This window comes from Tachypleus tridentatus, chromosome 13 (assembly GCF_004210375.1).
Source record: "Tachypleus tridentatus isolate NWPU-2018 chromosome 13, ASM421037v1, whole genome shotgun sequence".
NCBI lineage: Eukaryota > Metazoa > Arthropoda > Merostomata > Xiphosura > Limulidae > Tachypleus > Tachypleus tridentatus.
This window is the reverse complement of record NC_134837.1, coordinates 257,242,287-257,302,387: the sequence shown is the minus strand read 5'-3', so window position 1 is coordinate 257,302,387 and position 60,101 is coordinate 257,242,287. Positions and strand designations below refer to the sequence as shown.

General features: G+C 32.7%; 1 protein-coding gene across 4 annotated transcripts; it reads left to right on the top strand.

Annotated features, from left to right (window-relative positions):
• The first annotated feature begins 2,561 nt into the window (after positions 1 to 2,561).
• Positions 2,562 to 59,731, top strand: LOC143237135 (uncharacterized). 4 transcript variants are annotated; one of them, XR_013019880.1, is made up of 11 exons: positions 10,107 to 10,380; positions 30,189 to 30,393; positions 35,040 to 35,312; positions 36,467 to 39,720; positions 40,318 to 40,518; positions 44,360 to 44,436; positions 44,989 to 45,106; positions 45,603 to 45,708; positions 48,571 to 50,113; positions 51,427 to 51,555; positions 56,501 to 59,731. XR_013019880.1 is itself a non-coding variant. In XM_076476042.1 (10 exons), exons 2-9 carry the CDS (start codon positions 30,245 to 30,247, stop codon positions 50,087 to 50,089), a joined length of 5,697 nt encoding a protein of 1,898 aa, XP_076332157.1. In that variant the 5' UTR covers positions 2,562 to 2,711; positions 30,189 to 30,244; the 3' UTR covers positions 50,090 to 50,113; positions 51,427 to 59,731. The 4 variants fall into 4 exon arrangements, 3 of the variants coding, with proteins under 3 accessions (XP_076332157.1, XP_076332158.1, XP_076332156.1); XM_076476042.1 differs by lacking the exon at positions 10,107 to 10,380 and adding an exon at positions 2,562 to 2,711 and having other exon boundaries at positions 51,427 to 59,731; XM_076476041.1 differs by having other exon boundaries at positions 51,427 to 59,731.
• Positions 59,732 to 60,101: the final 370 nt, after the last annotated feature.

The window sequence follows — 60,101 nt, the reverse complement described above, 5'->3', positions numbered from 1 at the left end:
CTATGTCAGTCATGTTATTGAGCCAATCAGTATTTTGGGTAAGTAGAACGATGAAGGTCAGGACGATATTTGAGTTGTTACTTGCTGCTAGATGAAACATTCTTTCAGTTTTTTGCTATCTGCATTTCTTTGGTTTTTCTGTTCTTACTTAGACTGGTTTTTTAATTTGATGGCTTTGATAAATTCTTTACTTTCCATTTAGTTATGGGTTTGTGAAATCTTAGACATTGCAATACATAAAAAAACCTTTCACTATTTCACGTGGTCAGTGGTCAGCCACATTATTAATGTACTTGTAGCTTGTTGAATAATGTACAAAAAAATTCTTTACACAAACTTAGGTTTGGGGTACATGAACAGAATTTTGTGTAAGCAGGTATTTGCACTTTGGAGAGATCATACTGTTTAAAAACAGTAAAATGAATACATCCTACATAAAGTATTACTGAAGCTTAGTACTAGAACTGTTCCAAACTAATTTAAACAGTAAACTTATTCAATTTAACACTGAATAATGTCTCTGCTGTACTGAGAATATCTGCAGGATACGTAACTGTCTTTCACAATGTGTCAATGGTTGAGTGTCATGAGTTCAGTTATGAATAGACAACATGTGGACCTGACTAAAAGTAACAAATATTGACACCATGTGTGTATCTGGACAACACTTTTAGTACAACTATTAATATATTGCCACTATTCCTAAACTATTGATAGGATGTTTACTTCATTTACATTTACACTTAACTGTTGTTTCTGAGGGCCAATTGTGGTATTTTTTAAAATGCTTAATTTGTTATTGAATATGCCTATGCAGTTGATTTTCTTTTTACGACTCAGGTTAATAAGTTTCTAAAGTCATGATCCTAAATAACTTGTTATAATGCTAGAGGGTAGGCCCACTGGTTTTCAGCTGACTTTATCTGGTGTATTAGAGGTTGCTCCCCTTATTGTGTGGGGCCCGGCATTGTCAGGTGAATAAGGCACTTGATTCGTAATCCCAGGGATGCAGTTTCGAATCCCCGTCACACCAAACATGCTCGCACTTTCAGCCTGTGGTGTTAAATTTGACGGTCAAACCCACTATTTGTTGGTAATAGTTGACGACGATGGGTGGTGATGACTAGCTGCCTTCCCTCTAGTCTTACACTTCTAAATTAGGGATGGCTAGCGCAGATAGCCTTCGTGCAACTTTGTGTAAAATTCAAACCAAACCCCACATTGCTGTTTAGTGGTAAACCTCAAGGCATTTATAACAATAAGAATCTGGGACTCATCTATGGTGGACACATTACAGATAGTCCATTTTGTATCTTTGCGCTTAACAACAAAACAGTCGCATTAAATAAAGCTTGTCTCTTGAAATAGTTTTCTGTTGTACCGTTATAATTTTGTTTCTTATTTTCAAAAGCGTGTATCAATTAGTTTTCCACATTTGTTATTTTACTTTATTACTGTTTCTTATTTTAAAACCGTATATCAATTAGTTTTCCACATTTGTTATTTTACTTTATTACTTCACTCAAGACCTTAACATGAATATCTATTTTTATTGTTTGTAGACATTTCACGAAACGACAGAATTAACGTTGCGTTATGTACAGTGGACGAATGGGTAATTTGCTCATGTTGTACCTACAATTATATTTCGTTGTTTTTTTTTTTTTTTTACATATTTATCATGCAGGCGGTAGCACTGCTCATATAAATATGATTGATATTTTAAATATCTTCTCAGTATATTATCAACTTTTCCTTTTGTAACACTATATCTCTGTAAAGACCCACCAGTGGTGCCGCTAAAAACCTGGTTTTGATACTAGTGGTGGGCAGAGCACAGATAGCTCGTTGGGTAGGTCTGTGGTTAATTTTAAACTAACAAACAAATACATGCAATGATCGTGTCTCACGTTTTGGTAAGAACATGGCAAACACTTTGAATGTCTTTATTTTTTTTTATTCTGTTTTCTTCTTATTACATAATTCAAAACCAAACAGTTTCAGTGTGGTGATATAGTTTCAAATCAACTATCCACTTTCATAAGTATTGTTAGATAGTAGTAATTAAAAAAAAACGTAATTCTAGTGTAAACGGCGTTATCATTATCTCTCGAAGTTAGCTTTCTTACAGTTCAGGGTGAAACTGGTGTTACCAGCCACTAATAAACAATAAATATTGCAGTTGGAACATCGTTGTATTTAAAACTTTGTTATAGATAGAACCTTCATATGTCAATAGAAACTGCATTGAGAAAAGTACAGAAAAAAAAAACTGAAGAAAAAGACTTACAAATGTAGGGATGGCTGATATCAGCGATCCAGAATCGTTGCAAACGATAGAATGGAGATGACGTTTGTGTCATCCATAAATAATAGTACTGGAAAGAATGAACATTTAGCAATATGTATAACTATTCTATAACAGTTAATGTGTACTATTTTGAGTTCTACTATGCTGTGTGCGTGTGCTATTATGTAAAGATATAAATGCCATCCCTAGAATTGATATTAGCCATCCTTTCACTCATTTCTACTTTATTTGTAAAATTGATGGTCTAATCGTCACCACCGACTGGAAACTCTCTGTAAAATGGGATTGATCGTCACATTATAATGCCTTCATGGTTGAAAGAATGGATATGTTCGGTGACGAAATTTGAACCCGTGACCTGTAGCTTGCGAGTTGAGGCCCTGACTACGATTTACAATAAGTATGTGCGCATTTCTATCTGGTTTCATTTCTATTATGAATGTTGCACTTTCTAACTTGTCTAAATATATTATATGTAATATCATACGGGGTCGGTCAGGGCGCTCGACATGTAATCTGAGGGTCGTGAGTTCGAATCTCTATCACAACTGATAGGGTCGTTATAACGTTCAGTCGATCTCACTATTCATTGGTAAAAGAGTTGCCCAAGATTTGGTGGTGGGTAGTAATGAGTAGCTGCCTTCCTTCTAATCTTACGCTGCTAAATAAGGGACGACCAGCGCAGATAGTCCTCGTGTAGCTTTGCGCGAAATTCGCAAAACGGACTAAGATCATACGAAAGGTCTAAATGATGGTTAAACTATATTATTCAGACTTCATAGTGATTGCAGTGTAACAAAGTAATATGTGCGATACTAAGAACTGATTGTAGAATTTCTAATAATTTAGGGTTTGAACCCACGAATAATTATTATTGTACTTGTGAAATATATTAGAAGTCGAAAAGCCCCTAGACTTAACCTTGAAGAACTGGGGGACTTAGGGAATGTGTGTGTGTTTTTATATAAAAGTTGTTATTATTTCGTTCTCTGACACTAATTTCCCTAAGTAAAGCATAGTTAGGTTATGTTGATAATTATATTATCACTCGGCAATTATATATCCGTATTTATTCTCCCCTTGCGTATCATTTTCATTTATTATATTCATACAAGACGAACTTGTATAGTCCGTTCTATCTAATGTGTCTCGAGACCCATAAAACAACAACAATTTATTAATGAGACACGCCCTTCTAATTCTAACCAAATATATCAATATGATTTCTGTGCATGCGTAGTTACATAATAATCGTTAATGAAATGATACACTTGCTAAAACAGACTTACTTTGATCCGACTTAAGCCTTTAATAAATAACATTCAAACATGAAAATGCAGAGTATATCTTGTACCTGGTGGATATGTATACAAACGCGCGACAAATACATACCTGTACTTTACCAGATTGTGTTTGTATGTATGTATGTATGTGTGTGTGTGTGTGTGTGTGTATATATAAGTGTGTAACTGTTCAATAGAGGACTGACATTCATACTGATTACGATGATTGTATCGTTATGTACTTTTAAAAAAATCCATTCTGCAAATTCTCTGTTGCTTTTGTTTGTATTACTGGTTTATCTTACCAATACTCTAAACGTTACGCGTGATTTAGTTAATTATATTTTAATTATATTTTGCCCAGACGTTGTTAAAAGACGAAAGAGTTCATTGCTTCTTGTTTAATTAGATCGTTGCCTTTAGAACGGTTCCCTTGGTGGAGGTTTTTATAACGCCCATTTTCAACGTTTCTTGTTTAATTAAATCGTTCCCTTTAGAACGGTTCCCTTGATGGAGGTGATTATTACGCCCATTTTCAACGTTTCTTGTTTAATTAGATCGTTCCCTTTAGAACGGTTCCCTTGATGGAGGTCATTATTATGCCCATTTTCAACGTTTCTTGTTTAATTAGATCGTTCCCTTTAGAACGGTTCCCTTGATGGAGGTCATTATTACGCCCATTTTCAACGTTTCTTGTTTAATTAGATCGTTCCCTTTAGAACGGTTCCCTTGATGGAGGTCATTATTACGCCCATTTTCAACGTTTCTTGTTTAATTAGATCGTTCCCTTTAGAACGGTTCCCTTGATGGAGGTCATTATTACGCCCATTTTCAACGTTTCTTGTTTAATTAGATCGTTCCCTTTAGAACGGTTCCCTTGATGGAGGTCATTATTACGTCCATTTTCAACGTTTCTTGTTTAATTAGATCGTTCCCTTTAGAACGGTTCCCTTGATGGAGGTCATTATTATGCCCATTTTCAACGTTTCTTGTTTAATTAGATCGTTCCCTTTAGAACGGTTCCCTTGATGGAGGTCATTATTACGCCCATTTTCAACGTTTCTTGTTTAATTAGATCGTTCCCTTTAGAACGGTTCCCTTGATGGAGGTGATTATTACGCCCATTTTCAACGTTTCTTGTTTAATTAGATCGTTCCCTTTAGAACGGTTCCCTTGATGGAGGTCATTATTACGCCCATTTTCAACGTTTCTTGTTTAATTAAATCGTTCCCTTTAGAACGGTTCCCTTGATGGAGGTCATTATTACGCCCATTTTCAACGTTTCTTGTTTAATTAGATCGTTCCCTTTAGAACGGTTCCCTTGATGGAGGTCATTATTACGCCCATTTTCAACGTTTCTTGTTTAATTAAATCGTTCCCTTTAGAACGGTTCCCTTGATGGAGGTCATTATTACGCCCATTTTCAACGTTTCTTGTTTAATTAGATCGTTCCCTTTAGAACGGTTCCCTTGATGGAGGTCATTATTACGCCCATTTTCAACGTTTCTTGTTTAATTAAATCGTTCCCTTTAGAACGGTTCCCTTGATGGAGGTCATTATTACGCCCATTTTCAACGTTTTTTGTTTAATTAGATCGTTCCCTTTAGAACGGTTCCCTTGGTGGAGGTTTTTATAACGCCCATTTTCAACGTTTCTTGTTTAATTAAATCGTTCCCTTTAGAACGGTTCCCTTGATGGAGGTCATTATTACGCCCATTTTCAACGTTGCTTGTTTAATTAAATCGTTCCCTTTAGAACGGTTCCCTTGATGGAGGTCATTATTACGCCCATTTTCAACGTTTCTTGTTTAATTAAATCGTTCCCTTTAGAACGGTTCCCTTGATGGAGGTGATTATTACGCCCATTTTCAACGTTTCTTGTTTAATTAGATCGTTCCCTTTAGAACGGTTCCCTTGATGGAGGTCATTATTACGCCCATTTTCAACGTTTCTTTTTTTTACGTTACTTTTTATAGCTCTACAACATATGCCTTCTCCGCAGAATGTAAAGTACAGGGTGACCCAAACTTATTTTTCCCATTTTTAAAATTTACTAAATAAATCCAACCATGCAGATGTCAACATTGTAGCCAAACTCAAACTGTTTTTGTTGTTATGTTTTGTTCGTTACTTTTTGTTACTATAAAATGGCAACTGTGTAAGAAAATCGTCAATGCGTTGTTTGGCTGCACAAGTCAGTGACTGTGGTGCAACGAAATTAACGACGCCAGTAGAGTAAATATGTATGGGGTTATGTTAAGGATATCGTGTATTACACCTGTAGCAACCTTCACGGAACTAAGAACCATGACGACGGAAGCCATCGCAACTGTAACTATGGTCATGTTGCATCGAACGTAAACTGAAGTCAAACATCAGTTTAACGTATTGAGAACAACTAATGGTGCACATAGAAGTTTACTGACATGATAATAAAAACTGACTTTGGCTACAAGATGTTGAAAAGTGCATTTTTATAATTCCTTATTTAATTATTAAATTTTAAAACAAGAAGGATAATTTAGGATCATAATGTACTGTTAAATCGGCAGTATTGTTTAAAAACAAGATATGAGTTAGTGATCAGCATGTCCGGACTGTGACTTCGAAGATTCTTGCTTCGTGTTCCATTGTCGTAAAAATACGATCGTTAATTATGTGGCCTGATTTCAATGCATTATAAAGGCTAGACTTTTCTTTAAGTGACCAATTTGATGCTACCAGTGCTCTGGGGCACAGAAACATATAATGATTTATAAAGGATACACAATGGATAGATGTCTCCAAACATTATATTATGTTGAATTTGTGTTTGTTTAGTCTCATAGTTTACTCGAAAATTAATGTTAGGGTGTTAAAAGTAGCAAGTATAATATGTATGTAATAATATTGTAGGATGTTATTATATAACATTCAGTGGTGGTCTATGGTACATTCCCGTGTAATATTGGTCTAATATTTTTTTGTGTAACATTAAATGTGTAATAATATTTTTGGAACTTTCTATATAATTAACCATATATTCATTATTGGTCTATGGTATTTTTCTGTCTATTTAATTATGCAAATAATACTCTTAAATGTAATGAAGTTATTAGTATCTATGTAATGTCTTCATAGATTACTAATTAGTATTTAAGAAGTTTATATGTGTGTGTGTGTGTGTGTATTTGTTTTATAAAGAACTTCAAAGGTTTAATTAACATTCGAGTATAAATAACTAAATTATGATAAAAGCGTTCGTAAACTAAAGTAATAAAATGTATGCGTGAATGGTATATTAACTATATATATCATTCAGTTTGACGTTTAGTGTTTAGAAACTTTCAAAAACACAACACTTTCAGGGTTAAGACGATAACACTAGGATGCAAAGTCCTCAGTTAGCCGTCCATAACTGACCACTCTGATGAATATGTTTTACTAACGAACAGGTTATATATGTAAAAACGGTAGGTATGGATAGAGAAAGCACTGAGTAGAGGAGCGAACAACGTTTCGACCTTCTTTGGTCATCGTCAGGTTTACAAAGAAAAAAAGAGGTAACTGACCGATAACTAATTACATGTTTGAAGGCAGTTGTGTAATTGAGTGTAGGAATGTAGAGGGCGTGTTCAGATGTTTGATATATTTATTAATATAGGTATAAAGGTGTTCCCTTGTATTGATTTATTTTGGGCTTGAGTTGTTGTATAAGTAAGGCTTCCTTAATTTTGCGTTTGTTTCTTTATTTAGTATTTGGGTGTATTCTATGGTTATGTTGTGTTTATTTGATTTGCAGTGTTTGAAAACGTGTGAAGGTGACTTTTTATGTTCTTTGAATCTGGTTTCCATTTTTCTACTTGTTTCTCCAACATTATTTATTAAATACAATGTGATAACTGCCACGACTTCTATATTTATAAGGTCTATAATATAGACCTTAGTTTTGTGTCTGGTTTTTGAATAAATTTAGTATTAACTAGAATATCATATTTTTTTGCTAGTTTTTGCCAAATGCTGGTTATTTTTCTGCTGATGTCGGGAACATATGATATGCAGCAGTATATGATTTTGTGATTTTTTTTAAATCGTGGGGTATATTTATTTTTGTTGGTTGATTTTGCTTTCTGTCTAGGTGTATGCATATAATGTTTTCTACGGTTTGTGAAGGAAACTTGTTGATGTTGATGAAGTATTGTTTTATTTTGTCAAATTCATTTTATCTGGTGAGCACAATTTTATGGCTGTGTTTATTTGGTTTTTTAATATGTTGAGTTTTTGTTTTGTTTCATGTGCTAAGTCCTAAGGAATGTATAGTCCAGTATGAGTGATTTTGTGATGGATTCCTGTTTTAAATTGTATATCGGTTCTTGTAATTTTGAGGTTAAGAAATGATATTTGATTTATTTCTTCTTGTTTACATGTGAAGTTAATGTTGGGATGTATAGCGTTAATGTGATTGAAAAAATTAAGTGTGTGTTCTGTAGTCATGAATCCCGCAATCGTGTCGTTTACATATCTGTACCAGTATAGTGGTGGATGTAATACTGTGTTAATTGCTTGTGTTGCAACTTGTATTATAAAAATATTGTCTAGAACTGGTGATACAGGAAAGAGTAAATAAAGAAACAAACGCAAAATTAAAGAAGTCTTACTTATACAACAACTCAAGCCCAAAATAAACCAATACAAAGGAACATCTTTATACCTATATTAATAAATATATCCAACATCTAAGCACGCCTTCTACATTCCTACACTCAATTACACAACCGCCTTCAAACATGTGGTCAGTTATCGGTCAGTTACCTCTTTCTTTCTTTGTGAACCTGACGATGACCGAAGGAGATCGAAACGTTGTTCGCTCCTCTACTTAGTGCTTTCTCTATTCATACCAGCTGTTTTAAAATATGTAATTTTTCTCTACAAGTGGGGTTTCTCGTCATCACGGACAACTAACAGATTCTTCAATTAGCGGTCCCTAACTGAGAACTCTGATAAGTCTGTTTTATCGACTGACAGATTCTTCAGTTAGCGGTCCCTAACTGAGAACTCTGATAAGTCTGTTTTATCGACTGACAGATTCTTCAGTTAGCGGTCCCTAACTGAGAACTCTGATAAGTCTGTTTTATCGACTGACAGATTCTTCAATTAGCGGTCCCTAACTGAGAACTCTGATAAGTCTGTTTTATCGACTGACAGATTCTTCAATTAGCGGTCCCTAACTGAGAACTCTGATAAGTCAGTTTTATCGACTGACAGATTCTTCAGTTAGCGGTCCCTAACTGAGAACTCTGATAAGTCTGTTTTATCGACTGACAGATTCTTCAATTAGCGGTCTCTAATTGACCACTCAGAGAAATCTGTTTACGTAGTGAGGTCATACATGAAACTTAAAAACATTATATATGTTGGTAATAATTATTCTGCCTATTTTGTTGTGATGTTCTTATTCTATTCCATGTTTAGGCTGCTAGAGCACAAGCTGTCGTCTTCTGTACAATACTAATACTTCAGTTTCTATGATAAAGAAGGACGAACTGTGTAACAACAATATACAGGGAAATCTGAAATTAATTCTTTCTTTGCCAACGCATTTTTTTTCAAGTGACAAATATAGAGAGGATAACAGACTAGGATTTGAAACTGACAGAGACAACAGTTCATGTGCTTCTAGCGATAACAACGGTTGTTTTCTCGAGAAAGATGGCCAAAGCACGTGGAAATAAGAATCTAATCCGTGATGACAAGAATCTAGCTCTACCACACACCTATCTTGTACCTCGAGGCTATTTAAGTAATTTTGCTATCTCTGGTCTGTTTAAATATGATACTGGAAGTCAGTATTCACGTACAGTGAGGTTCATGCAGATAGTTTACTGAAATTTGAGGTTTAAGCCTGATTCTACTATCCTGAAGTACTTGTTACCACAAATATTAGGAGATTAGGTGATGATATCTAATAATCATGGCTGCTCACGATCGGTAACGACACAAATAGTCCAAGAGGAGTAGGAGACTTGGACCATCCTTATCATAAAATGCGATTAACCTTTAGTATAGCACGTGCGTATTTACTTGAATGGTACATGCACTGTTAATAAAATAGTATATTCAATGCACGTGACCAAACTCCACCTCTCCCCCTACCGTTAAAATGTAATATCGGAATGAATGAGTTTTATTAATCTTTAAACGATGTTTATAAGAAATTCTAACCAACTTGTCTCAAAACACAGAGAAAATGAAACTAAGTTTTGTGAAACTCCTTGAAACTGTACGTATAGAGGTAAGAATATTAAATAAAAAAACAACAAATATTTCACGTGAATTTAATGAGTAAGTAAATTTTATTACAACAGAAAAACGAGGAAAGCATTATTTACACATGTTTACAAAACTGGAGATTGGGCACTTAGATTTGACTTTATTATTGTTATTGAACAATAAGTTAATGTTCGGCAGCACGCCATCCAGGTGACGCTGCACCCAGAGCAAAGCCGCTATTGACGCAACTAAAGAGTGTGGCGCAGGCGCATTCTAAGCAACGGTCTTTGCTGCATCATTTTCTTCGAGCCCAAACAATGTTAACGACAACGTCATTTAGAAGATATCCATTTCTGAATTCGAGGACCCCTTAATTTAAATGAAGTAAAATTGAGACTGGGGTTACACTGAAGATATCTTAATGTCCGTGTTATGAAGACTGCTCCGTGTTCCTGCAGTCGGGAAACTCACGGGAAGTTTTCCTGTCGACGTCCCTTTGGTTGTCATCAAAATGAACTAGCTAGAACACAATATTCCTGTAAGTTCTCTTAAGTGTTGGCAAATATATTGTAAGTGATTAATGATGGTTAACGAATCTCCTTATGCTTATAACTATATAACAAGAGACTAGAAGCGAACTGAGAGCCAGTAAAATGAATACATCTGTAAACTCAGTGGTAGGAATACCATATTTGTGTTGATGTTTAACCATAAGCAAATGACGTGTTTAACAATAGTTACTGTTTAATTATTCACTAGCACCTAGAAAAATTATAAAATGTTTTTATTGAGCATCAATCGACGAGTATAAACTTTAGTGATCCATTTTGAATATTAGCTGTCAGTGAATAATGTTATAAAAACACATTATTCTATCCAGCATAAATTATTGAAATAATACTCTAAACTCTGTAATAAATAAAGTATTTGGTGTTGTATCAGCCGTAACTAAACAACAGTATGACAGAATGTAAAGTTATGTTGATGTAATATCTACTGTTGTATCAGCCGTAACTAAACAACAATAGTACAGATTGTAAAGTTATGTTGATATAATATCTACTGTTGTATCAGCCGTAACTGAACAACAATAGTACAGAATGTAAAGTTATGTTGATATAATATCTACTGTTGTATCAGCCGTAACTGAACAACAATAGTACAGAATGTAAAGTTATGTTGATATAATATCTACTGTTGTGTCAGCCGTAACTGAACAACAATAGTACAGAATGTAAAGTTATGTTGATATAATATCTACTGTTGTTTCAGCCGTAACTAAACAACGATAGTCAGATTGTAAAGTTATGTTGATATAATATCTACTGTTGTATCAGCCGTAACTTAACAACAATAGTACAGAATGTAAAGTTATGTTGATATAATATCTACTGTTGTGTCAGCCGTAACTAAACAACAATAGTCAGATTGTAAAGTTATGTTGATATAATATCTACTGTTGTATCAGCCGTAACTGAACAACAATAGTACAGAATGTAAAGTTATGTTGATATAATATCTACTGTTGTATCAGCCGTAACTAAACAACAATAGTACAGAATGTAAAGTTATGTTGATACAATATCTACTGTTGTATCAGCCGTAACTAAACAACAATAGTACAGATTGTAAAGTTATGTTGATATAATATCTACTGTTGTATCAGCCGTAACTGAACAACAATAGTACAGAATGTAAAGTTATGTTGATATAATATCTACTGTTGTATCAGCCGTAACTAAACAACAATAGTACAGAATGTAAAGTTATGTTGATACAATATCTACTGTTGTATCAGCCGTAACTAAACAACAATAGTACAGATTGTAAAGTTATGTTGATATAATATCTACTGTTGTATCAGCCGTAACTGAACAACAATAGTACAGATTGTAAAGTTATGTTGATATAATATCTACTGTTGTATCAGCCGTAACTAAACAACAATAGTACAGAATGTAAAGTTATGTTGATACAATATCTACTGTTGTATCAGCCGTAACTAAACAACAATAGTACAGATTGTAAAGTTATGTTGATATAATATCTACTGTTGTATCAGCCGTAACTGAACAACAATAGTACAGAATGTAAAGTTATGTTGATATAATATCTACTGTTGTGTCAGCCGTAACTAAACAACAATAGTCAGATTGTAAAGTTATGTTGATATAATATCTACTGTTGTTTCAGCCGTAACTAAACAACAATAGTACAGATTGTAAAGTTATGTTGATATAATATCTACTGTTGTGTCAGCCTTAACTAAACAACAATAGTCAGATTGTAAAGTTATGTTGATATAATATCTACTGTTGTATCAGCCGTAACTGAACAACAATAGTACAGAATGTAAAGTTATGTTGATATAATATCTACTGTTGTGTCAGCCGTAACTAAACAACAATAGTACAGATTGTAAAGTTATGTTGATATAATATCTACTGTTGTATCAGCCGTAACTAAACAACAATAGTACAGAATGTAAAGTTATGTTGATACAATATCTACTGTTGTATCAGCCGTAACTAAACAACAATAGTACAGATTGTAAAGTTATGTTGATATAATATCTACTGTTGTGTCAGCCGTAACTAAACAACAATAGTCAGATTGTAAAGTTATGTTGATATAATATCTACTGTTGTATCAGCCGTAACTGAACAACAATAGTACAGAATGTAAAGTTATGTTGATATAATATCTACTGTTGTGTCAGCCGTAACTAAACAACAATAGTCAGATTGTAAAGTTATGTTGATATAATATCTCTTGTTGTATCAGCCGTAACTGAACAACAATAGTACAGAATGTAAAGTTATGTTGATATAATATCTACTGTTGTGTCAGCCGTAACTGAACAACAATAGTACAGATTGTAAAGTTATGTTGATATAATATCTACTGTTGTATCAGCCGTAACTGAACAACAATAGTACAGAATGTAAAGTTATGTTGATATAATATCTACTGTTGTGTCAGCCGTAACTAAACAACAATAGTACAGATTGTAAAGTTATGTTGATATAATATCTACTGTTGTTTCAGCCGTAACTGAACAACAATAGTACAGATTGTAAAGTTATGTTGATATAATATCTACTGTTGTTTCAGCCGTAACTAAACAACAATAGTACAGATTGTAAAGTTATGTTGATATAGTTGCAACTGAAACAACTCTGCTTATCAATAAAAGTGTTAATATCCATATCAGCCATTCTGAGAAACAATTTTGTCAGTATGATGTTTGTCTTACATTCTGAAAAAGAAATTATATATTTATTTGGTTAAGACGATGTTGAGAGTGGCTTATGTTAAGAAGACGGCAGTTTAACCAAAGAATCTTTAGAAGTCAAGGACATTGCCGTAAGAATTATTTCATAACCTAAGTTTTGATAGTAGATTTATAGCTTATTGTTATAATTTTTTACTGACATCGAAATCTGAAGTCTGTATGTACGTAATTTGGTTTTATAATCTCTATACCTTACATTTCGTACACAAACGACGTGAATTATGGCAACGTGTCTCGGGATCAGTGAAAAGAAATGTCTAAGAGTTCGATTTAGGCTTATTTAAATCACTAAAAACATTTTTATCATTCTTATTTGTGACATAAATTAACCCTACTGAGTAGAACACATACATATGTACTACACTATTTGCATGTTTACAGATAACTGAGTTACTTCACGGTCAGTAACAAACATAGTGTGAATTTGTTTGGATAACTCGTAGCTGCTCTCTTTACTCAGCTCGTGCACGGAAGCTTCCTGCCAAATACCCCTTCCCCCCCTCTCTCTCTCATTTCTGAATCTCGGGTTTCCTTTTATCGTCTGCTGCACAGGTAGGTGAACAATCGATCACTCGTGGCTCACTGCACAATGCACGCATGTGCGTGGCTCCAGCCTTTAGCCATTCACTGTTTCGAAAACTTCCCAAAGCATTCATTGCATAAAACATTTAAGAGTAACGCTTACCAGTATTGGGGCTCGGATGTTAAACAGCCAAGTCACACTTCTTCTTGTTATTTATACGAATTCTAAGTCACAAACCTTGCGTGTCGAGATAGTTTCGAAGAATCCTTTGTGGTGATATGGTAATACAGTTATCAAATTATGTGGTAGGCGTGTTTTAAAGAAGCAAAAGTTTGTTTGTTTTGTTTTTTTGAATTTCGCGCAAAGTAGTGCAAAGCTACTAGAGGGCTATCCGCGCTAACCGTCCCTAATTTAGCAGTGTAAGACTAGAGGGAAGGCAGCTAGTCATCACCACCCACCGCCAACTCTTGGGCTACTCTTTTACCAACGAATAGTGGGATTGATCGTCACATTATAAAGCCACCGCGGCTGAAAGGGCGAGCATGTTTGGTGCGACCAGGATTCGAACCCGCGACCCTCGGATTACGAGTCGAACGCCTTAACACACTTGGCCGTGCCGGGCCTTTAGGTTTAATCTGTAGACCTTAAAATTCATCAGATTATCTAGTTTACTATACAAAAAGAACCATTATAAGTTTATTTAGGCTTAAGAAATCAAGCTGTGGTATAAGAAACTATTTATCCGAGATTATTTGAGTCTGTTAAACAGCTAGAAACTCAGCAGATTTACTGCTATCATAAATTTATGATTCATAGTGTTACGTTGTTTTTATCTAAAACGGTTCAGCAAAATATTTCTTTGCTTTGAAACTGTATTAATACAGGGTGGCCCGTAAGTCCCTAACCATCCATATATCGTATGTATACAGTTAATTACTAACTTTTCCACAGCAGCACATGACTCTCTGCGTTTAACTGGTCTTTCTGAACGAGGTGCATCCTTAATGTTGCCAGTTTTAAACAATTTGCTCTCCCCCAAAAGAAGAAACACATTTATAATACATGCGTAATTGAATATAACATAATAACATATGGATGTGTAGGGACTTACGGGCCACCATGTAGATTGGTTTAAAGGTCAAACCTTGAAGGAATATCAATTGTAAATGCATGTTTTCAGCTCAGAAAACATCGATTAATTAAAACAAATCCAACCTCCCATTTTCTAGAAGCTTCTCTTCTTAATTATTACAAAACTACAAAGTTTTAATGACTGTTTCCTGGGGAACCACAAGTTTGTAATGACTGTTTCTTAAGAAACCACCAATTTCTAATGATCGTTTCATGAGAAACCAAAAGTTTATAACGGATGTTTCCTGGGAAGTTAAAAATTTGTCATAGCTATTTCCTGGGAAGCCACAAATTTGTAATGACTGTTTCCTGGGAAGCTGTGTTTATAATGACTGTTTCCTGGGAAGCTGTGTTTATAATGACTGTTTCCTGGGAAGCTGTGTGTTTATAATGAATGTTTACTGAGGAACTACGAATTTGTAACGACTATTTGATAAAAATTAGAAAGAACTTGAGATTTAATCCGTGATGACGATAAAACCCATTTGTAGAAAATATTATATATTTTAAAAACGGCTGGTATGAATAGATAAAGCACTAATAGAGGAGCGAACAACGTTTCTTACCTTCTTCGGTCATCATCAGATTCACAAAGAAGGAAAGGGTTACTGACCCATAACTGACCACAACATGTTTGAAGTCGGTTGTGTAATTGAGTGTAGGAATGTAGAGGGCGTGCTTAGATGTTGGATATATATTTTTTTAATATAGGTATAAAGGTGTTATTTTGTTTTGGTTTATTTTCTGCTTGAGTTGTATAAGTAAGGCTTTTTTAATTTTGTGTTTCTTTATGTTTGTTTCTTTATTTAGTACTTGGGTGTTTTCTATGGTTATGTTGTGTTTATTTGATTTACAGCGTTCGACAACGTGTGAAGGTGACTTTTTGTGTTCTTTAAATCTGGTTTCCATTTTTTACTTGTTTCTCCAATATAGAAGTCGTGGCAGTTATCACATTGTATTTTATTAATAATGTTGTAGTTGTGTTTGTCAGTGTAGTTTTTGTCAGTGTCTGATTTTTAAATAAATTTGGTATTAACTGGAAACAAAACTAAGGTCTATACTATGTAAAAACTACCCTGACAAACACAACACTAACATTATTTATAAAATACATAAAAAGTCATCTTTACACGTTTTTGAACACTGCAAATAAAAAACCACAACATAACCATAGAAAACACCCAAATACTAAATGAAGGAACAAACATAAAGAAACGCAAAGTTAAAAAAGCCATACTTATACAACAACTCAAGCCCAAAATAAACCAACACAGAGGATCACCTTTACACCTATATTAATAAATATATCCAACATCTAAGCACGCCCTCTACATTCCTACACTCAATTGCACAACCGACTTCAAATATGTTGTGGTCAGCTACCGGTCAGTAACCTTTCTTTCTTTGTGAACCTGACGATGACAGAAGAAGGTCGAAACGTTGTTCGCTCCTCTATTACTGCTTTCTCTACCCACACCAGCCGTTTTTAAATATATAACTTGAGATTTACTTCTCACATAAGATAGTAATATGTTAAATGACCTATTTAGTTAGAAACGACTTTTTATTATTTCTTAGTTATTCTTCTTGTCTGAAGAAAAAATATCACGAGTACTTGGACAACAGTGAGTGGTCTTTAACCCATTAACTGAAACAAGACTAGAAGTGTTAGACAACACTGAATAGCTTCAACCCATTAACCGAAACAAGACCAGGAGCCTTGGACAACACTGAATAGTCTTCAACCAATTAACCGAAACAAGACCAGGAGTGTTGGACAACACTAAATAGTTTTCAATCCATTAATCGAAAACAAGACCAGGGGCCTTGGACAGTACTGAATAGTCTTTAACCCATTCACCAAAAACAAGACCAGGAGTGTTAGAAAACATTGAATAATCTTCAACTCATTTACCAAAAACAAGACCAGGAGTCTTGGATAACACTGAATAGTCTTCAACTCATTTACTAAAAACAAGACCAGGAGTCTTGGATAACACTGAATAGTCTTCAACTCATTTACTAAAAACAAGACCAGAAGTGTTGAACAACGCTGAATGGTTTTCAACTCATTTATCTTCATCATTGGTTCTTCATCTTTAGAAATTTCCCAGTGACACATTAAGGACCCAGGAGCCTGGTATGACATCCTATTCGTACTACATTTTATTGCGACTGTAATTTTAAATGGCGCGTTTTTAAAATGAGATTATACTTGTTTTATCCCAAATAGCCGCTACTATACCAGATTTACTACACTCTGTACGTGAGAAAACCACTCATATAACTTAAAGCTGTGCAGCATACATTAGATCATGATAGCCTGTTCCATTGAATGAAAAAGGCTGTGTTACCTGGTTTTAGTTTATGTGTTAGTATGGAGTTTGATTTACTGATGTACCTTTACCTTCTTTCACAAAGGAATAGTGTTTGAGACTACTTCTGTTTTATATTTTCTAGTTCTTGTGACGGACAGCTGTAACTTGGTATATGGAACTAATCCAACTTTAATCCGTAGTTCTCGGATGTCCAAGATGTGAAATGTGTTTACTTAAGATGAAAAAGATGATAGATGAGTTTACCAAAGACGAACGAGATGATATGATGTGTATTTACCCAAGGTGATAAGAGATGGATTCACCTAAGATAAATAAGAAGATAAGAGATGTATTTACTCAAGATAAACAAGATCATAGAAGATGTATTTATCCAAGATGATAAGAGATATATTTACCTGAGATGAATAAGATAATACGATATGTATTTACCCGAGATGAACAAGATGATAGAAGATGTATTTCTCCAAGATGAACAAGATGAAAGTAGACATATTTACCCAAGATGAACAAGATCATAAGAGATTTACCCAAGATGAAAAAGATTATAAGAAGTGTATTAACCTAAGATGAGAAAGATAAGAAATGTATTCACCAAAATGAACAAGATAATAAGATATGTATTTATCCAAGATAAAAGAAGATATATTTATCCATGATGAATCAGATGATAGAAGACGTATTTACACCGAGATGAACAAGATGATAGAAGATGTATTTATCCAAGATAATAGAATATATATTTATCCAGGATGAATCAGATGATAGAAGACGTATTTATCCAAGATGAACAAGATGATAGAAGATTATTTATCCAAGATGAACAAGATGATAGAAGATTGTTTATCCAAGATGACATAAGATATATTCATCCAAGATGAACAAGATGCATTTATCCAAGATGTACAAGATGATAGAAGATGTATACATCCAAGATCGAAAAGATGATAGAAGATGGATTTATCCAAGATAAACAAGGTGAGAGAAGATGTATATATTCAAGATGGAGAAGAAGATAGAGGTTGTATTTATCCAAGGTAAACAAGGTGAAAGAAGATGTATATATCCAAGATGATAAAAGACATATTTACCCAAGATGAAAAAGATTATAAGAAGCGAATTTACCTAAGATGAGAAAGAAAAGAAATGTATTCACCCAAATTGAACAAGATAATAAGACATGTATTTAACCGAGATGAACAAGATGACAGAAGATGATAGAAGATTATTTATCCAAAATGAACAAGATGATAGAAAACATATTTATCCAAGATGATAGAAGATTATTCATCCAAAATGATCAAGATGATAGAACATTATTTATCCAAGATTAACAAGATGATAGAAGATTATTTATCCAAGATGAACAAGATGATAGAAGTTTATTTATCCAAGATGAACAAGTTGATATAAGATATATTTATCCAAGATGAACAAGATGATAGAAGATTGTTTACCCAAAATGAACAAGATGATACAAGATGTATATATCCAAGATGGAAAAGATGATAGAAGATTATTTATCCAAGATGAACAAGATGATATCAGATATATCTATCCAAGATGAACAAGATGATAGGTGTATTTATGCAAGATGAAAAAGATGATAGAAGATGTATTTATCCAAGTTGAACAAGATGATAGAAAATTATTTATCCAAAATGAGCAAGATGATAGAAAATTATTTATCCAAAATGAGCAAGATGATAGAAGATTGTTTACCCAAAATGAAAAAGATTATAGAAGATATATTTATCCAAGATGAACAAGATGATAGAAGATGTATTTATCCAAGATGAACAAGGTGATAGAAGATGTATTTATCCAAGATGAACAAGGTGATAGAAGAAGTATTTATCCAAGATGAACAAGATGATAGAAGATGTATTTATCCAACATGAACAAGGTGATTGAAGATGTATTTATTCAAAATGAACAAGATGATAGAAAATTATTTATCCAAAATTAACAAGATGATAGAAGATTGTTTACCAAAAATGAACAAGATGATATGAGATATATTTATCCAAGATGAACAAGATGATAGATGTATTTATGCAAGATGAACAAGATGGTACAAGATGTATTTATCCAAGATGAACAAGGTGATAGAAGAAGTATTTATCCAAGATGAACAAGATGATAGAAAATTATTTATCCAAAATGAACAAGATGATAGAAGATTGTTTACCCAAAATGAAAAAGATGATAGAAGATGTATATATCCAACATGGAAAGGATGGTAGAAGATTATTTATCCAAGATGGAAAAGATGATAGAAGATATATTTATCCAAGATGAACAAGATGATAGAAGATGTATTTATCCAAGATGAACAAGGTGATAGAAGTATTTATCCAAGATGAACAAGATGATAGAAGATGTATTTATCCAACATGAACAAGGTGATTGAAGATGTATTTATTCAAGATGAACAAGATGATAGAAAATTATTTATCCAAAATGAACAAGATGATAGAAGATTGTTTACCCAAAATTAACAAGATGATAGAAGATTGTTTACCACAAATGAACAAGATGATATGAGATATATTTATCCAAGATGAACAAGGTGATAGAAGATGTATTTATCCAAGATGAACAAGATGATAGAAGATGTTGTTATTCAAGATGGAAAAGATGGTAGAAGATATATTTATCCAAGATGAACAAGATGATAGAAGATGTATTTATCCAAGATGAACAAGGTGATAGAAGAAGTATTTATCCAAGATGAACAAGATGATAGAAGATGTATTTATCCAACATAAACAAGATGATAGAAAATTATTTATCCCAAATGAACAAGATGATAGAAGATTGTTTACCCAAAATGAAAAAGATGATAGAAGATGTATATATCCAAGATGGAAAGGATGGTAGAAGATTATTTATCCAAGATGAAAAAGATGGTAGAAGATTATTTATCCAAGATGAACAAGATGATATAAGATATATTTATCCAAGATGAACAAGATGATAGAAGATGTATATATCCAAGATGAACAAGATGATAGAAGATGTTTTTATTCAAGATGGAAAAGATGGTAGAAGATTATTTATCCAAAATGATCAAGATGATATAAGATTTATTTATCCAAGATGAACAAGATGATAGAACATTATTTATTTAAAATGAACAAGATGATATAAGATTATTTATTCAAGATGAAGAAGATGATAGAACATTACTTATCCAAGATGAACAAGATGATAGATAATTATTTATCCAAAATGAACAAGATGATAGAAGGTTATTTATCCAAAATGAACAAGATGGTAGAAGAGTTATTTATCCAAAATGAACAAGATGATAAAAGAGTTATTTATCCAAGATGAACAAGATTATAGAACATTATATATCCAAAATGAACAAGATAATAGAAAATTATTTATCCAAGATGAACAAGATGCTATAAGATATATTTATCCAAGATGAACAGATGATAGAAGATATATTTATCCAAGATGAACAAGATGATAGAAGATGTATATATCCAAGATGAAAAAGATGATAGAAGATTATTTATCCAAGATGAACAAGATGATAGAAGATGTATTTATCCAACATGAACAAGGTGATTGAAGATGTATTTATTCAAGATGAACAAGATGATAGAAAATTATTTATCCAAAATGAACAAGATGATAGAAGATTGTTTACCCAAAATTAACAAGATGATAGAAGATTGTTTACCAAAAATGAACAAGATGATATGAGATATATTTATCCAAGATGAACAAGGTGATAGAAGATGTATTTATCCAAGATGAACAAGATGATAGAAAATGTTGTTATTCAAGATGGAAAAGATGGTAGAAGATATATTTATCCAAGATGAACAAGATGATAGAAGATGTATTTATCCAAGATGAACAAGGTGATAGAAGAAGTATTTATCCAAGATGAACAAGATGATAGAAGATGTATTTATCCAACATGAACAAGATGATAGAAAATTATTTATCCCAAATGAACAAGATGATAGAAGATTGTTTACCCAAAATGAAAAAGATGATAGAAGATGTATATATCCAAGATGGAAAGGATGGTAGAAGATTATTTATCCAAGATGAAAAAGATGGTAGAAGATTATTTATCGAAGATGAACAAGATGATATAAGATATATTTATCCAAGATGAACAAGATGATAGAAGATGTATATATCCAAGATGAACAAGATGATAGAAGATGTTTTTTATTCAAGATGGAAAAGATGGTAGAAGATTATTTATCCAAAATGATCAAGATGATATAAGATTTATTTATCCAAGATGAACAAGATGATAGAACATTATTTATTTAAAATGAACAAGATGATATAAGATTATTTATTCAAGATGAAGAAGATGATAGAACATTACTTATCCAAGATGAACAAGATGATAGATAATTATTTATCCAAAATGAACAAGATGATAGAAGGTTATTTATCCAAAATGAACAAGATGGTAAAAGAGTTATTTATCCAAAATGAAGAAGATGATAAAAGAGTTATTTATCCAAGATGAACAAGATTATAGAACATTATATATCCAAAATGAACAAGATAATAGAAAATTATTTATCCAAGATGAACAAGATGCTATAAGATATATTTATCCAAGATGAACAGATGATAGAAGATATATTTATCCAAGATGAACAAGATGATAGAAGATGTATATATCCAAGATGAAAAAGATGGTAGAAGATTATTTATCCAAGATGAACAAGATGATAGAAGATGTATTTATCCAAAATGAACAAGGTGATAGAAGATGTATTTATCCAAGATGAACAAGATGATAGAAGATGTATTTATCCAAGATGAACAAGATGATAGAAGATGTATTTATCCACGATGGAAAAGATGATAGAAGATATATTTATCCAAGATGGAAAAGATGGTAGAAGATTATTTATCCAAAATGATCATAATGATAGAAGATTTATTTATCCAAGATGAACAAGATGATAGAAAATTATTTATCCAAAATGAACAAGATGATAGAAAATTATTTATCCAGAATGAACAAGATGATATAAGATTATTTATTCAAGATGAACAAGATGATAGGAAATTATTTATCCAAAATGATCAAGATGATAGAAGATTTATTTATCCAAGGTGAACAAGATGATAGAAAATTACTTATCCAAAATGAACAAGATGATAGAAAATTATTTATCCAAGATGAACAAGATGATAGAAGATGTATTTATCCAAGATGAACAAGATGATAGAAAATATATTTATCCAAGATGAACAAGATGATAGAAGATGTATTTATCCAAGATGAACAAGATGATAGAAGATGTATTTCTCCAAGATGTAAGAGATGGTAGAAGATTATCTATCCAAGATGAACTAGATGAGAGAAGATTATTTATCCCAGATGAACAAGATGATAGAAGATTTATTTATCTAAGAAGCAAGGTAATAGAAGGTGTATTTATCCAAAATGGACTAGATGATATATAGAAGATGTATTTATCCAAGATGGGCAAGATGATAGAAGATGTATTTATCTGAGATAAACAAGGTGAAAGAAGATGTATTTATCCAAGATGATAGAAGATTTATTTATCCAAGATGGACAAGATGATAGAAGATGTATTTACCCAAGATGATAGAAGATTTATTTATCAAGATGGACAAGATGATAGAAAATGTATTTACCAAAGATTGACAAACTTATAGAAGATGTATTTATCCAAGATGAACAAGATGATAGAAGATGTATTTATCCACGATAGAAAAGATGATAGAAGATGTATTTATCTACGATGGAAAAGATGGTAGAAGATTATTTATCCAAAATGATCATGATGATAGAAGATTTATTTATCCAAGATGAACAAGATGATAGAAAATTATTTATCCAAAATGAACAAGATGATAGAAAATTATTTATCCAGAATGAACAAGATGATATAAGATTATTTATTCAAGATGAACAAGATGATAGAACATATTTATTCAAGATGAACAAGATGATAGGAAATTATTTATCCAAAATGATCAAGATGATAGAAGATTTATTTATCCAGGTGAACAAGATGATAGAAAATTACTTATCCAAAATGAACAAGATGATAGAAAATTATTTATCCAAGATGAACAAGATGATAGAAGATGTATTTATCCAAGATGAACAAGATGATAGAAAATATATTTATCCAAGATGAAGAAGATGATAGAAGATGTATTTATCCAAGATGAACAAGATGATAGAAGATGTATTTCTCCAAGATGTAAGAGATGAGAGAAGATTATTTATCCCAGATGAACAAGATGATAGAAGATTTATTTATCTAAGAAGCAAGGTAATAGAAGGTGTATTTATCCAAAATGGACTAGATGATATATAGAAGACGTATTTATCCAAGATGGGCAAGATGATAGAAGATGTATTTATCTGAGATAAACAAGGTGAAAGAAGATGTATATATCCAAGATGATAAAAGACATATTTACCCAAGATGAAAAGATTATAAGAAGCGAATTTACCTAAGATGAGAAAGAAAAGAAATGTATTCACCCAAATTGAACAAGATAATAAGACATGTATTTAACCGAGATGAACAAGATGACAGAAGATGATAGAAGATTATTTATCCAAAATGAACAAGATGATAGAAAACATATTTATCCAAGATGATAGAAGATTATTCATCCAAAATGATCAAGATGATAGAACATTATTTATCCAAGATTAACAAGATGATAGAAGATTATTTATCCAAGATGAACAAGATGATAGAAGTTTATTTATCCAAGATGAACAAGTTGATATAAGATATATTTATCCAAGATGAACAAGATGATAGAAGATTGTTTACCCAAAATGAACAAGATGATACAAGATGTATATATCCAAGATGGAAAAGATGATAGAAGATTATTTATCCAAGATGAACAAGATGATATCAGATATATCTATCAAGATGAACAAGATGATAGGTGTATTTATGCAAGATGAAAAAGATGATAGAAGATGTATTTATCCAAGTTGAACAAGATGATAGAAAATTATTTATCCAAAATGAGCAAGATGATAGAAAATTATTTATCCAAAATGAGCAAGATGATAGAAGATTGTTTACCCAAAATGAAAAAGATTATAGAAGATATATTTATCCAAGATGAACAAGATGATAGAAGATGTATTTATCCAAGATGAACAAGGTGATAGAAGATGTATTTATCCAAGATGAACAAGGTGATAGAAGAAGTATTTATCCAAGATGAACAAGATGATAGAAGATGTATTTATCCAACATGAACAAGGTGATTGAAGATGTATTTATTCAAAATGAACAAGATGATAGAAAATTATTTATCCAAAATTAACAAGATGATAGAAGATTGTTTACCAAAAATGAACAAGATGATATGAGATATATTTATCCAAGATGAACAAGATGATAGATGTATTTATGCAAGATGAACAAGATGGTACAAGATGTATTTATCCAAGATGAACAAGGTGATAGAAGAAGTATTTATCCAAGATGAACAAGATGATAGAAAATTATTTATCCAAAATGAACAAGATGATAGAAGATTGTTTACCCAAAATGAAAAAGATGATAGAAGATGTATATATCCAACATGGAAAGGATGGTAGAAGATTATTTATCCAAGATAGAAAAGATGATAGAAGATATATTTATCCAAGATGAACAAGATGATAGAAGATGTATTTATCCAAGATGAACAAGGTGATAGAAGTATTTATCCAAGATGAACAAGATGATAGAAGATGTATTTATCCAACATGAACAAGGTGATTGAAGATGTATTTATTCAAGATGAACAAGATGATAGAAAATTATTTATCCAAAATGAACAAGATGATAGAAGATTGTTTACCCAAAATTAACAAGATGATAGAAGATTGTTTACCACAAATGAACAAGATGATATGAGATATATTTATCCAAGATGAACAAGGTGATAGAAGATGTATTTATCCAAGATGAACAAGATGATAGAAGATGTTGTTATTCAAGATGGAAAAGATGGTAGAAGATATATTTATCAAGATGAACAAGATGATAGAAGATGTATTTATCCAAGATGAACAAGGTGATAGAAGAAGTATTTATCAAGATGAACAAGATGATAGAAGATGTATTTATCCAACATAAACAAGATGATAGAAAATTATTTATCCCAAATGAACAAGATGATAGAAGATTGTTTACCCAAAATGAAAAAAGATGATAGAAGATGTATATATCCAAGATGGAAAGGATGGTAGAAGATTATTTATCCAAGATGAAAAAGATGGTAGAAGATTATTTATCCAAGATGAACAAGATGATATAAGATATATTTATCCAAGATGAACAAGATGATAGAAGATGTATATATCCAAGATGAACAAGATGATAGAAGATGTTTTTATTCAAGATGGAAAAGATGGTAGAAGATTATTTATCCAAAATGATCAAGATGATATAAGATTTATTTATCCAAGATGAACAAGATGATAGAACATTATTTATTTAAAATGAACAAGATGATATAAGATTATTTATTCAAGATGAAGAAGATGATAGAACATTACTTATCCAAGATGAACAAGATGATAGATAATTATTTATCCAAAATGAACAAGATGATAGAAGGTTATTTATCCAAAATGAACAAGATGGTAGAAGAGTTATTTATCCAAGATGAACAAGATGATAGAAAATATATTTATCCAAGATGAACAAGATGATAGAAGATGTATTTATCCAAGATGAACAAGATGATAGAAGATGTATTTCTCCAAGATGTAAGAGATGGTAGAAGATTATCTATCCAAGATGAACTAGATGAGAGAAGATTATTTATCCCAGATGAACAAGATGATAGAAGATTTATTTATCTAAGAAGCAAGGTAATAGAAGGTGTATTTATCCAAAATGGACTAGATGATATATAGAAGATGTATTTATCCAAGATGGGCAAGATGATAGAAGATGTATTTATCTGAGATAAACAAGGTGAAAGAAGATGTATTTATCCAAGATGATAGAAGATTTATTTATCCAAGATGGACAAGATGATAGAAGATGTATTTACCCAAGATGATAGAAGATTTATTTATCCAAGATGGACAAGATGATAGAAAATGTATTTACCAAAGATTGACAAACTTATAGAAGATGTATTTATCCAAGATGAACAAGATGATAGAAGATGTATTTATCCACGATAGAAAAGATGATAGAAGATGTATTTATCTACGATGGAAAAGATGGTAGAAGATTATTTATCCAAAATGATCATGATGATAGAAGATTTATTTATCCAAGATGAACAAGATGATAGAAAATTATTTATCCAAAATGAACAAGATGATAGAAAATTATTTATCCAGAATGAACAAGATGATATAAGATTATTTATTCAAGATGAACAAGATGATAGAACATATTTATTCAAGATGAACAAGATGATAGGAAATTATTTATCCAAAATGATCAAGATGATAGAAGATTTATTTATCCAGGTGAACAAGATGATAGAAAATTACTTATCCAAAATGAACAAGATGATAGAAAATTATTTATCCAAGATGAACAAGATGATAGAAGATGTATTTATCCAAGATGAACAAGATGATAGAAAATATATTTATCCAAGATGAAGAAGATGATAGAAGATGTATTTATCCAAGATGAACAAGATGATAGAAGATGTATTTCTCCAAGATGTAAGAGATGAGAGAAGATTATTTATCCCAGATGAACAAGATGATAGAAGATTTATTTATCTAAGAAGCAAGGTAATAGAAGGTGTATTTATCCAAAATGGACTAGATGATATATAGAAGACGTATTTATCCAAGATGGGCAAGATGATAGAAGATGTATTTATCTGAGATAAACAAGGTGAAAGAAGATGTATATATCCAAGATGATAAAAGACATATTTACCCAAGATGAAAAAGATTATAAGAAGCGAATTTACCTAAGATGAGAAAGAAAAGAAATGTATTCACCCAAATTGAACAAGATAATAAGACATGTATTTAACCGAGATGAACAAGATGACAGAAGATGATAGAAGATTATTTATCCAAAATGAACAAGATGATAGAAAACATATTTATCCAAGATGATAGAAGATTATTCATCCAAAATGATCAAGATGATAGAACATTATTTATCCAAGATTAACAAGATGATAGAAGATTATTTATCCAAGATGAACAAGATGATAGAAGTTTATTTATCCAAGATGAACAAGTTGATATAAGATATATTTATCCAAGATGAACAAGATGATAGAAGATTGTTTACCCAAAATGAACAAGATGATACAAGATGTATATATCCAAGATGGAAAAGATGATAGAAGATTATTTATCCAAGATGAACAAGATGATATCAGATATATCTATCCAAGATGAACAAGATGATAGGTGTATTTATGCAAGATGAAAAAGATGATAGAAGATGTATTTATCCAAGTTGAACAAGATGATAGAAGATTGTTTACCCAAAATGAAAAAGATGATAGAAGATGTATATATCCAAGATGGAAAGGATGGTAGAAGATTATTTATCCAAGATGAAAAAGATGGTAGAAGATTATTTATCCAAGATGAACAAGATGATATAAGATATATTTATCCAAGATGAACAAGATGATAGAAGATGTATATATCCAAGATGAACAAGATGATATAAGATGTTTTTATTCAAGATGGAAAAGATGGTAGAAGATTATTTATCCAAAATGATCAAGATGATATAAGATTTATTTATCCAAGATGAACAAGATGATAGAACATTATTTATTTAAAATGAACAAGATGATATAAGATTATTTATTCAAGATGAAGAAGATGATAGAACATTACTTATCCAAGATGAACAAGATGATAGATAATTATTTATCCAAAATGAACAAGATGATAGAAGGTTATTTATCCAAAATGAACAAGATGGTAGAAGAGTTATTTATCCAAGATGAACAAGATGATAGAAAATATATTTATCCAAGATGAACAAGATGATAGAAGATGTATTTATCCAAGATGAACAAGATGATAGAAGATGTATTTCTCCAAGATGTAAGAGATGGTAGAAGATTATCTATCCAAGATGAACTAGATGAGAGAAGATTATTTATCCCAGATGAACAAGATGATAGAAGATTTATTTATCTAAGAAGCAAGGTAATAGAAGGTGTATTTATCCAAAATGGACTAGATGATATATAGAAGACGTATTTATCCAAGATGGGCAAGATGATAGAAGATGTATTTATCTGAGATAAACAAGGTGAAAGAAGATGTATTTATCCAAGATGATAGAAGATTTATTTATCCAAGATGGACAAGATGATAGAAGATGTATTTATCCGAGATAAACAAGGTGGAAGAAGATGTATTTACCCAAGATGATAGAAGATTTATTTATCCAAGATGGACAAGATGATAGAAAATGTATTTACCCAAGATTGACAAACTTATAGAAAATGTATTTGTCCAAGATGAACATGCACGTTTTACTTTTTAATCTGAATGTTACTTTTTGAGTGCTGAATAATAATTTAAACAAATATGGCAAATATTTTTGTCCTGTTAGTACTATCTGGTGATCGTTTTTTATATTATTTTAAATACCTCCAAATAATAATTCACAAAAGACAGAATTGACCTGTAAGTTCATCAGGTGGTTCATGGATACCCCAAATAAACCGCAGTGCAAGTGTATTGTTATTGAACTATTGTGTGAAATAAGGTAAATAAGTTTATTTACGCTTTGAAAAGATATGATTATTTAAACTAGTTAAGATCTAAATAACTTACTTTACTGCGCATGTATTATTTTATTCATCGATGGATATGTGATGGAATGTAATCTACGTTTGTAGATGCCGACGACCAAAAAAAATGTGTGAAATAAAATGAACCACTTAATGCGTACAGAATAAACCTTTCACCACCTATCGGGGTGTAAGATAAGTACTGATAATTTATACGTAAGTGAGAAACTTGAAAACAAATTGGTCAATTACTTTAAAAACCCAGTTCTCTTCATCCAGGCCTGACATGGTTAGATGGATAGGGCGCTCGACTCCTTGTCGTATCAAAGATGCTGGCCTTTTTAGCCATGGGCGAGTCATAATTTTACGGCCAATTCCACTATACGTTGGTTAAAGAGTAGCTTAAGAGCTGATGATGGGTAGTGATGACTAGCTGCCTTTCATCTTGTCTTATACTGCTAAATTAGGGACGGCTAGCGCAGATATCCCTCATCTATCTTTGCGCGATAATACAAAAACGACAATAAAACCTTTGCAAGTTGTTCCTGTACCCCATTAGCTTAACGGTAAGTATGAAGACTTACAACATTAAAAAACTAGGTTTCGACGCTCGTGGTCGGCACAGCACAAATAGCCTATTGTGTAGTTTTGTGCTTAACAAACAAACAAGGAGTGCCGTTTCTCTGTAGAAGAATTTCTTTGAAAAGCAGATTAGGGCCTGAAGTCTAACCATCTAGTTGGGTGATTTATCTCTCCCTGTGTCACTAAAATAACCACCTTAATTATTTTATTTTCCCAACATATTGTTCGATTTTCAAACAATAAACAGTTGTGATCATTTTGAAAGGTATTTGTCAACAATCATAAGATTATTTCAACATTTTGGATCGCGTGTGGTCTGGTAGAAAGTGTGCCGTTTATATGATTCTGAGGGTTCATAGCTCACTACCTGAGTTCGAAGAAATGATCTTTGCAATTTAGGCCCATGGGTGTTCAATAAGACTTACGGTCATGTTCCACTATTCGATTAAACAAATGTAGTTCAGGCGTTTGACGGTGAGTGATGGTGAACTACTGTCTTTAATTTAGGATCAGAGAGAGGTATTTGCAATTTTGCGCGAAAAGTTTCAAACTTACGATACAAGAATAAATAATTCAAATATATTTCCATTTTCATGACTTATAATCGTGCACTTAAACATGAATGTATTTTAACATGATACGAGTACGTTCTGGTTGTTATATGGAAGGACATTTGAAAGTGGTGTTTTAAGCTCATTCGTTTTGTTCACTGACTTTAGCCGAAGTGCAGCCTTCACGTGCGCCCGAACCAACCTTAATTCAGTCGCGAGAGCAAATGTTAAAGAGAAACCAAATTCAACAACAAACCACTACCGCCATTGATTCTATACAAGATGACAGAAAACATTACACTAGCCAGAGACGTGGATCTTCTCTTGAAGACAGTGGAGACGACCTGTGGTGTATGGACGACGAATGCGATAGGTATGTTTAACATATTTCTTGTAAGTTTTAAAGCCACCTCAATAAAGCGTTACAGACTAAAATTAAGGATGTTTTTTTGTTCTTGAATTTCGCGCCAAACTACGCAGGGGTTATCTGCGCAAGTCGTCTCTAATTTAAAAGTGTAAGACAAGAGGGAAGGCAACTAGTCATCACCACCAACCGCCAATTCTAAGGCTACTCTTTTACCAACGAATAGTAGGATTGACCATAACATAATAATGCCCACACGGCTGAAAGGGCGAAATATGTTTGGTGTGACGGGGATTCGAACCCGCGACCCTCAAATTACGAGTCGAGTGCCTAAATAAGGAAGCTTACAAAATGTTTTAACAAAATAGAGCGGGGGGGGGAGCAAAGAGGATATAAAAATACCTATTCCACTCACAAAAAAGAACATAGAGGGCGTTGTTTTATTCGCCGCTGCATTGTTTGTTTGTTTTGGAATTTCGCACAAAGCTACTCGCGTGCTATCTATGCTAGCCGTCCCTAATTTAGCAGTGTAAGACTAGAGGGAAGGCAGCTAGTCATCACCACCCACCGCCAACTCTTGGGCTACTCTTTTACCAACGAAAAGTGGGATTGACCATCACATTATAACGCCCCCACGGCTGGGAGGGCGAGCATGTTTGGCGCGACTCGGGCGCGAACCCGCGACCCTGAGATTATGAAGCGCACGCCTTAACGCGCTAGGCCATGCCAGCTGCAAAGAAACTCGTGAGGCGGAAATACTTCTGCTGGTGCTTGGATTAAAACAATGACCTGATGACGTTACTATGGCAACTAGTAGAAAGCTTTGGGCCGCAGAACAAAGACTGCAAAAGAATTGTTGCTGATATAATCAATGTAATATTAAGCAACAAAGGTCATAAATACAATGTGTCTTTACATACTCTGATATTCCATTTATTTTCTTTGTAATTTGACTACATAAGTTGAAGCGTAAACGTTTATGAATGAATAGAATTTAGTGAGTTTACTCTTACCATATCTTCAATGATTTCCATCTACGAGACTACTTAAAGTTTATTTTGGCTTCCCACTTTCCACACTGGCATCCTTAGATGCTGTTTTCATTGAACTTCACCTGTCACTATTGTTATGGTTCATCGATGAATTTAACAATAGTTAAGTGATTACACTGTTATAGAGTGAACAAACGATGATTAAAACAGCACACTGTATTATTAACTAAAAGGGGCTAAATAATTCGAGTACTTTTATAAAGATCGTCCTTCTTCCAGTTCGTCAACGAACAAGGTTGGAAAATGGTCGTATTATCGAAGTCCTTTCATTATTAGGTCAGGTGTGGCCGAATAGGTAACGTGTTTAGAGATTCAGCCCAAATAGCGATGGTTCAAGATTTGTTTCTTTCAAAACACGCTCCGTGCATTAAAACCGTGGGTGCGTTATAAGTTCCACTATTTGGCCAGACAATGGTAGTCCAATAGATGACGGTAGACGTTGTTAAAAATCTGCTTTTTCTTTAGTATATCTGTTCAAAAATAGGGTTTAGTTTGCACAAGGTCTTGAAATAAAATTAGTTTTTCGTTATTTTACTCTCTTCAAATATTTTTATGACTATCCTTGTATAAGTAAACTTGCGTGTGTTTTTTCATATTGTTTTAAATCACATTCGTGCTATACTACAAACTGTTCCGTAAACCAAGTTTTTGTTTTGTTTATTTGTTATTAAATCCAAGCCACTGAGCCAAGTAGATGAATATAATTCGGTCAAGATTATCCTGTTGTCCACTTAATAGCCAAACAATTTCGACAGTATTTCGATTTGTTTAATTTTTAGCCTTATATGCAAGTCTTTCAAATAGAGTGCTCGTCTTTTGAGTGCCATGAACAAAAACAAATAACCATTTAACCGGTAAGTAAACAGTATAAATTATTATTATTTCTGTATGTAACCATAAAATTATGGGGAGTAATGTAATACTAACAACAACCATACTTCTAAATCAAAATAAAAAAGAGACAATAATCTATTCGCAAGGATATTTATTCAGTGCAGTTTTTGTAACGGATAGCTTCAAGTAAATAAATGACGAATAATTAGTAGGCTTTTTTCACATCATAAAGTTTGTTTCTTATGTTCTGATATGTTGCTTCTGTTAACAACAGTACAGGTTTGGCATGATCAGGTGGTTGGGATGCTCAACTCGCAACCTGCGAGTCATGGGTTCAAATCCCCGTCACACTAAACATCCTCGCCCATTCAGCCGTGGGGACTATAATGTGACTGTCAATCCCACTATTCCTTGGTAAAAGAGTAACCCAAATAAGAACTAGACAAATATATTTCGATAAATAAAACTATTGAATAGAGATTTAGGCTGGTTGGATATATCAGAAGTGGGTCTGCTTGAAGTTCGTTAAGCATGATTGTTTTACCTTATCAAATTAAATATAACAAACTGCTAAAAATTAGTTACGTATTTCAATAAGTTGCTTGTTAAATCTGTGTCACTTATTTTGAAACAAGAATAAGTATCGAATTTAAAAAATATATATATTGTACTATTGCATTCAAGAGTAAAAGCATTCAATATTATAGTGTCTTTAAAAAACTTTTATTTAATTTGTTTATATTTTGGTATTTTTCAGCGGCCCAAAGGAAAGTAGCACAATTATTTTTAGAACTAAAATTAATGCTTTACAAATAAATATTCGATTATATTAAAAATATTCAAAATATTCCTATTTTCAAAAGTAGAGCAATAGGACCGTTTTTACCATATTGAAATGGAAATATACTTGTATTTTTAATACACCGGTTTCGTCATTTATTGAAAAACAAATATTTAAATGAATAACCTTCTTAGACTTTTAGGCTTAAAAAACAGGCACTTTTTTATTATCAGTGTGCAAACGTTATTGGCGTTTTCACACTGACACGCTCTCATGCATGAAAATGGTGGTCTTGGTGTGGCGAACAGAACGTTACGAAACGTTCGACATTGCAAGAAAAACAAAGCATCGCTTACAAAATGCTTCACTGCTGCAAAATTTGCTAAATAGTTAGGAAACGTTTCAATGTAGTGCAGGAAAACCAAATCATTACTTACAAACAGCTTCACTGCAATAAACGTTGGTGTTGCAGAAAAGCCAAGAAAATAGTGACAAAACTTCTCAAAAGTTTAACTTGAAACTACTGGGAAGCCAAGAACTTATTTGCAAACAGCTTAACTGCATTAAAATTTGGGAAAAGGAAGCCAACAAAATAGTTTTAAAGTTCACCGCAGGACTCTTTGCTGGGAAACCAACAGATTAGTTACAAATAATTTGACCGCTATAGAAATATGCTTCCAGAGAAGTCAAGAAAACGGGAACAGTTGTATAAATGTACATGTAGGGATGGAAGAATAATGCTGTAAATATATCCTATCCACTGTACTGTTTAACACTGCATGGAATGAATAAATCACTTATAAACAGTTTCACCGCAGTACGCGTTTACACTGTAGAAATGAAAACAGAACATTTACATAAACATGATTTTATCATTGAGGGAAACTGTCACATTACGTACAAACAGTTTCACTGCAGCACAGATAAGCATGTCGGGAAACTAAACTATAATAAACGTTCGAACTACAGAGAAGATATAGTGCAGGTAGGAAGAGCTTCTCTGCAGTACAAATTGGTACAGCAAGGAAGTCAACACATTTCTTACAATCTGTTTATTTCACTGAATTACAATTTGTCATTTCAGGCAAGCCAGCATTGTAATTAAAACAACTTCACATCAGTGCACGTTGGGAACCCAGTACAATAGTTACAAATATCTTCTCAGGTAATCCAGCAAAGTAGTTATTTCAACTTTACTGTATTACACTGTAGAGACGCCAAGAGTGTAGTTAAGAACAGCTGGGCTGCTGGGCGAAAGGCCCAAAATTCGATCTCTAATACGTAACTGAATTTTGAAATTATGATATTCAAACCTTTTATGTACACTCGTGTAGGCAATGGTCACTGATTGAGATCATTGTGGTAAGGTTTGAAATTAAAACATCTTCGGTTTGCTCTTGTCGTGGAGTTACTGATAAAGGTAGAATTTCTTGAAAACTGTGTAATTCTGTCGAGTGATAGATTGGATTCACATTTGTCTGCACTCTAGTAGCAGTAAAGTTACTTTTAAAAGTATGTTCAAATACGATGACATCATGAATCACTACTGAATCATTATCCAAACACGGTCTTACAGTTAAAGAGTTCTTGAAAACGGACTTATTCTTTAAAGTTTTTTGTTTTTGTTTTTTTAATTTTGCGCAAAGCTACACGAGGATTAATTGCGCTAGCCGTCCCCAATTTAGCAATGTAAGACTCGAGGGAAGGCAGCTAGTCATCACTACCCACCGCCAACTCTTGGGCTACTCTTTTACTGACGAATAGTGGGATTGACCGTCACATGGACCTTTTTTAATGCATTTTCAATAAATAAGAGGTTACTCTTAAAACCAGTTAAGTCTTTGAACCAGTTGTTTTTAACTTTGAAAGGCTTCGTATTAAAAGCATACGAACTTATGAAGGTTTTGATGTTTTAAGAATTGCGTTATGACGTAAGAACTGATGACTTAAACTTTACTGACGTAATTTTCTTTTCTTTTCCATGTCAGAGAGCTGAATGTAAGTCTAACCATGGATTCACACAATATCACGTTACCACCTGATCAAGACAGTTCAAATTACGACGACATTTCCAAACATCTGGATGCCAGTCTAGCGGAAATAGACATGGAAACGTTCCAGTCAAAGGATATTACTTCCGCGTTGGCACTTCCTGGAATATTTAGCTCCGATGATTCGATCGAGGGTCATCTAGGAGGAGAAAACTGTGCTTCTATATCTGCCTCACTTTTAAATGATTTTGAACTGGAATGTTCTTTTGAGTGAGTGTCATTAAGCAACAAGATAAATTTAAAGTTTATAGAAGTCCTGAGAAAAGAATAAAACTCATGATGTGAATATAAAGTTAAAACAGATGAGGCATCTTTTTTCACTGTAGCTAAAATGAGTGCACATAAATTTGGAAAAGTTTAAAATATAGTTTTTAATAACAGAACGACCCAAAATACTTAAAACTACCTGATACAAACAATAGTTCAATGTATTTGACCTGGATTGAAACTAATTATTACTGTTAAACTGAGCAATCAGATGATAACTGTTTAAATCAAGTTGTTAATGTTAGCATCTTTAACGTGGAAAAATAATTTTAAAGTTCTACCAACCTCTTGGTTAAAACTTTGAGCTTTTGTTTCTTCTGATAACTTATAAATTTCCTAGTTAAATATTTTGTGTGACGTACCTGCAGGCTATCCAATGACATTAATTATATCGATTTTCTTTATACACAAAGGCAATGAGAGTAAAGATGTGTTATAAATTATTGTCTGCACTAAGATTTTTAAGTATAGTGAATGTTATCTTATAACTATTTTTATTGCAATTAGAACATTTTTACCAAGATAAAATTGTACAAAATGGAATAACTGTTTTTTTTCAAATTCGTAATCGGTTTCTTTATTCACTGAAAAATAGATATTTGAATGAAGCGATCTTCTTTGGTTTACCTGTAATTAAATAGGAGGCACGTCTTGTTTATTGTAAGAATGTTATTGGCGTTCTTACGTTTAAGTTCAGACTTTATACTATGAAATAGGGACATGTCTATCAGTAGAGGATACACGACCCTCTCATATGCGTAAACAAAGGGTTGGACGCGGAATAATAGCTTTATGTGTCGCTCTGCAAGGTCCAAGATTCGATTCCCCTTATGCCCTTTAACGCATTTCGCACATTCAGCTGTGGAGTTGTTATAACTGCGACTGTCAAATTTGTTATCAGATTATGAGTAAGCGCGTAAATGGTTGGGAGATACAATTAACCGGTTGCTTTCATTCTAGTCAAGAGTTCTTCTAAATAAGGACGTGGCTGTGTCTTAATTTTAGGGGTGGTTAGCCTCGCCATGTGATTTAGTGTTAGGTTTTGTAATACTAATTGATATGCTATGTGTTAAACATTTTTGTGTTTTTTTTTGCAGTCCTCATATTATGTCAGAAGACGAGTCTGCAGAAGGTTCTAATAAAGAGCCACCATTTTCTCCTACAGGAGATCCTTTACAACTTCACAGGATCACAATGGATAGTCTTGATTGCACTTGTTTTGATCAAAATAACATCATTGTTACATGTCAAGCAAATAAAAGTAATTATGTTCTCGCATTCGAAGAAGATGGAGCTAAGCTGTCGGACGACGCACGCCTCCTAGTGGGTACGAAACAAATTAAGAAAGAAGTCCCAAAGCCAACATTGATAACCAAGTATAGACAGTCTCAAAAAATGTATTACCGTCCTATGGAGCAATTGAATGCACCTTATACGACTTGGGGAACATTAAAGAACTCTAAACAAATAACTCGCCCGACATTTTCTGACAAACATCTACGTTCTAGAAGTAAAAGTCTTCCAAGCCTTGTTAAACAATCTTTTATAGTGACAGAAAACCATTTTGGGGAATATGGATTTCAGATAAACCCAGTAAAATGTGCCCCTGTTTATGAGCTTCACAACAGCTGTTCTGGTTCACTTCAAGACAGCAAAGGGAAAAACCACAGAAATTATATACCTTTGTTCAAGTTGTTTATCAAAAACAAAACATCATTGGCGTCGGATACGTGCTCTAATTCAACATCAAGCAGTAGATTTGGATCTTTGGAAAATGTCTTACCATATGATACCATTCAATCTGACGAAAATGTTATTGTGACAACCTCACATAATAGTACTGGAGATTTTCTGGCGGAGCCACAAAAGCTTCAATTCGAAAAAAAGTGTGACAATTATAGAGGTGACTTAGTGAAATCGTCAAATGTATTAGAATACGATAATGGAAAAGAAATTCATGCCATTCTTTATAAACGGGGAATAACAAAATCAGTAAAGCATATTTTGAATAGGCATCCAAATGAACTTAACAATAACATAATGCAAACATCCGTCGACAACAAATTTCCTGAAACTGACATGAATAGAACCAGTAGCAACAAAAAAAGTTTATTAGAAAGTAATGATAGCAGCTCATTGTATTTCGAGGACAGCCTATTAGAAGGTTCTTTGATACAGCACACCCCCACATATTCTTCTACTATCCAAGAAGAGGAACAGTTAGATACTGATTCAGTTAGTGGATATGAAACAATGAGGGACAGTAAAGATCACTTTGGCAGTGATATGAGCATTTTTGAAGAAGGGCCTAACAATTTCATTGGATATAAGTATGTCGTGAGAAGAGCTACGGAAGAAAATGACACAGTTCATAGACTTAACAATTTCTTCTTTGGTGAAAAAGCAGAAAAGGGTCTAATAAACAACATTTGTTTTCCAAATGATAGGAACAAACCGTTAGAGAAGGACATTGAGTTGAATACAGAAAGCAATTCTCAGGGAACTCAAACAAGGACAATAAACAGCAAGGATGTAACTCCTGCTAGATGTTGTAGTGATGAAACTTTGTCTCAGGCTCTTCCCAGTTTAACTGAGATACTAAACAATAGAAGACAAAGTCGTGGGTCCCGTGAAACTAGTCCTGCTTCTAGTGGTTATGGCGGAAGTAGACAAAATTCTCTTGAAAGATTGCGCCACAGTTCTCAAACATTCATCAACAACAGTAAACGCATTTCCTCTCCTGTTTTAAAAGGGAAAACGAATATACCTATTTCCAAACATAAAAGCTGTGGGACGCAGATACCAATACACATAAGGGACAAAGCCATACAGACTTCTTTAATGTCTTCTAGTGGTCCGCTTGAAAGTTTAAATGTTCGGGACGCTTGCACAGTTTCCTCAGAAGATAGAACTAGTGAATATTTCTCTCCATCCTTGTCTTCTGATAATTCAAGATTTTTCAGCTCTTCGAGCACTACAAACTCTGAGAAAAGGCCTGTAGTTGTATACTATCCAAATTATTCACTGCCTGACCTCAGTTTTCTGAATATCTTTGGTAATAAACCAGAAGAAAAAGATTTAGTAGACGTTAAGCCAAATGATAATGTCCAAACAACATCTGTTAGTGCCAATGAGAACCAAACTGCAGTTGAAAAGAACAAAGACGTTTTTGGCTCTGGAAATCCTGAGAAACTTCCAGAAAAGACTTTTAACCACATCAAGGACTGGGATTCGTTGAATGTTTTACTTCCCACTAAGCTGAAATCTGTTATTCCAGACAGTTGTCAGGCGAAAGATCAAGATCATGAACATGTACACAAAGAAGGAATTTATTGCAACTGTTCCGGTTCTATTAACAGCTCCTTTACAGAACGTTTAAAGCATCAGTTTCACAAGGATAAAGAATTATCTTGTTCAGGTGAAAGCTGCTCCTCTACAACAACATCAAGTTCACGGGGAAGTGAACATCCATATTTTAATGGTACAGCATGCAGGAAACATAGAGCTGAAGAAACCCCTCTACCGATTCCTAAACGCTCCCTTTCTTTACCATTTGAGAAAACTAATTTAAAAAGGGTACAAAATGACAAATATCGAAGAGGCATTTTGAGAAAGTCATCTTCAGTAAGCTGTTCTAATAGACAAAAAACTCGTGATGTCACATGTCGTGGAATATCTTGCCAGTTAGACTTAAGAAGACGTAACCAACTTGATGAATATACACAGTCCCTAGAAAATATTCCTGAGAAGATATCTCAGTCTGAAAACGAAAGTAGCTGTAATAAGAACATTGGATCCCACCACGAATACGCCTCTAGTCAACTCCAAAAAGAATCTAAGTCAGATCATGTTAACTACAAACCTGTTAAAAAATCGGGTGCAGATGATTCAGGAGAAAAGTATCCAAATTCTTCAAATAATCAAATCTTGTTTAATCCTGTTACAAAAGCATTCTCAGATGGAAATTATCAAAAAGATCAGATTTTAAATAATCCATCTCCGCAATCATCGGAACAGAATGTAAATTTGAATCAAGACCCAAAGGTTTCTTACAGCTCTTGCAACAACAGCTCGAATACTGATGAAAATGATCAGTGGGGAAGTCAGTGTTGCAGTCTCAATTCCATTACATCTCCAATCCATCAGCTGTGTGACCAACTTCAACAGTTTCTTCATTCTAACACAAGTCTGAACTTGATGGCTGCAGCTTTACTAGCTGCGAAAGGATCGCCAGAAGCTGTTAACTGTTATAGCTCTTCTTCAAGTTCCAACTATCCACGAGAAAAGAAATCTGTAACTTTTCACGATTTGGCGCCAGGTTCGCATATAAACAAGAAAAACATTAACGATGGTAAGGATCTTTTAAACATTATTAACATTTACTTTGTTGTAAAGCATATCGTTTTATAAAAATAACTGAGACTCAAGAAACGCCAACAGAGACATATAATTTGAAATGGTTTAAAGGCCCAATATCAGGGATGTCTGGTTAATTGGGGACACTTCTGTTGATAGAGTACTTCAGAGATACCTCTTTTTAATATGATTTTGGCGATTTATATTTTATTGTTTTAAAATTTATTTTAATAAAATTGTGAAGCCACATTTGAAGTATTTTTACAACGTTGACAGCGAAAAAGAGAGGACACTAAATGAATCCCTATTATGATATGACAAGTAGCCACACTGCTTTCCAAGTAAACGTTTTATAACTATCAGATGAAGTTTCAATAAGTGCTGTTTATGTAACTTGGGTGTACCACATAATGTCCCTATCAGTATTAAAATGTTCATAATGTCAGAAAAAAACATGTTGGTTCAAGAAAATATAATCAGGTTTCTGTGGTATTAAATGACACCTAAATTGGTCTTTGCATGTATTTGAAATGGCAAAGAACCTTATTTTGAAAATTGGATTAATTACAAATATCTGGTCATTCCATCTTAGTGACAGAGAAGAACCCGAAAGTCGAAATACAGGAATGTTTAACAGGAGAAACGAACAGCGAAGAAGAGTCCGACAGTCCACCTCTTGAGTTTGCTGTCTCACCACAACAGGGGTCGTCTTCAAGTTTAACACTTTCTTCTGATATAAATAATTTTCCAGATCCTGTGGACATTCTAACCCAGTACTTCAAAAATAAAACAGGTAAGTTAGAACCTGAACATTCAGTTATAAATATCCACAGAAAAAAAAACAACTTCAAAATCTCGCAATTAGACTCCGATCTTGAGAACTGGAAACATTTATTAGAGTGACTTTCTAATGACTCGGCGTGGCCAGGTGTGTTAAGGCGTTCGACTCCCCGTCGCAAAAAACATGCTCGCCCTTTCAGCCGCGAGGGCGTTATAATGTGATGGTCAATCTTACTATTCGTTGGTAAAAGAGTAGCCCAAGAGTTGGTGGTGGGTGGTGATGACTAGCTGCCTTCCCTCTAGTCTTACACTGCTAAATTAGGGACGGCTAGCTCTGATAACCCTCGTGTAGCCTTGCGCGAAATTGAAACAGACTTTATAATTTTGGATTTTTCTAGAATATATTTCTTTGTTAAACTTTGCTGCACAAATACATTGCGCACTTTCTGGAGCCGTAGGTGTGCTATAAGAATAACAGCTAAATCCCATTAACCAATCAGACAAGAGTACCCACAAAAAATTAGCGGTAGTTTTTGTTATCTAGCTGCCTTCCCTCTAGTTTATCAGTTTGAAATTAGAAACATTATGCGCAAAATAGCTTTTGTGCAGCTGTGTGTGAAATTCGGAAACAAATAAACTCTCTTCAAAGTAACTACCACAAAGAAAAAATTTGAATATTGTTATATGTAATTTAGTGAGTTAATAATTTTAGGAATATTCTAATGGAAGAAACATGTAAGAAATATGTATAATACTCATTTATCGCAAAGCCTTGTGCTGAGGTCACTTTAGCGTTCCAAGTTACCGCTAATTCCTTACTATTTTTTAAACATTATTATGAAATAAATCTGGAAATACTCAAGGATATTCATCAGAAAATATAGATGCATTGAATTTCGTTCATTCAGAATGTTAAAAATCAAAACAAAATTTAATTACAGGTCTCCTGGATATTAATATAGGTTTACCTTTCTAATGTTAGTGATGCAGTAAGTGGGATTTTTAGGACGCTGTACAAAAACCGATAACTTGTTTGCATCCTTAATATATCATATAAACACACAAATGAAGTATATTTTTGGAGTAAAGATAAAAATCAAAGGCCTCCTAGTGATTCAGTAGCAAATCTGTGGAAGGGCTCATATTGCTAAAAATCGTGTTTTGATACCCGCAGTGAGTTTGTTTGTTTTTGGAATTTCGCCGTCCCTAATTTAGCAGCGTAAGACAACTAATCGAATGCCTTATTAACCCATCTGGTCATGCCGGGCCCTCGCAGTGGGAACAGCCCATGGTGTAGCTTTATCATTAACTATAAACAAAAGAGCTGATAGGATATAAGTTTGTAAAAATTATCATAATATTTATTATTTAATTATTGATCAAGTTGTCTTATTTATCTTTTATTCATCAGCTACCTGATTCAATAATAAAAAGTTTAACCAGCAAGTATTAATTGAAAACTTAAATAAAGAAAAAAATGGAAAAATTAACATAAATATTAATTACGAAATTAGTACATTTAATACATATTTAAATTGTGAATAACATAATTTTACTTTAGTACACTGCTGTTTGGATTAAATAGAAGTTTGCAAAATAATATAGATAAAGTACATACTCTTATAAGTTTATAAAATATGATATTTATCGTATCAGGTTTCATGCCAAAGAGTCCACTTGGATTCCACCAAAACGTAGGCTCCGCTGGGGAAATACATTTCATGTCAAACAGAAACATTGAGTTAAGTTTTAAAATTGTTATTTACATCGTAAGCAAGATGACTGTATGTGTCTTTATACCAAAGCCACATCGGGCTATCTGTCAGATCTACCAAAAGGAATCGAACACCTCATTCTAGCGCTGTAAGTTTGAAGACTTACCGCTAGCCCTTCGAGAAACAAGCACTCTAGTAAAAAGTTTAGTGATAGCTTTGTTGTTGTTTTTTAATTTTACGTAAAGCTACTTGGGACACATCTGCGTTAGCTGTTCAGACTTTTGATATCTGATATGATAGACTAAACGGAAGGAACCTAATAAACACTATGTTTTGGTCTACTTCTTACCAGAAATTAATGGGATTGACCGTAACATTAAAACAGCGAAGAGCGCGAGCATTTTCTGTGATGCGGTATTTATACCCACAACTTTTAGAGCATAAGTCGAGTGTCCTAACCATCAGGCTAAAGTCTGTTGTAATGTGTTTTCTGTTTTATATTTTTCATCATAGGCAAATGAAAAAAATTGGGTTTAAATTTTTTTAACCATAACAGTGACGACAACACAAAAACCACAAGGCGGGGTTTTCTCTCAAAATAATGGCTTTAAAACATCTGTAAATATTAATTAATTAAAAGGGAATTCTCAGTTTCATGTTTTTCCATTTACCCCTTCACGAGAGTGGAGCCAAATAAAATCGTGGTGGAAATTTTAAGATAATATTTTATGTAAATTTTCAACAAATTTGATATATTTTCAGTATTTCTGCTGAAAAAACCCACCAAATATGATAAAAACTTTAATTGAAATTTTAATGAATGATCTTGATTTTAGTGACACTTTCAAATCAACCAGAGGAGGACTTACTAAACAAATTGAATTAACATAAGCCTGCTCGTTATGGTTTAACTTACATTGAGGATCGAAAATAATATTTGTTTGAAACGCATTGGAGCTTTCGTTTTTATTCTAAATTATTAATTATTTTATTTAGACAAAAGTAGAAAACCATATTTAATGCAATAAATCAAATATATTGGCAGCTCAGACTAATTCTTCATCGTATTGTTGACAAATTTGAAGTCTTTATTCTAACAAACAACATAACTTTATTATGAGAAATTTCACCATACTAAACTATCTTTTGAAGTGTATATATGTATGTTCAAAACTTATTTTCTTTTTACCGAAAATAAAATTACTCTGTGACGTAAAGGCCCAAGTGCATTCCTTGACTGGCTGTAGCTTCTGTAGTTTCGTCTATTCAAGATTCATCAACATAACTTCAGGGGAGTAGATTTTTTACACCCGATGGGGGGGGGGATGATTTTGCAACCACTTATGTGGACTGTTTAATTTGCAAATTGGTAATCTCTGAATACGTGAACCTGAAAGCTGTAAACATGCAGTCACAGAGTCATCTTGTTGCCGCGATATTTGCATGAATACTTCGGCCTACTGACTGATACATACGAATTATCGCTTAGATCGAAAAGCTTTGACGCATGCCTATATTAAAGATGAACATTTCGGCTACTGAAAAAGCCTACATCTAGGCCTAATCATGTAATTCGATTGGTAGGAACACGAGAATCACAAAACAAACACACAATTTGTAGGCCTGTGATGCAATCAAACAATTCAACAGACCAAATTGTAGGGGGGATGATTGTATGCACCATACCTCCACCTAAAATGAAGGGGGGATGTATGCCCTACATTTCCCCCAGGATCTACAGCCCTGATAGCTTGGGTCAGCAAATTAGAAAAATAGTTAGGCCTCTTATAATGGTGAAGTATATGTTGTAACTGTGAGGTTTGACAAAATAAAAACGGATTCAAAACTCTATAGGTCTCTTGTGGGCTGCCTTTTGAATAACTTCTGTAGTTTTCTTGATTTCGAAACGACAGTTAGGAGTTCATATTTATCCCCTTTTTCGTTAATTTGCTGTCATTTTATATCATAAATATCATTTAAACTCATCCAATTAATATTTAGTGTGTTTAGTATTATCGTGGTTATTCTTTATGTATATTTTTTCTTGTTTTGTTCATTTCTTTTTCTTTTCTGATTTAAAAAAACATTGACGTGGCCAGTTTTTATTTATAAAAACAAGTATCTGTTTCTGTACCTCAGATTTATTGAACAAAATTACCGAAGCTGTTGAACAGCTGCTGACCGATCAAACTGATCATGAAAATCAGAAGGAAAAGGTAATTACTTTCGAGGTATAGTTTTATATTTTGCAAGAAAAACATGAGGAAATTAGTACAAGAAAGTTGTTGATGTATGCTTTTTTATGAACCCGTACAAACAATATAGGTTACTGTCTCTGTAATCAGCAAAGATAATCCACTGTGTAGCTTTGTGTTTAACTTCAAACAAAACTTTTTAAATATATAATAATTTAATATTTGTATATGCATTATTACAAACTGTCATTAGAAATATCCCAAAAATATATTTGGAATTTTTTTGTTGACAGATTGTTTAAAATAAAGCCATAATAAAATAAGAAAGAACTCAGATAACAGCTTGTTTGTGAACAGTTTTGAGAAAGTTAACAATCAATAATAAATTTTGGATTCTAAATTCTTCTGGAAGTAGAGCATATTGCAATAATTCCATACTAAGCTTTAACATTGTAGCTTAACAAAAACAATGTCAAACAAATTTCTATACTTTAGGTCATTTCCAAGCCATATATATTTCTCGTTTTACAGGTGATTCTTAAAGAACAATTTGTTTTTGTTTCTCTTGTTAAGGTTCTGAAATATCTATGCCCTGCTCTGTATAACATCTTAGCAAACGGTCTACTTTCATCTGAACCGGGTTTTACAACGTTCTCGCCATGGACAGTAATAGAAGCATATTCATGGCTTGGTAAGGAAAATTTGAAAAATAGATTACTTTCGATAATAATTTATTTTGTCTGTTATTAGAAAGTCTTCTGTATACTTTAAAATCACTTTCTTATATTTCCTATGACAAAACACTAACTAAATTAAATACGTACTTAAAAAGTGTTTCTCTCATAAAAATATGATCTCGAGTTCACAATATATATATTGAAGAACCTTAAATTATAAGATAGATTGTAGGTAAATTGATTGACTATGACCTAATAATAGCCTAAGGCCCTAAACAGTTTTAGTATTTGTACGGTATTGTCTAATTGACACGCTGAGCAGACTAATTAGCTGTAAGTCTCATTGGTCGTAATTTTATTTTAAATTTATGTTTGTGTGCGTGGTTTTGTGTATTTTATATGTTTAATATTTTACTCTATAAGAGGTGTGAAATAAATTGTTTCACTTTCACTTGTTATGAAAACAAAACAAAACATTTTGACGCTTAATTCTGTTTTGTACTTTCTTAGGCCATCAACCTAAAGAGCTTCAAGACCTAGTTAAATTGATTGATGGAAGTGATAACTTAGGCGGACGTACTTACAAATTTTATGTCTTCGTTTTTGGTCTTTTGAAGTAGGTCTTTTGTATTGTTTCTTATTTAAGTTTAGACGAAATTTAAGTTCACATAAACTAATCAGGGATGGATCTTTTGAAAATTTATTTCGTATGTTACAGTGGTAATTTATATCTACCGAATATAGGTCGTACTTAATAAAGGCGTAACTACTATTAGGCCTAAGGCAAGTGGACTTACAGATTTTGGAGTCTGCGATTAAAATTCTTTGATATTAGCCCATAAATCTTGCATTTAAATAAGTACTCTTACAATAAAGATACTACAGTGGAACCCCTCTAAGCGGCCACCCCTCAGATTCGGTCACCCCTTGAAAGCGGTCATTCAATCACAGTTCCTTTTTTTGTTTACATAATCCCTAATTATGTGCAGTAGAACCCCTCTACGCAGGCCAGTTTGTCTCAGTCCTGAAGGTGGCTGCTTTGGAGGAGTTCCACTGTAATTTAACCATAAATGTTTTGCATCTGCTAGTCATTTATAATACTGAAACCAGCGAGCTCTTTCAAGTTGTTTTTTCATGAAAATCGTAATTTTATTTATTATTTTCAATTATTTATAACATCACGGCGTTCATCACAGAAAAAGGTATTTTCATTACAACTAAACTATAATACTGAAGGCAGCGAGCTCTTTTCAAGTTGGTTTGTTCTTTTAAAATTGTAATTTTGGATGTTATTTCTAACTAACAGAGGCCCGCAAAACATTTGAGGCCAAATTAAAGTCTTTACAGTAACAATACTTCCTTGAAAACAGGACTTTTGAGTAATACAAAACAATTCTAATTGGAGGCACCCAAATTTATAAGTTCACTTACCTTAAGCCTAACATTAGTTAAGCCTTAAAGTACGGTTTATATACGTTAGAGATAAATTAACACTGCGACTTGCGTATGTTTTCAGTTTTAGTCTAGTTAGATCTAAACTTTACCATTATTAATATAATCAATAAATAAACATATAACGTTATTCTACGATCTAACGTTAGACTACTTTAAAGCTTTGATAAGCTTTTAATATGTTGTACAAAATGTCTACTGAAGTATATTTACATCCGCCTTTTGTTTAAATTGGCTGAAATGAAATATGCGCACGTTTGAATTTTTAGAATAGACAAACGTTGATTATTATAATAATACACAGAAACATGGTTTCCTTATATGGTGTGTAAATGTTGTCACAAGAACGAGGCTAAGCATTTTGACGAGTAAACAAAGCAGTTTCTCTTCATGCATTCTATCCTTAACCGCGGTCATCACATAAGTCATGTGGCAGTTAAAAATAGAGACCCACACATAAAAAAATAACTTATCAAAGCTCACTCCTTTAAAAGGTAAGGTTTATTAGTACACTTGTGTCTTTTAAGAGGAAAGTAAGTGGGAAAACTATAGCTCTTTGAGCGACAATAAAAGCTTTTTTTGGCCTATATTATAATTAACAACCATCTCTGTACTCTACATCAGGATGTATAAGAACAAATCTATTTCCTATAACTTCGAGCTGCCCCTTATCATTATATTCTGATGTTTATTTTTCAGAATATATTTACAATAACTAGGAATGAAAATACGATAAAATACAAACATACAAACTGCTTATAGAGATCAAGGTAAGTGTGAAGATTTGATGTATTTGGATTTTCAAAAAGCTTTTGACAGTGTGCCGCATTAAAAGCTTGTAAAAAACATTATCTTTATATGTGTGGGAGATAAGTTAGCTAATTGGATATGAGAGTGTATGGAGGGGAAAAAGCAGATTTTTTCTTATAAATGGAACTTAGTCATATTAGATTAATGTCGGAAGTTGGGTACCTTAGGGCTCAGTTTTAGGACCATTGCTCTTTTTTATTTACATCAGTGATATAAATGAAGGAAGATTCAATAAAGTGCTTACATTTTTGATGATATTAAGCCCTTGGGTGTTCTTAGTTGTGAAGAGGATGCTGTTGCTTTAGAAAAGGATTTAGGTTATTCAGTGCGTTGGACAAATAAATGATAGATGGGTTTGAATCACGACAATGCAAGATAATGCATGTGGGTTATAATAATCTGAATTATAAGTATAATTTGGATGGAAGTAACCTTAATACTCTAAAATAATTTCTGAAATTCCAGATGCACCAAATCCTACCCTCATCTACATAAGCAGTCATTTTTTTCAAAGAATGTCAAAATACTTGTAAGACAATATTTTCCTTTAATGAAGCAATGTGGGCTATCAAATAGGATCACAAACTTTGTTAAGTTACTTTGCTAAACATATTTTATGAGACTTTCCAAAACATTTCCCACGACTAATGTAAGACTAGTAGGATAATAATTAGAGTAATTGTAATTGGAAATTCTTGGCTTCAGAGCTCTGTTATCATGTTGATTCCATAAAGTTAACTTAAAGTTAGAATATTTCTCGAATAATTTAACATAATGAAGTGATTCGAAGCTACACAGGTGCTTATTTAAGGAATTTCGCTGCACCTTATGAAACACCGCTTGTTGGTTTGTTCACTCGTCAAAATAAAATCTATCAATATGGCAGCCGAACTGTGTAGTTGTGTTTTGGTATGAAATTTCAGGAATGCTCGGAATAGACAAAAAGTAATAAATTACTAGTATATTATATTAAGTCCTCGACATAAGGTTTTTTATTGTTCTTTCTTTTCTTGATTTGAATAAGCAAAATAAAAAAAGACTCAACCAAAGCTTTTTTTACTATTTTAATCATGCACTTAAGTTGCTCTGATGATGCTTTTTGCAACCTTTAGGTTAATGTATGTTGATACTAAGGCGTAAACTCTTTGCAAATGTTATTTTTATTATAATCAGTTTGTATGATAATATTATATATGTGAATCGTCTCAACGTGTAGCCTCGGAATCGTTGATTGGTGGTTTCTTCATTTGATTTCATCTGAGTCCTTGCTTCGTCAGTATTACAAGCCAGATGCGTTACTCTGCCTCTTAGCTTCTCCTTTAGCCAATAAACTGTGTGAAGATATCTTGATCAGACTCAGACCTCTTTCCTCGTTATCCTTTTCTCTGGATTTGAACACTAGAAGGAAAGATATAGATATCACTGATAAACATCCTTCATCAACAATACCGTTAACGTTCCCCAAAGAGTGTAATGTAATCCAAGCAGCACAGTTTGATCCTACTGGTTATCAGTGTGGTGTGATTGATAAAGAAAAAGATTCATATCTGAATAGTTCCAAGAAAAACATTCATCCCACATCAAATTTATCTTCAAAACTTTATTCTAATAAGAAACTTTCTAAAGCATTTTCCTTGCACAACAGTGGCAAGAAGGACACTGCTGTCAGGCAAGAGAAACCAGTGAATAATGAAGTATCAAAAACAAATTACTTCCAGAAAACGAAACAAACTAATAATAATTATGAAAAAGCAGCAGCAGTGAAGTTAGAGCCAGTAGGGGGCGAGATTGATAAAACTTGGGAAATAAACTCATCTGTACAGATATATACAGATTCAGCAAAAGACAGTTTTCAAAGAGCAGTTGATTTAGCTTTCCCTTCGACTGCGACACGTGAAAGAGAAACTCGTGGACTGTGTATTCTAACAGGTGATACACACTGTAAAAAACGCCATGATACCGACTTATTTTATAACAACACTGAAAGAGAAAACAGGTGTAAAAATATTTTTCAGGAAAAAAATAATAAGTTTTCTAAAACTGGATCAAAAAACAAACAGTCTGGTGAAATGGAAAATTCTTTCAAAGATTTAAAACTAGAGTGGGAGGAGTTTACATCCTCACCCAATAGGGATGGTCAGAATCCGGCTAGAACAGCAACACCCACCATGTTTAAAGGACTCCCTCTGCAATCGCAGCCAATTGCTGATCAACCTTCTGGGATATCGGGAAGTCCACGGTTGTCACGAAAAACAGCTACAACAAGAAAAGTCAAAAAATCATCCCCAACCTCTTCCCATTCTGAAACGTTCTCCAAGAAGCAAACTTCCGTACATAATAAACATTCTCCCAAGCAACTTTCTTCTAAAGAACCTGTTAAAGGATCAGCCGTGATGAAACAACCTAGAGGCCCACAGAATCCCACAATTAAACAAGTCATTGCAGCAAATAACATGCCAGCTGTCTCTACGAATCAGAAGGGAGTTGTTTCCACTCCATGTTCTCCAAATCGAAAACCTAATCCCAAAAGAGCTTTGGGTAATGTAAACTGGAGTGCTTCAAACTCGTCTAATTCCGCCAAGCAGCTTACTCCCTTAAGTGCATCAGGACCCAATGAGTCCAAACAAAACCCAGTTCGAAAATCGCTTATTCCAGTGCAGAGAGATAACCGAGCATCTTCTGGACAACAGAGAAGAACAGCAAAGCCAAATCCAGTTCCACTTTCCAGGTACTAAAAGAGAAGTCCGGAGCTATAGCAGGTCTGTGTCGATTGCATTATATAAAGTGACGTTTCTATTCTGTTATGAAAGTTTTGGTTTGTAGAAAATATAAGATTGTTTTATGTACATAAACCATTTCAATATTACTGTGTCCTATACACATAATAGTGGAATATAATATGCTCTATCAAGCACGATAATGTTATATAAAATCTAGCAACAATTTTCGAAAAGATGTTTAACTTGCTAAATTCGCGTGTTTTCGTTTAGTTGAAATATCTGTGAGGAACTGCTGTGTTTGTTTGGTTCGTTTTTTGAATTTCGCGCAAAGCTACACGAGGGCTATTTGCGCTAGCTGTCCCTAATTTAGCAGTGTAAGACTAGAGGGAAGGCAGCTAGTCATCACCACACAGCGCCAACTCTTGGGCTACTCTTTTACCAACGAATAGTGGGATTGACCGTCACATTGTAACGCCCCCGCAGCTAAAAGGGCGAGCATATTTGGTGTGACGGGGATTTGAACTCGCAACCCTCAGATTACGAGTCGAGTGCCTTTACGATCTGGCCATGCCAGGCCTTGTTTGAAGGAACTACTTTAAACTGCAAAAAAAATTACGTTTTCAACTCAATACAATGTAAACATATAAAGAATCTGACTTAACGTAATACGACGCCCAATCCAATGAAATACAAACTTGATTGAAACTTTTTACACGATGTAATGCTCTATCCCACTTTCAATAAAATGTAAGCACGTGAAGAAGTTAATCTGACGTAATATACCACATCTTGTTCAATAAAATGTAAACATGTGAAGGTTGTTTGTTTTGAAGTTCGCACAAAGCTACATGGGGCTATCTGCGCTAGGTCTCCCTATTTTAGCAGCGTAAGACTAGAGAGAAGGCAGCTAATCATCACCACCCACCGCCAACCCTTGGGCTACTCTTACCAACGAATAGTGGATTGACCGTCACATTTTAATGCCCCCACGGTTGAAAGGGCGAGCATGTTTGTTGCGACCGGGATTCGAACCCGTAACCCTCGGATTACGAGTCGAGTGCCCTAACCACCTGGCAAGGCCGGGATTGATACGTAAAGACGTGAATTTGACGTATGCTCCATGCCTAGCATGTTAGCGTATTCATGTTTTCACTATTTAACGAGATGTGTTCTAATGATATGTGTAGTTTCTAAAATGCTTACTGAAATCCAACAACAGCTTACCCAGAGATTTATATTTACTTTTTTAAGGTTTAGATGACTTATTCCGTTGTTATGAAAATAAATTGTTTCATGTACATTTGTATAAATATAACGTATTATAAATGTATCGTTTATTTTAACATATTTAGATGGGTCATGTGGTCTGAACACGGAAATTCTAAGAGAAGAAAAGTTGTTATACGTACGAAGAAATGTTACCGATAAAAACCAAGAAGTGTGAGGATTGATGGCTGCGTGGGATATTAAGTTAGAATATTGTAATGTTGTTGGTGTTCAAGTATCATTTACGAAACCGTACTTAGAATGTATGATTCCAATACTACCCATACTATGTCTGTTAATTTTCCAGATAATCGCGCCTAAATTAGTGAAGAAAAATGTATGTATGAATGTATTTTTCTTGACGTGTCGTATTTTAATAAGTATCTTTATCATACCATTTATATTAGTGAAACATAAAGTGTACACATTTATAGAGGATACTGGTAGATGCTTCAAATCAAACTAGTAGATACATCTCCCTTCCAGTGCAGTTTCCTGAATCGATCTCGTAAGCTCAGCTGCAAACACGCTCTGTCACTGTACAAGTTGTTGAGACTGCATTAGTACTCACTCGTGTCGATATACAGATAAATTGATGTTTAACGTTCATTCAGAATGTTTGCATTTTTGTCGATATTAAGTTCCAGTCAGAACAAGCCACCTAGTTATAGTAAAATTAAAGTCAACCTAGGAACGAACATAACTAATTAAATATACGTTCATTACGTTCTTATTTATGAAGGTTAGAATGCACTATTTTACCGTTTGAGTATACTAGCTGTTAACGATGTATTTGGCCATAAACCCAATAATAGCCTAGAAAGTTCAGCCATCGTGGGAGACTTAGGTAACTCAAAAAAAATTCTTATACTTATTTAACTGTGCAAACCAGTCTCCAAATTAGAAGTATGAAACACTACAAAACTAGATATATTAAACATCATTTGATCTATAAACGCATTTTTTTCAGTCACTGTATGTGTTGTACCACACTTCAAGTGAAAATATTAGATGTTCATAAACTTTGGTATTTGATAGAAAAAACGTGAATACTTGTGTTGACGTCATTAACAGTTATTGCATTAGAAACAGAAGATAAGAATCAGTCATTATCGTGTGCTTAAGTTTTCATTTAATTACCGTCTTTAAAACAATATTTACAGAAAAGTGTAGACACATTATTTTATATAAATCAATCAAATAGCATTATATTTTTGGCAATACGTCTGAATTGAGTGTATGAAACGAGTTATGTAGAAGTCGTAAAAACTTAAAGGGTAGTCTGTTTAACTTTTCAGCACAAACGAATATAAAAAAAACTTACATGTTTTTAATCATGTTCTGTTATCATTTACAGTTGAAAAGGTTCAATATAAACTGTTCTATTAAAAGTCATTCCCCGGCGTTTTACACATTTCTAGATGCTTTGACTTTTAATATTTTATGAAAATAAATTTGTGGATGAAGAACTTATTTAGAAGACGGGGCTCACAAGGTTCTTTTGAACCAGGGTCGAAAGAAGTTAAATTTTATTAAAGATGAAATTGTAATTTGAAGAAAATACATTGAATGTAGACATGCGCAGACATCTCTTTCTTTTTTAAATTGTGTATTGGATTGTTTGCCGTATTGTTATTGTAGTGATGTCATTTAAAACGATTGCATCATTACTAGAGGATTGTGTATCTTTGTGGAGCCTACAAAGTTGTTGTTTTATGTTTCATTGCTTATAAGAAAGATATTTTTGTCAGTACAAATGCTTTAAGCGTTGAACAAAAGAACAGAGTGGAATATTTAACATTATTTTTAAAGCTTTAGCTACGTAAATGAATTTGGGTCGAAGTGGGTCAATTAATCGCCCTCTAGCGACAAACCAAAATCGAGATGACAATTGATTTTAGTTTTGAGGATTGCACATGAGTAGAAAACGATTATTGCTCAAGAAAGTTTCCTATAGTTTAGTTCAGAACTAGTTCTAGTTTCAAATGTACTTTTTAAAGACAGTAATGAATTTTGGATGTTATAAAAAAAGAAAGTTGAAAATATAAAAAGATATGTTTGTTTTTAATTTTGCGCAAAGCTACATTAGGGCTTTCTGCAGTAGCCGTCCCCAATTTAGTAGTGTATTCTTTTACCAGCTAGTGATTGGATTGGTCCCTCACTTATAACAGCCCCACGACTGAAAGGGCAAGCATCTTTAATGCAACAGGAATTCGAACCCGCAATTCCCAACTTGCGAGTTGAGCGCCCTAACCACGTGGCCGTGACGGGCTCTTTAAAAAGAAAATACTTCTTGGTTTCACAAAAAATGTATTTTATATTCAACGATTCCTTTAAGGAGTTTCTTTAACAAAAGACTTAACTTATCGCCACCAGTCTGGAAACTGAGGCATTCAGTAAATCAGTTTTTTTGTTGTTTTTTTTAACGTCATAGAATGTATTAACCTTGTGTTAGGAATTTTCAAGCTCCCTGTCGCAGCGTTGTAAAAGAGCAGTAATCCAAACATTACGTAAAATAAAAAAACATCTCCAGTGTAATTACTTCTTGTCATACATGTTAGGCATTTTGAGTTCTAATACTTCACTGTTTGTCGGCATTTATATCGAAACTTTGAATAGCATATGTTGATAAAATATGAAAAACACAAAATTATGAGATTAGGTTCTGATGGGATTCGACAGTTTATTTTTACTTAACGCATACGTACTTTTAAATCACTTAATTTGTGAAAAATATACAACACCAAGTCATGATTAAACTTTTGTAACTTTCCCGTGACTGAATTTAAAAACAAATAAATACTTAAAGCTAAATATCTTAGTCCATACTGTAAGTATTTTGTTAAATATATGTTGTAAGTATAAAATATTAAGATATAGAGTTAGGGAGCAAAGGAAAACAAACGTAAATAAGAGTTTGAATAAGTAATAGCAGCAGGATTGTATTTTTACCAATGCAACAAAAAACCGTCACTCGCGGTAGCTAATGCTGAACTAATGATCAAAGAGTGTGTAACCAGCTAATACCATGTTTCTCCGAAAATAAGACAGGGCTTATATTAATTTTCACTCCAAAATATGACACTAGGGCTTATTTTCGGGGGATGTCTTATTTTGATATATTAAAAAAATGAAGCTACAAAGTAAAACTGTTAAACTAACCATTTAAAATAAACTATTATTAAACTATTAAACTAACTGATTAATACTTAAACAAACTAATTAACTAACTATTAAACTAATTAATAAATTAATTTTTTTTTAATTTCTTTCCTCTTCCTGCCACTCTTAACTAGGGCTTATTTTAAGGGTAGGGCTTATATTAAAACTATCTCCAAAAATCACACTAGGTCTTATTTTATGGGTAGGTCTTATTATCGGAGAAACACAGTAATAACCTACAAATCACCCTACATACTAAGGGATCGATTGTATAGAGCACTTACAGCTTAAAGTGGGGGGATATGTCTTATGATATCGCAAGATATGAACCCAATTAGTTCTTCAACTCTGAAATCGGAGTTCTACCACGTGCTCAATTTCTTAACAATTTATGAAGAAGTTTGTTGGTTTTTTTCTAATTTCCCAATGGATCGGACAAGGACAAAGTTATGAAGCTTTATTAACATTTTATTTTTGAACAATATTGCTGAACGTAGTCAAAATAAATATATTCATCTTTACACATGTTTAAAAAACGTTTTCATTTTATAAGTTCTAAAACTGTATAATACATTTTTCCCTGCAGAACTGAGAAATAATTATTTTCATGTTTCAGTTGATAATTCGAGAGGTTTCTGTAGTTAACGTTTTTTTTATAAATAAATATAAATAATTTTGTGTGAGATTACATTGTCTTATGTGTAGAATATCTTCATGTTTTTTAAGCTTTAAGAGTGCCAAACGCTTACTTTAATGTAGTTAATTTATAAAATGTTTAGTGCTGGTAAGAATATGGAATATAGCGGCAATATATCTAATTTATATACTGCTAATTTTAATCATTGGAGGATAACATTTTTTATATAGTTACTATTTAACATAGCACTTACCCTTGAAGCTGGCCTAACTTACATCCTGAAGGAACGCTGTTTATTGAAAGGTTACTGACATTTAAATGTAGTAAAACTTTAACGGTTGTTTTGTGTGTGTGTGGGGTGAACACTTTATTTGCACGATAATTCCACCATTAAAGTCAATATCACCATTAATTTAACATATTTGTTGATATAACGCTTTTCCATATCTTTTTTTTAAATTCAAAATTACCACTAAGGAAGGCATTAATTGAAATCAATTGCCCATATCTCGTTAAAGTTGCAGAACATTTGCAAAGTTTATAATTCAAGTTATGAGAATGTTCACAAAGAACATGTGTAAGTAAAGTTGTGATGTTAAAACAGTTTATATCATGTATTTCTTTAACATCAGTCATACCTATGGCTTAAAGTGTACTTTAAGAGTTTGTGACTTCATACACTTGTTTTATACTCAACGTGAAGGTTATGAGATGTGTTTAACAGTTTCCTTAGCATGCAAATTTGCCCACTTTTAAGGGCTACTGTTACCTTAATGCTACAGTAACTCCTTTATATTACATACATGCTCGTTTTTGTCAGATATTCTAAGGCGAAAACGAATTGTTATATTTCAGTTAATGCACACAGTTACAGGGAAAATAGCGAAGGAGCTTTGATTTGTAATTTATTCTCCGCGATTTTTCATCATCAAACTCAAAGAAATTATTCGAAGTTAGTGTTAACTGTAACCGATTGTAAATAAACAATTAAAATGAAATAACACATGTTGGTATTTTTTAAATTTATTACGAAGATAATAAGGTGTGAGTTAAGGCAAACTAAAAAACGTAAGAATTTCAGTAATCTTACGTGAATTGGTAAAACTATATTACTTTATTAAAAGTTGTGAAATTTATTAAATATATGAATGTTAGTTTGATCAGCGAGGTTTTTTTATATACAAATCCTTCATAATTTTTCCTTAGTTCCATGTCTTAAAACATAAATCATAAGAATATTTCTGTTTAAAGTTGAATTACCTTATGTTATTAACAACATCTCTAGATTATTTTTTTTTTATTATAGATCGAGTCCAGAATAATATATAAATATGTAATATGTATTTTATTGTTTCACACAGATGATTGTTTCTTCTGCAAATGAATAGCCTTTGTTGAGACATCATGATGTTTACTCTGTAGTGAATATGATATGTGGATTGTTTGATTTGAAGCAAAGTCCCATTAGGCTATCTGCTGCTCCACCGCCGGAATTCAAACCCCTGATTTTAGTTTTGTAAGTCTGTACTTATGAAGGAAAGGTCACATGAACCTGATCCTTTTAGGTCTTCAAAGACCTAAATCCCGATATGAAAGTTTAGCTGAGCTAAGTCTGTACTAAAGGTTGTCATTCCAGGAAATAGATATGTATATTACTAATGAACTGTTGAACTGATTGTAAATTATACATTAGCCGATATTTTAGTTTTAAATTATAAATAAATAAATACTTGTTTGCTTTTTGTGTTTTCTTAAGCTTCGAATAAATTGATAAGAAAGTTGAAACTCAAATGGGTTGTATTCAACTGTCCATTTATTTAAATGAAGAAAGGCTTTATAAACCAATCCACAAGCATTTCTCTTAAACTAGTGACGTAGTTTCAGACAAAAGGTATGTTCTTGACAAATAATTTTAAATATATATCGATCTTCCTGAAATAATATAAAGAACGCTTGGCACCGAGCCAAGGAAATAGATTACTTTTGGTTGGATGTTTGTACTAGGATTCATCATTCATTTGAGATTTCAATTCTTTATTATTGTACTTCATATACTGATTTTAATGTCATTAAAGTTATGTTAACAAAAACGTATTTATAAGATGAATTCCTTAGGATTAAAAAGTTTAAAATAAGAATTAAAGGAAATATAAAATTACTTTATTAAATTTAACTTTTGCCAAAATAGTTTATTTGTTTAATACAAAATGTACATCTTACTAAAGAATTACACGTTTTTTGGGATGAACTTTATATATTAGAGGATTCAAAAAAAATTTAGTTTAATATTTCGTAATTTTTTAGATAGTTCTGTATGCAGTCAATCTCAAATCGTCTACCGAATAGATTAGGCTAAAAGTAAGTGTTAATGTATGCATTAAAGATTAAAAACAAGGCTAAAGATAAACGTTTTAGTGTAGTTTCTACCAACAACAAAATACTACAAACCACTTTCTTTAAAAGATTTCTATAGCAACAGAAACATAATTCTAACAGTAATAATATCTGGTAGAAAAAGTGTGTCAAGATTTAAATATACTGATAAATAATCAAAATAGAGGATTTTATATTATTTATTTTTATAATATAGTTTGGTTTTGATAATCAACAGAAATATTTTAACCAAAATTCCATTATAAAACATAAAGGTCACTGTATTAAATCGAAAATAAATACTGATTTTAAAACATTGAACATTCAAATTATCGTATTTAGTAACATTATATTCAGGAGTGTTATAAGTTATGGTTAACATTATATTCAGGAGTGTTATAAGTTATGGTTAACATTATATTCAGGAGTGTTATTAGTTATGGTTAACATTATATTCAGGAGTGTTATAAGTTATGGTTAACATTATATTCAGGAGTGTTATAAGTTATGGTTAACATTATATTCAGGAGTGTTATAAGTTATGGTTAACATTATATTCAGGAGTGTTATAAGTTATGGTTAACATTATATTCAGGAGTGTTATTAGTTATGGTTAACATTATATTCAGGAGTGTTATTAGTTATGGTTAACATTATATTCAGGAGTGTTATTAGTTATGGTTAACATTATATTCAGGAGTGTTATAAGTTATGGTTAACATTATATTCAGGAGTGTTATAAGTTATGGTTAACATTATATTCAGGAGTGTTATAAGTTATGGTTAACATTATATTCAGGAGTGTTATTAGTTATGGTTAACATTATATTCAGGAGTGTTATTAGTTATGGTTAACATTATATTCAGGAGTGTTATAAGTTATGGTTAACATTATATTCAGGAGTGTTATTAGTTATGGTTAACATTATATTCAGGAGTGTTATTAGTTATGGTTAACATTATATTCAGGAGTGTTATAAGTTAGGGTTGTACGGAAGAAAGCTCCAGGTGGATTAGGGAGTTCGACTCGTAATCCGAGGTTTGCGCCCGCGTCGCGCCAAACATGCTCGCCCTCCCAGCTGTGGGGGCGTTATAATGTTACGGTCAATCTCACTATTCGTTGGTACAAGAGTAACCTAAGAGTTGGCGGTTGGTGGTGATGACTAGCTGCCTTCCCTCTAGTCTTACACTGCTAAATTAGGGACGGCTAGCACAGATAGCCCTCGAGTAGCTTTGTGCGAAATTCAAAAAAACAAACAAACAGTGGATGAAATAAATTCATTTTATTTATTCACTTTATTTTTTCTGTTTCAGTGTTTAATACCTCACTGGTTTTTGCTCAAAATGATTTATAATGAATAAGATATTATAGCCTAATCTTTGCCACTAAGAATGTCTGATTTCAAGTTTTTCAGGTTTCGTGAATGATTTATTTCAATTCAAAGGAATAGTATAGATACTGGTAAATTTTGATATAATCAAAATCTGAAATTTAACATAATACGTTGGGTACTAATTTGAACCGAGTTATAAAATTTTCAAAATAATCTCGTTCACAAATTTTGGCAGTACGAATGTTTTCAGTGTATAATTTTTTTAGCCTCCCGCTAGTACAGCGGTATGTCTCCTGATTTACAGTGCTAAAATAAGGGGTTCAATACCCCTAGGTGGGCTCAGCAGATAGCCCAATGTGGCTTCGCTATAAGAAAAACACACGTATAATTTTGTTATGCGTGCATTTCTGGTGTCAGAGTGCAGGAACGTTCTATGTATTTCTAAAATAATTCAAATGTGTAGGCCCTAAGAATTGTTATTATTAATTCAGAATAACAAAATATTATATGCTAGTGCTCTTCAAGATAACACATTTAAGATATTTCATCTTTGTAAGCCAAGACTTTCCGTTTAAGGCATCTTTTTTTGTTCGTGTGTCTGTACAGAGGTTAAACGTGTTGGTCTTAGGTGTTCTGTTATCAAAGTTTGTTCACCATTTCAACCCTCAAATTTTCTTGATAGATCATAATGGGTAAAACCAATGTACCACTTCTTATGAATTCTTAACATCAATTTACGTTTATACTAATCTTGTATTTATTTTTAATTCGCTTTATGAATATTCTACAACCCCCGAATAAACTGTTTACTTGCTGCTTGATGTATATGTTTATGAAACGAGTGTATTAATTTGTTAAATAAACATTCTACCGTCACACCAGAAAGTATTGTTCCTGTTGTTAAATAAACAGTTTTTTCTGTTATAACAAAAATTATTTATTCTCACTAAAGTATTAATTTACTCTCAGTTTCCTTCTTCTGTTACACTAAAATAATTTCCTGTCACTAAATTAAAGTTTCTTCAGTTACAAAATTATCATTATTTTATCACACCAGAAAATAATTTCCTTTTACAATAATACAAATGATTTTATTAACATGTAAAATAATTTTAAAATAATCATTCTGTTATTACACCGTAAAATAACTTAATCATTTTTATGTCAAACCAGAAAATAACTACTTCTTGCTGAGATAAATATTATTCTACAACACTAAAAAAGCAATTTTATTTTACAATAATGAACATTAAAT

Bases quoted from the DNA above. Each gene is read 5' to 3' on its own strand.
- LOC143237135 (XM_076476041.1), top strand. From the start codon at position 10,275: ATGAAGACTGCTCCGTGTTCCTGCAGTCGGGAAACTCACGGGAAGTTT. The intron at 10,381-30,188 runs GTAAGTTCTCTT...CACTGACTTTAG, and splicing joins AGCTAGAACACAATATTCCT to CCGAAGTGCAGCCTTCACGT. The intron at 30,394-35,039 runs GTATGTTTAACA...TTTCCATGTCAG, and splicing joins ATGGACGACGAATGCGATAG to AGAGCTGAATGTAAGTCTAA.